Source organism: Rhipicephalus sanguineus, chromosome 1 (assembly GCF_013339695.2).
Source record: "Rhipicephalus sanguineus isolate Rsan-2018 chromosome 1, BIME_Rsan_1.4, whole genome shotgun sequence".
Classification (NCBI taxonomy): Eukaryota; Metazoa; Arthropoda; class Arachnida; order Ixodida; family Ixodidae; genus Rhipicephalus; species Rhipicephalus sanguineus.
In genome coordinates, this window is record NC_051176.1 from 279,270,965 (window position 1) to 279,342,505 (window position 71,541).

The 71,541-nt window shown below is 44.6% G+C and overlaps 3 protein-coding genes across 8 annotated transcripts in view; 2 read left to right on the top strand and 1 right to left on the bottom strand.

The window, feature by feature from the left end:
* Window positions 1–1,551: 1,551 nt before the first annotated feature.
* LOC119379082 (peroxisome proliferator-activated receptor gamma coactivator-related protein 1) lies at window positions 1,552–14,365 on the bottom strand. 2 transcript variants are annotated; one of them, XM_037648250.2, is made up of 7 exons: window positions 14,166–14,365; window positions 12,840–13,300; window positions 11,495–11,994; window positions 6,360–6,481; window positions 6,217–6,275; window positions 6,068–6,154; window positions 1,552–2,082 (listed from the first exon to the last, which is right to left on the bottom strand). In XM_037648250.2, the coding sequence occupies exons 2-7, from the start codon at window positions 13,285–13,287 to the stop codon at window positions 1,967–1,969; spliced, it is 1,332 nt and encodes a 443-aa protein (XP_037504178.1). In that variant the 5' UTR covers window positions 13,288–13,300; window positions 14,166–14,365; the 3' UTR covers window positions 1,552–1,966. The 2 variants fall into 2 exon arrangements, with proteins under 2 accessions (XP_037504178.1, XP_049267817.1); XM_049411860.1 differs by lacking the exons at window positions 6,068–6,154; window positions 6,217–6,275 and having other exon boundaries at window positions 1,870–2,082.
* Window positions 14,366–14,509: 144 nt separating this feature from the next.
* Window positions 14,510–39,993, top strand: LOC119379084 (nucleotide exchange factor SIL1). 4 transcript variants are annotated; one of them, XM_037648251.2, is made up of 8 exons: window positions 14,510–14,664; window positions 18,060–18,299; window positions 18,921–19,096; window positions 22,578–22,751; window positions 25,304–25,425; window positions 27,402–27,666; window positions 35,572–35,609; window positions 39,531–39,993. In XM_037648251.2, the coding sequence occupies exons 2-8, from the start codon at window positions 18,101–18,103 to the stop codon at window positions 39,832–39,834; spliced, it is 1,278 nt and encodes a 425-aa protein (XP_037504179.1). In that variant the 5' UTR covers window positions 14,510–14,664; window positions 18,060–18,100; the 3' UTR covers window positions 39,835–39,993. The 4 variants fall into 4 exon arrangements, with proteins under 4 accessions (XP_037504179.1, XP_037504181.1, XP_049267818.1 ...); XM_037648253.2 differs by having other exon boundaries at window positions 14,525–14,543; XM_049411861.1 differs by lacking the exon at window positions 14,510–14,664 and adding an exon at window positions 15,882–15,900.
* Window positions 39,994–51,625: 11,632 nt separating this feature from the next.
* The window catches only part of LOC119382959 (alpha-L-iduronidase), a 138,061-nt gene continuing 118,145 nt past the window's right edge, over window positions 51,626–71,541 (top strand). The window contains exons 1-6 of one of the 2 annotated variants that reach the window (XM_049411858.1): window positions 51,632–51,911; window positions 54,545–54,682; window positions 66,008–66,207; window positions 67,842–67,934; window positions 68,701–68,876; window positions 71,487–71,541. The exon at window positions 71,487–71,541 is cut by the window's right edge and continues 46 nt beyond it. In XM_049411858.1, coding sequence (XP_049267815.1) covers window positions 51,718–51,911; window positions 54,545–54,682; window positions 66,008–66,207; window positions 67,842–67,934; window positions 68,701–68,876; window positions 71,487–71,541 — 856 coding nt within the window. In that variant the 5' untranslated portion in view covers window positions 51,632–51,717. Of the gene's footprint in view, window positions 51,912–54,544; window positions 54,683–66,007; window positions 66,208–67,841; window positions 67,935–68,700; window positions 68,877–71,486 lie in introns of both variants that reach the window. The other variant, XM_049411859.1, reaches the window with a different exon arrangement.

Sequence of the window (71,541 nt, forward strand, 5' to 3'; positions counted from 1 at the left end):
GCTTTAATTCTGAAAAATCTATATGGATTTCCTTGTGGCTTTGCGCTACAAACAGGGTGTTGACTACTTTCTCGTAGAGACCCACTGTACTAAACACTAGCTCACAAATGTAGACTCCTCGATGCTGCCGGCTGCTATTCATTCCCAGCATGCTCAGTGTACGCACACATACACAGACTGCCTAGTCATAGAATCAAGAAAAATGGCCAGTCAAAAGAAGACTACAGCTAAAGGCGTTTGTGCTTGTATTTCCCTAAACAGGAAATTAAAAATCGGGAATGCTAAGCACCACTTTGTTTTTGTTACTGGGACAAGTTGCTTTTACTTGCTTTTTACTGGTGGTCTTTCTGGAGCAGACGTGATGCAATTAGTGGGGGGAAAAAAAAAAAGAATTTTGGAGCAACATGGAGCAGGCTCTCCCTCTTAGTGCAGAATGATTGAGATAGTGATTCAACTGAAGCCAGCGACAAAGGTAACAGCAGCTCTGGTGACATGTGAGGCAATAACACGCATCATAAGCTATTAACTGGAGAACCTACACATATGAATTCGCAAACTTTGCCTTTTCAGCTGTGGATGCAGCAGATGAGGCAGGGACAGAAAGAGCAGCAACACCTGCAGTACCATCGGAATCTGATCGAGCAGCTGGTAAGCAACATGAGGGCTTGCGCTAAGAAGCAGGGCCCACTTGCATGTTTGGACGGTGAAGAAACGCTGGATAAGAAGCCTCATTGTAGTGACAAGCTCCCCTGCCAAAGTAGCAAGGACAGCGCTGTTTGCAATGACCACAAAACAAAAAGGGGCAGGAAAGAAACTGTGTTCTTTTGCAAAACTTGCAGCAATAATCCAAAACTGCATCCAGCAGAGTGTTGTGTGCTTACACACGCTGCCCAAATATCAATGACAGACTCGGGCATAAAAAGCAAAAATAAATATCCTATGCGCTTACCTTGCACAGTTTTTTTTTTTCACAGCGCCCAATAATGGCGAGATAGTTTTGGATTGTAACGTCAGGAAAGAAGGTAACAGCTTCAGACCACAAAGATAATAATAACATCGCGGCCGGGATTTCAGAGCACAAAGAGTTAACGCGGGTTTACTGTATGTCAAAGCACAGCCCGGCCATAACTACGGAGAAGTGGGTGGTAGAAGGCAATTAGTAGAAGTAATTTGTAAAAATCTGTGCAACTCTCATGCATGCTGTTTCAAAGAAAATGATGGAACTGTGCCGGAGAACATAGTGAACTTCACAGAGATCCACTGAACACGGAAAATCGCCAGAGTTTACCTGAGCCCATGTTGAATGGTTGGTTACTCAGTCCCATGAAAACAGCTCATGTTGAACGTGACGGGACACGCAGATGTCTAAATAAATGTTCAACAAAAACGAACATCTACTAGCTAAAACACATTGTCATGCTGTGTGCTAAAAGAAATTTCAACATAAAATCAGTCATTTGTGTTATAATACATGGATATGTACAAGAAGAAAAATTGCCCGCTTTTGCCTACCCCACATTGTAAAGGTAAAATGTTCAATGCTTTGCATGGCAAAACGATAAAACAAAAGTAAGCAACAACACTTCTCTTGACACAAGTTATAAAATATAACACTACAATCTCTTAACGATGGCCACAAAAATGTTGCAGCACTAAACAAGAAGGAAACATGTGTTGCATGAAATAATAAAGCGGAGAAATAGTAACAAGTTGCAAGGCCATGGAAGGACTTCCAAGTTTGACCCTCATGTTGGGCGCAATTCAACCCATGAAGGTCATAAAAGATTAAAATGGAACCCCGCGTGTATTTACACTTTCCTAGCCCACTTAGGATTCTGTACACATTAAATATGATTCCTATATAGCACCTCACATCAGAAGAATAAGTTAATAGCAGTCCAGGCACAAACCAAACCTCTAAGGGTGTGGCGCCATTAAAAGGAAAACACCATAAGGTCCACAGATGTCAGTAGCGTTGGGATCCTTGAACTTTGGACTTCGCTGCTTGCAGCAAGCTGTCGAAGTCAAGGTTGTTAACATGTGGCTCTCGCTGGATGTAGTAATACCTCTCGTACTGCGAGTCTGCACAGAAAGTTCAGGCTATTAATGAGTGAAACAACATTTTTTTTCTGGTTTGTTTAGGTAAGATTAGACATTCATCGAATTAGGATTCCATATGCCGGCAAGCTTAATTTGATAACCCCACCTAACTCTCTGCCACCCTCAGCAGCACTTCCCATCCCTTAGTATCCATTCTGTAACCTGGACAAGTCCACTTTTTTGTCTCTTGAAGAGACACTAAAGGCAAATAGTAAGTCAACATGGACTGATGAAACAGATTTCCAGAAACCTCATATTGCTAGTTTTCTGCCAAGGAAGGGCTTAGTTTGAAGGAAAATCATGTTTTAGTGGTCGGCATACTGTCAGCGCAACTCAATCCAGCCACCTCCGAGAACAGCCTTCTGACGTAGCCATGCCCGCCTTTTACTCTCTTTACCTCCCGACAGCCAGTGTTGCGGTGTAACAGAGTAAGGGGCTTTAGCGGAGCACAGCTTGGCGAAAACAGAACCAGGCTGAATCGGGCCAAATGCACTCTAGTCGGATACAACTTTAGAAGTCCGCAGCATTTCCTCTTCAAAGGCGGATGCACGCAAGCCTGCACCAATGGGTGTGCACTCTGTATTGACGTCATGAGCCGGGCTGCTGGTGACCCGGCCTTCGGCGAACATTGCTGAGTGCGTGAACGGGACTATTTCGTTGGTGGCAGAGGCGATCGGCTGCCGCGCTTCGGCCGTATGGGCGGGGCCTCTCTGGACTTCTTGAGTTGTATCAGACTATTCGCCGCGAGATCGGGCTATAGGTGGCAGCACCGTCGCCGCGTTTGTGTGGATATGCGGCCAACGGCGCGTATACAAATGTACGCAGTGACGCTTCGCCGTATGCGGTTTGAGTCGATTGTTGGCAAGTAAAGTGCGTTGACTGCAGCCTAATGGTGATGTATGTGCCCTCCATTGCCACATCAATGCACGCAACCGTCCTAACGTACCTATTAATTGTGAGAGAACTGCAATCTGCCAATCAATGGGGTACTGGCCTTCAGTCACATTCATGTTTTGCCCCGTGCTCGATGTTGTTTCTTGCTTTATTTGCACGTGTTTAAATTGCGTTTTGCCTACACCACAATATAAACTGTTGCGCGACTGAGCCATTGAAGTATTTACTTCTTGATCTAGTGGCTACAAAGAAAGAGAACCTGTATTTCTGCGTAATTAGATGAAGTAGAACTTTGTGCACTATGCTTTTCTGTTTGCATGAATACACGTATTGCTGTAGAAATGCGTGGCTTCAGGTTTTTTTACTGCTTACCATCCTCTGCAGACCATAGTTCATGCTTTGTGGTATCACTAGGATTTCCAAATCGCCAACACATCACGAGATATTGCCACTAAAATTCTGCATTCACACCAAGACATTTAGTACTTTTTTTCGATTAGGACGCCGCCGAATGAACTATGTGATGTGCTTGAACGAGAAAGCGGTACCCACATTGAAATGATTTTGGCGAATGGATGGTACGATGGTTAGACCTAGCGCCATACCGACACGGGCATGTACTCACTTATTAGAGTGCATACAAGTCTCGTAAGGCGAAATGCTTATGTATATCGTGTAGGCATACGTACAAGCATTTGATACTGTACTAGTATAGTTATGATCATGTTTCTCTATCTACGCATGTAACCTGTATTTTTGTATTATGTACTTTATGTATCCCCCTTCCCCCCCCCCCCCCCACTGTAATGCCTATGAAGGCGCTGTGGGTATTTGATAAATAAATAAATAAATAATACTAGCACAATGGAATAAGCTGTAATCTGAGGACACGCATGACGTACGCACACATGCGAATACGGTGTGGCCAGCAGACGACGCAGGGAGCCATCTACACCGCGAGGTTTCGTCCACTCGCCGCTAGGTGCCGACTCTGCTCGATCTCCCCACCAATAGTTGCATTTTATTTCGCCTCGTAATGCACTGAAATGTTCTTTCCTATTTCCTATCATGGGTAGTTTAGTACTTGTGACTAATTGTACAAAGGCTCTACTAGGTCATCGGTATTGTGTTCCAGAATGCCCGACTGGTGGCCCAAATCGTGTCCTACATTTTCCTCCATTCCTCGATTGCTAATGCACTGCTGCATGTAATATTGTCATATTAGACGTCCTCAAGCATTAACCTTTCCCTCTGACAAATTGTTATTTGCCTTTAGTGTCCCTTTAATGGCAACAAAAACATCAACTACCCCTGTATCTCTAATCCAGTCAACACTGTCTTACATGTTGACAAGCATTATGACCATCTGTGGAAGTCGCTCATCTTCAGGCAAATGTGATATCTTGGGCTCAATTTTAATTGCACTTTCAGGACGTTGCTGTCCCGTCTAAATCACTGGGTCGCAGCTGCATTAAAATTGGAGGCCATTTTCGTTTTTCAAAGAAAGAAAAAGTTACTGTGGACACCACTTAGGCAGGGTTACCTGAGAACATGTGAGACTATATTGATTTTGAAGGAAAGAAGATGACTTTTAAGGGCTCATTTTTCATTTGTTAGACACAATATTAATGAACTAACAGACAATAATGCCAAGGAAAGTAGAGGGGATATTATTTGTAGTAATTATGATATAAATGTGAAGAAAGTAAAGTGTACGAAAAGATAACTTGCTGCCGGCAGGGACCTTATTGCTTTCAAAACTATTTGTTCAAGCATGAATCCTGCCAACATTACTGATACGTGAATGAAGATATGCAGATATATTCCACTTTTACTTAATCCATCCATGCATTCATCAAATTCAAACACTTTGTTTCAATTCATCCTATTCCCTACCACAATGTCACCCCTCTGTTGTGTGCAACACATTTGAATGTTGTAGGTTTGGTCCTCACCAGAGGCAAGTTGTTTATTCACCCACTTTAATTCATTTCTATTCATGTCATAATCATTACACTACAGTTAAAAACTACAAATACTAATGTCCCCCATGCTTTCCTTGGCTTCACTGTCTGTTGGCTACATTAGGTTGTGTATAACAAAGAAAGAAGCCCTTCGATCCGTTCCCCTTCTTTCATTCTTACAACGTTGAGAGGGCATTAACATACGCCCCTAACTGGAAATAAGAAAGAAATTACCCTTCGAGTAAACAAACAAAAAGTTGGCAGAAGTGTACAAAATGCAACTGTGAGATATGTGTCAATGTACCTAAGCAAAATAACTCTCCCTGCGCCGGTTTTGGGTCATGCAACAAGAAAACACCATTTCACCATGAAGTGATGGCCCATGTCATTTCGCTCTACTTTAAGAGCCAAATTAAAAATAAGATCCCTAGTTTATGAAACAAAACCATGTGCATTCTGTCACTATGACACACCATCTGCCCTATCCCACCAGTAAACCGTACAGTCTCTTTTATCAAGGGAGAAATGCACAAGGGCACTGGGAATTAGCATTTACAAGATTTAAAAACTTCCGAAAAAATGTAAAGAATATTTTTCTGCAAGCTCAAGGAATGTAAACAGAAGAATCAATGCAAGTAATGTGCCCAGGTCAGCAAGGCATTAATATTATACAGTCTCTCTCAACATTCTTTTGTTTTCTCGGTTATTCTCGGCAAACTGCAACATCCTGAACCACGAAGTTTCATCTTTTGGTAAGGATGGGCTTACATGGTGCCTACAAGATTGCAAAACTTGATTTCGCAACACATCCACGTGTGGAACATGAGTAGAGAAAGGTCTCATGCATAAAAATAAGACCCAAGCTCATCAAACATTCTGACAGTCTTTTTTTTTCTAAATAAATGGGGCACACAGTTGCTTCACTGCCTACCTCATAAGCGGAAATTTTTTTCAGCCAGCATTTTAAACTTTAATCAGTCACAATAATGCACAACTGCCAAAGGCTAAACATTTGTCCAACTTTTCTACAAGATATATCAACTAGACAGTTCCAACAGGAACATCATGCCAGACAAGCATGCATGGCAAAAAGAATGGCTGTAACTGACCTAGGTCAGCCCAGTTGGTTCGACAGAACTGTCGGCGCCCACCAAAGCAGAGGTCAAAGCGAGGAAGCTTGGGATCATCGTTGCCATCTGCAGTGGTGACATGTGCATTCAGTCAACCATACAAGATACCCGCTCAAAAGAAAACTTACGTTCAACAGCCTCATAGGCATCAGAGCCCCGCCGAAATGTAACAAACCCATAGTTATCCCTGCATTCAAAAGAAACAACATTTGTGCTCGGAAGCAGCCTAACACAACAGAAGGCAGCAAGCAATTAAGGAGCCAAAACTAACCCGTGGTCCCGGAAGTGCACACTGACTTCCTCTATGTGACCAAATCGAGCAAATCTTTCCCGCAGAGCAAGTCGAGTAGTCCCTTCCGGGATGTTTCCAACATATATCACACGTCTCTCTTCCTGCAAGAGAAGGACAGATGGTAAACAACATCAGTTTTTTTGCTAGAGCAGTTGCATACCAAAACTGTCACGGCTTCTACAATACCTATTTTCCGTATAGGTATTGTCGCAATTTTGTGCATATCACTAAGGGCGAGTTGAAGGATGACATGCATTCGTAATAAGCACACAGCCTCCACCGTCCCCATTTATGCTGCCTTGAAAGAGAGCAACATCACTGTGTGTCAAAGGATCCTGTACTAGACTATGCACCAGCACATGCAGGTGTGTAATTTGCCAAACAAGCATACTTGAAAATTCAAGATAAAGCTGCTAGAATGTGCACTTGTTGCTTGTGTTATCTTCAGCATGGATCATGGAAGAATAGGTGTGCTGTTCCCCCACAATCATGACTCATTTAGCATACAAGATGGCAGAGCTCCACGCAACTCTTCTCTTGTAAGGAAAATATATTCACTCTAACTGGCACTGCAGCAAGCTACAACAAAAAAGTTTATCAAATGTTACAAATGTTGTGCCCACTTGCAGTCTCTCAACAAGCCTCTTGCCAATGAAATATGCTCTCACACTGTGGCCAACATGATGGCAAATCTTTCTGCATCATAGATACTGCAACCATACCCTGAACAATAATAATTACTACATATTAGCCAGGTTCCATGAAGTTCCTCATAACAATGACCATCTGCCTCCACATCCAATGCTGACGCACCTTTGCGAGAGGCCACGGATAGTGGCTAAAGCCAACTAAAGCAGTGGAAAACAAAATGTGAGGTTTTTTACAAGTTTGCTACAATATACTGTGGTGTTTTGAACAGGTGGCAAGTGTTACCGACATGACCTCTGCAATAACTTCATAATTCGATTATGCTCACTACTTTTGGATATGGCATGTGCACAATAATACACACCTCCATGCCACTTTGTTCTGCTGACATTTCACACTGCTCCAATTCAATGAGTCCATATAGACTTTCTGGTTGCACGCACATGTAGTAACTAAACCACCTCACAGGTTTAGCCTGTCTTGACAAAGCTATGTGCTACTATTTTATGTGCCATGTTGCACATCAAAACCTCTTTTAGTTGCATGAGTAAAGCTTTGGATGCAATGGCAGAGAAGTTGCTAATTGTGATTTGCAGCAGTAAAAAAAGGAACACAACATATGAAGCTTTAGCTTATAACTGCCATTACAGAGGCCACTTATAAATTGCTCAATGGCTGTACTGACACAAACTTTTCTGCATACACACACACACACACACACACACACACACACACACACACACACACACATATATATATATATATATATATATATATATATATATATATTTGCTTGCTACACTCCTCAAAACGACCCAAGTCACCCATGCAATAGCATGAGTAACAAACAGAAAAAGGGTGCTTGAAGGAGGGAGACATACTCCGCCCAGTGAGGAGCATAGTAGTCTGCAGTGTAACACACAGCTTGCCCTACTACGAGCTAAATAAAGTAAAGAAGGAAAAGCAGATGCAATAAATAAAACTGCACAAAGCTGCGCTACGGCTCCCAAAGAACACCTCGAATGACAAGCTTCTGGCCCAACGAATTCATAACACCTTTGAAGAATTAGAAAAAGCTCAACTTGTATCGCAGAAAAACCGGCTCCTATAGACACCCACAGAAAGGAACATAGCGAGACCCCGAATGTCCAACTCCAAGCCCACAAACAAGAGAGTTACCTTGCGACATCAGAAGCTGATAATAAGGAACCCCGACTGCAAAAACATTGACCCAACTTGCACTCTGGTGGGAGACGTCGAAAAGAAATTAAATCTATGAATGCACACTAATTCACCAACGCTGCACTCTGCACAGGCAACGCTAAGAGGGCAGTAATCGTGGTGACAGACTGCAGAGGAACAATAACCTCCAGAGTGTTGATATCCCCTGAATCCAACACGAAAGCGGAGAAAGTCATCGCACTCGCTATCCAAGAGGGAAGAAGACAAAGGGTACCACTGGTAGTTTTAAGCAATTCCCGAACAGCATGCAGGAATTTCCAAAGAGGAAGGATTGGTACGAACGCATACTAAATCCTGAAACAAACTCAAAGAAAAAGACCAAGAAGAATTTACCCAAACGATAACGAGTGTATTGGGACACAAAGAGAGTACGAGAATCTACATGCGACTAGAGCGGCCCGAGGATACGCAAACTATCTGGCCCTCAGAACATCCACACAACCTAATGACCATCGATTACAACTACTCTATACTACTACAGAGGGAGACGTATGAACTACCCACCACCCCACAGGCAACTAGACTGAAGAGGCCAGTGATCTGTTCAGTGTAAGGCTACAGACAGGCACCTTGGTCAGCTTACATACAGGGTTTCTTTTAGAAAATACGAAATTTTTATTCAAAAGAGAAACCCTATGACAGTCAGGCTTGTGCCATTTTCGCACGTAGAGGCAGAAATACTTCGCCGTAGCTAATATGGCATTGCGGTGACTAATTAACATAAACTAATTAACATTTGAATTTTTAGTATTAGGGCAGTTATTTATATATGGAAGTTGTAGACTGTGACAACTTATGGCATGCCCTTTTTTCAGAAATCACAAAAGTTGGACGTAATATGAGACAGTCATAGTTGAATATTAAAGGGACACTAAAGAGCAAAATGATTTTTTTCTCATACTAGCAAAGTACTCTTTTACGATACCAAAAACACCCCACTTGCTGCGAGAAGACTCTTAGTAAGCGAGAAAACACGCAAAGACAAAATGTGGGTGGCGACGCCACCTTGAAGTTTCCGCACCATTCGCCGTGACGTCACGTTTTGACGGCGCCTACTAGGGATTACATAGTTCCTAATCTGTAAAAATGAAGTACATTGTCCTCTGAAGGGGACAAAACGGCGCGCCGGCTATCGCTTGCCCATCCGAGCGCGTTTGCGGTGCAGCTGGTTAAAGTGCGCGCCTTTTTCGATCATTTCTCTTGCTTTGCATGTGCTGCCACGCTTCGGGTATACGTGGAATTTTTTTCATGCGCCGATGTCTCTCAGTTGTTGCTTTTTTTATGCTTCGCAAAACGGCGCGCCGGCTATCGCCTGCGCAACCGAGCACGCCCACGGAGTGGTTGGTTTCAAACGCGCGCCTCCTTCGATCATTTCTCTTGCTTGGAATGTGCTGCCACGTTTCGGGAATACGTGGAATTTTTTTTAATGCGCCAATGTCTCTCCGTCTTTCTTTTTTTGCTTTCCAAAGCAGCGCAGCAGCGTTCAGTTGCGCATCGGAACACGCGCACGCAGTGCGGCTGGTTTCTATTTCGTCCTTCGGGTGGTTTTCGCTTCTTGCGGCCGCAAAGCTGATGGCTGTTTGGTTTCTAATCTCTCAAAGGGTGACCGCTTGTTACTCTCTCGTTTATTGCACCCCGGGGCGCGATTACATCTGTTTCCGTACGGTGCTAAATTACACAAACGACACCGCCGTCATTGCGTTTCCTGTTTTGGGGTCTCGGAAAAACTAACTACGTCTTGTTGGCGATAAGGTGAAGGATTACTGAAGATTTTTCACTCGTTTTGCTTTCCAGACGGCCGCACAACCATAAGAGTTTTCTTCGGTGCGCTCACTGACACAGTTCGCTTACGCTATGGAAGCGCGCCGGTTGCTCTGCTGATTCTGATTCTTCCGGTGCGGACTATTCCCCAAGTGCCGAATCAGAATCTGATTAATTGGGTTTCAGTTTGTCAGACGAGGATTTTTTGACGAGTTCAGACTCCGATGACGAGCAAGGAGCGACATCTGAAAAACGTGTGCGGCGAGCCATGCTTCAATGACTACCACACGCTGAAAAGTTTTTAGTGTTAGAGCACGAACATTTTTAACCGGAAAAGTACTCTGGTGCGCTTATTTTTGTATGTCTGTGAGCTATGTTTAATACAATGCATAATTTTTATTTATAAAAAACTGTTAAGCTTTCTTTTTCAGGATTTTGCTTGATTTTACTGCGAATAAACCATGTGTATGTAACAACAAAAATGACTTTTTTGTCACTTTACAGTCACGAAAAAAAAATTTTAGACTATTTTTTTCTGAAATAGAATCGTCTGAAGAATTTATTTCAGCAATAAAAAAATTACACATTTTTGGACTGGATTTCGCGAAAAAATTCGACCCTCAAAAGGGTTAATGGTGATATTGAACTGACCGAACTTGGCATGCAGGAAAAGTGGCAACTCTATTAGGTCCCACAAGAACTTCCCATGAAGTGACGAAATTTGAATCGAGGCGCGTCAAAGTAGAATCTGGTTAGTAAAAATGGCAAGTAGCCTAAATACACAAGCAGACCGCTCATTCTTTGCGCGCAACAAGGTGCTTATCTGTGCTATCAAAAACCACCTACATCAGGAGCCTCTAGACTCATGACGCAGTATTAGTCTCTCTGGACAACGATATCGAGGACAGTGAAGAGCATGGGCAAGCGCAGTAGACAGATGACCAAAGCGTCTTCTCCATACCTCATCCACATATCTCTTTCTCAATGCGACGGCCACATGGATTCGTTGCCACACGCAGCAAGCACATCAATTTTGTGTGGTCACATGGCCAGCTCTTTCTCACTGCTCCGTGAAACAAACTTCCACTGGGAGCTATAAAAACGGCTCCAAATAATTATGTGTTAGCAGTGGAGCAAACAATGTTTCCGGCCCTAAGTGTGCCGGTATTCCTTTAACTTTTCTGCAATACTTTTTGAATACTGTATTATTTCAGTGTTTCACCGCTAACATATTTTTTTTTTCATTGCTTTAACTGCTGTTTCAATGTTGCTGTTCATTTTATCATCTTGTTCACTTCTGCACTAACTCACTCACTCATGCAATAGCTCTTGTACGGGGCTGAAGTATGTTTAGATAAATTAAGATGCAATTGCACAGATCCAGAATGCTAGAAGAAATGTATCAGGTAACGAAACTCGATTACTTTGAAAAGGTGATACGTTTTGTGGATAAGCAAGTGCACCTTTTGATCTGGAATTCGTCGACGCGGTGGGGAAGGCATAAACCTCCGTGGCTCCTTCTGGCGCTGCTGTGATGGCCATGAAGTACGGCAGTCACGAGAACGGCGAGATGGCTTAGAGCGTCGCCGCACTGAGTCATCGGAGGATTCACATGAACTTCCAGAAGATGGAGAGCTGGAGCGAGAACGCCGCCGCCGCCTAGGTGATCGTGAAGGCCGCCTCGACACTCTGGATTTTTGCAGGCGGTAGCTCCTGGTTACAGAAGGCGATCTGGACACAGGTTGCACCACAGCACGATTGTGTTTCCCTGAGTTGTTTTCGGCACTGGAGCCACCCTTGGCCGCTGTGCAATAATCGTGGTCAGGAGTGGCAGCAGGACATGGTGCGGTGTTGGTAGCTGCATCATTCTTTGATGGACGGCCTCGTTCAGGAGGCTGAATCAAGATGGGGCTCCGCTTTTTCGCAGTGGCTGCTTTCATACGGTCCAGCAGAGAACTGGAAACTGAGAAAAAGAGGAATGTATAACTGTCACTTCAAACCAAGGTGCTTACTGCACCATCAGCACTTCACAATACCAGGCATGCACTCACACAGTGATCAATAAAATGTATTGCTTATGACAAGTTGGTTTTAAGGCCAAACCGATTACTATCTTGCTTAGTAAAGCACACATGCTCCAGTCAGGATGGCCATACTGAACTGCAGAACTGTGTTCCAAAACGAAGAACTTTTGACAACACAACGGCTGCTGAAAATAATTGCAATGGAGATGCAACTAAAAAATTCTACCTCAATGAATTGCACATACAAGGCCAGGACAAGCTTAACCAGGATTCTAGTTTGAAGGGAAAGTGTTTAACAAATAGTCGGGGTGAGGTGCCGCGCGCGCGCGCACACACACACACACACACACACACACAACATATATATATATAAGAAATGCAGGCGCCCGTACAAAAACAAAAAAATAATTTATTCAATGCTTTGACTGGTTCCCTATCGAAATGTCAAATAAATTATTTTTTTTTAGTTTTTGCACGTGCACCAACACTTCATATTACTTATTAATCTTTCGATCCATGAGAATTCAACTTATGCATATATATAAAATGTTATTTTGGAAACAATTGGGGGTGGGGTGTTGTATAAACCAGCGATAGCTAATACATAATACAGTATCAATGTTAAAATTACAATACAAGTCCGTCGCATTCTGTCAAGTGCCTTCTGGGCAGTCAATGCAGATTAGCTCGAACTCACTGAGGTGATACTGCATCTGGTAAATAGGAATGACATTCAGGCACACAGCATAGAATAGGAACATGAACCATTTTGTAATACACCTACCAACAGGTGCTCCTTCAGTTGCATTCTTTGGGCTTTTGTCTGGCGATGGTTGAGTGCTCGGCTTGGTAGGTGTGCTGGGCTCTGTGTTTTGAAAAGACTTGGTGTCGTCGTCAACAGACACAACATCTACCTCATCTTCCTCTGAAGACTCTATCTTTGGCACTTCTTTGATCCAACCAGGCACGTCGCTTACCCAGTTTATGTCCCCTTCAACCTCCTCCCCTACTGAATTTATATCGGGCACATTTTTGCCCCAAATGGTACTCTGCTGCATCCAGCACGAAACTTCAGATCCAAAATCATCAGATAGGTCTGGGAGTTCAAATGGCAAGTCTGCCTCAATCATATCCTTATCATCATCTTCTAGAAGGGGTCCTGATAGGAGGTCGAAATAAACTTGCTCCATATTCCTACAATCGATAAAGTTGTTCATCTCCACTGAATACATTTGTCGCCGGCTTCTGGAAAAAAAAGAAAAAAAAAAAGGCGCGGTCAGCTGTATCAATGAGGTGAAAAGTACTAAGCAGCACAAAAATTATGCAAGTTATCCAAAGATTAAAGCGCCAACCGACTTTCTCCGCCTGCGATAACGAACATGTCGACTTGCACGCGGTTGTCAGCTCCACCGCCTGATGCTGCGGCAACGCCACTAAAGAGTGGAGGGGGGACGATAACGAACGAACGCGTAGATCGAACTACACGCAAAGTACTTTTACAAGACTTTCGTTACAACGTTCGCAAACAGCCGGCACACTTGAGACAACTGACAGTGGCCACCGGTTCTTGTAATTGAGGACATCCACGTGGATCCTGGTATGCCGGCATGACTGCTGCGCACGCGGCATTTCCCGAGAGCGCCATGCGTAGTTAGCGCACCCAGTGCGCGGCGATGACACGCGCACATAATGCGTTAACAGCACCATCAACTACTCGCGAACAATCAAATGATCGCCCCGAACCACCAAGCTACCTAATGCTGGGCTGCCTATCAATTCCACAGCTTCTGGGGCTGTTACAACTCGGCTTCCGAATCAACAATATGGCATCAGGCAGACCGGCTCCACGTGTGAACACGAAGCGATTCGCACACTCCTTTCAGAGATACACATACCTGTCTTTACCACTGATTCTGGGTATCGTTGCTACATTCGACAACGGAGTAAAGTTAAATGACTCATTCGTATTTCAAGAGATTGAAAGCGCCGAATAAGCCTAAAGCGTTACACGTGTTCCGGCAGTAGTAAAACGGAACGCAGGACCACAGCAAAGTAGTTCAAAAAAATGAGATCGGCCAGTAGGAAAAACGCGCGGTAGTGCGGCACTCACATTTCGGCAAAGTCGGTGTCAGCTATGGGATTTTGGCATTAGGAAATTTGGGGAGGTAGAAGCACGTGCTTTCGCCTTTGACGGGAAGACAGAACTCGACACCCCATGCTACTCGTGCACTGCGCTTCTGACGCACTCCAAGAGGTGGCGGGGTGGCGGCGCAGTGCGACTGGTGCGACGACTCCAACGATAGCCAACGCGGCCGGCCCCAGCACAGCTCCCTCGCCACCGTGTCTCTCGTTCGCGTCACGCGCCTGCCTTTATTTTGTTTTTAAAATTTTGCGCTCACTCAGCCACTGACTCGCCCTCTCTGTGCTCTGCGTTTTGTCCTCTGCTTCTGCTTCTGCCACATCCGCCTCTCCCGTTGGCGCTGCTGTTGTGTGTTCGTTGTGTTCGTCACGTCGGTGACGTCGTTTCTGTGTTTTGATAGTTTCTCCGGTTTCTCCGCTTGTCTAAAATCAAGAAGACAGTTTGATATAGCTGTGACCGTGCCCGCCGTGTGAGTTTTGCAGTAAAGTATTGACATATTTGGGACTCGTAGGACAAATGTTTGCAAAGCCAGTAGTTCAGCCCCCTAGACATCACATGGCGCACACGTGTAGCTACCGAGTTGTTTCGCCGGCTTCGCGTCAGTGCGAAACTTGTGTGTAGTGCATTATTTTGTGGGAGTTCACGAGACGCCATAAAGCAGATGTTAAAAAAATAATTCAGTTTTGTGCCATCGTTACTAATGTTCACGGGAATGGAACTTCAAAAAATGTTGGCGTCGTTCAACATAGGGGTGTCCTGTTGCTGCATCTTATGACTACGGTATTTGTTAGACCGCGGGATCCGAAATGTGTTCTTGTTAGGTTAAATAGTGAGACCATTGTTACTGTCCAACTCAAGATTTCAAAAAAAAAAAATATGCGTTATATGTATGAGCCTAATGACTTAATAGGGAAGGGGGGTCGCCGCGGTGAACCTCGCCCCACCCTGAAGGGGAACCCTGCGCACGCCTTTGTGTGGAAGGCCTCTAAGATTTCCCTCGATATGTCGTTCTAATTTCTTCCTGTGATTTCTATATCTGAGAAGTATGGGTCACACCTGCTGCAATTGTAATGCGCTGGCAAAGGTGCACCTTCTTTGTGCATGGAACATGTGCACAAGCTGACACATGTTCCATGCTCAGTCGTTAATGCAAGGGCCGGTTTGTCCTATGTTAGGGCTTGCCAGAAGACAAAGGTATGCCGTATAGATAGCTTGTACTGACATCATTTTGGAGGACCAGCAATGTCGTAAATTTGCATCTGTTGTGAGGCTTGTGGCCAGGCCTGGTGGTTTTGCTGTAAGTTCTCTTACACACACCAGCAGCGTTCGGTGGCATTGAATGTGATACTCCAACATCATCCTTTAGCCACCATGCCGGAGCACCAGTACAATAGAACGCTACGTGTCTGACATCATGTGCAAGGCATCTATAGCATACCAACGGCGCATTCAACAAATCAAGAGCTGTGATTCTTGCCACAACCATCTTTTCATTTTCTTGTACAGCAGATGTGTGGCCAAAGGCGAGCAAGCTTATTCGGTGCCAAAAATACGACGGGCACCTTATACTTGCCAGCATCCTTCTAGCACAGCTAGTCTTCCATTTGCTCAAGCACAATCATTTTTTTTCAGGTGCCTTTTACTTTCTCTTTTAAGACCACGACCACTGACGACACAACCTATCTTTAGCAGAGTGTAACGTTGGGTGAGTTTGTGCATAGCTTAACGAAATATTTGTGGTGCAACTAAGAATAAGGAAGGACACAACATTTTCAGCACAGATTAGTGATAGCACGTTTCAGTGTTTCTGACCAAGCGGAGTAGTACAACATCAACCCTTTCTGTGCCCTATGACAAAAGATCCAACAGACATGGTTAGTACAAAATGAAGCGTTAATGTTTAAAAACTGCAAATGGCTGTGTTAAGGTAATTCACGAGTTAAAACAGCCAAAACATCTAAATTCTCTATGACCCCTGGAAATTTGCTTTCGTTAGCATCTCCCTTTTTTCAGATAATAATTGTTTACATGCCTAAAATTGCATATCGCCCTTCAACTGTTTGAGGCAGAGGCCAGGGCACAGTCAACACTTGCTAAAAATATATTGCATATGATGGAAGCCACACATAAGTTGATGCATATACCCTTCACTGCAGATCAACTGTGTTTTCATAGGAGATGTAGGAAGATTTCAAATAAAAAGCTAAAAGTGAAAAAAAAAAAATCAACAGAAAAACCAGACCCACTCTGAAAGAAAACTGCCCCATTTTCCTTAATGCATTCTCTAACAACCGCAAACAGTTTATCATGAGGGATAAAATAAAATGGGTCCTCCACACAAACAGAAAGCATCATGCCTACATGCTGGCTGCTTTATAGAAAGCTAACTACCTCAGCTGAGGGATTAATCGCAAAAAGATCTCGGAACAGTGAGGTGTTTCAAATGTTTCTGAAGAAACATGATAACCTGGTACCGCCAGGACCCCTCTTTGCTGACAAAAGTTCTGAATGGAACATTATCATTGTAAGTTTTGGTCGTAAGAAACACGTCCAACAAACCACGCTTGTTCTTTGCTAAAGTGTGGAATTCGAACCTTTCCCATAAGTCTGTTGCCTTTGTCTCGACTTTTGTACCCTGGTTCTTGACTGGTATGAAATTCTTGAACAAAGCTTGTGCCACCTTGTCATAAGTGTCAGCAAGAATAACCACAAAGCCTCCATCTTTATCGGCCTTAGGAAGCCACAAACTACTCTACTTGAAGAAGGAGACCACCCCAGCTATGTTTGCAGTCAAGGAATGAACAACCGAAGTTTTTGCAAGATACTAATATATTAGAAGACACTCGCTATTCAAGGTGCAGCTGTGCAGAACCAGCTGGACCTGGGGTCATCATAAATGCTTTATGTAGTGTGCAGACGAAGAAGCAAAGTGTAAAATGGAGGTTTTGTCTGCACGGGGCTTTTGTAAGGACTGTAAAAGTTTATTTTATGCAGAGTTTTATCAAGTGCAAGTTTTTCTCCAAAAGAAAAAGATAGGGGTGGGGGGATGTTTCATATTTATTTAGCCACATGATGCCTGATGAACTGAATGAGGTTACTGCAGCTGCTACGTTATCCACACACGTCTTCATTTGCTTAGTTGCTTGCATCAGTAGCGCAACGCCCATTTATTATCTGTGAATTTGTCTCCAACCAAAGAGAGCCGAGACGCTTGACGAAATTAGGAAGCGAGGAGTTCTAGCAGGGCCAACTTTGAGCCCTGCTTGAACTTAAGCCCAACTTCTGTGTTGAGTTCAAATGATTTTAACTGTTATTTAGTATGCTTAAATCACAAGACATTAAAGTCTTTATCTAAAGTGTATGAGCTCTGGTTCACTGATAAAATTAAGTATGAAACAAATCTTATGGCTTCACATGATTCACTGTGCACCTTATGTTGTGTTTCTTCACATTATTCTGGGTGTGGGGCTTTTGCAGGAAAATCTGCTCCGATTTAAATTAATTCACATGCAATGTTGATCATTTTCCTTGAGCCTTAATGCTAATACTAAACTCTATAGCACATAATCATAGTACTTAGTGGCATAGCCGAGGTAAGGCATACTGGGCACATGCCCCTCCCTAAATTTCTGTCTAAATTTGTATCCCTAGCATAAAGCAACAGTCAGAAACACTTGTCTCCTCAGCCCGCTCTTCACGGTCAAGGGTGTGCCCCTTTGAAAAAAATTACTGGCTATGCCGCTCATGGTACATGCTACTGTTTTATGTGACAAGTCATTATACCCGACCAACTTTTATCTTTAAGATATGCCAGCTGAGAGGAACGCTATGCTCATGGCCTCATTTACGCAAATTTTTCTTCAGGGACAGCGCTACTACAAAGGAGGCACCAAGAGAGAACCAGCATGCTCCAAGGAAGACCACTGTGTTTTGCTGCAGCTATGGTTGTCTTGGCAGTGAGTGCATATTGCCAGCAACAGGCTGTCACTGTAGTTGTTGAACAGAAAGCATCTCAAAAGAAGAATGAGGAAGAAAATAGCGAACCTGGAGAGAACCCAACAAAGCAGTTTCAAGCCGGAAAGGAATGGAAAGAAGTTAAGCCAGGTGAATGTATGCAACAGCTGAGACCACCTGTTTCGTGTTAATTGGACTTGTGCTGTAGCATCACTCTTTTCTTTGTTCTTTTGCCTCTATAATGGGCATCTTGAAACTTAAGTTGTGACAGTACAGCAGCTATGTGCCATGGTTGCTCAGCGTGGTCGTTCACTGCTGAGCACGAGGTGACCGGTTTTTTTCCTGGCCATTGTTGGTCACATACTGATGGTGACGATATACAAAACACTTAAGTGCTCATTAGATAGTCCAAGGTTGTCAGATCTAATATGCAGCTCCCCATTATGATGTCTCTCAGGCTGCATGTTGCTTTGAAACATTTAGTGATATCAATTAACAACATACTAACTGTTTCCATCAAAATGCCTTGCTTGATTTATATGCCCATTACTATTACAAGGTTAGGATGTCAGACATCACAGCCCTCAACCTTTAATATTTGTTGATAACACCTCATCCTTTAAATATTTTAGAGAAAAATGCAGAGATGGGTATGCCACTGTCCTAGCTGCTTGTTTTTTTGTCTGTACTGCAGAACAGGCAAATGTGGCGCAACATGTTTATGTGCATCTTGTTCCCTCTGAGCGAACAGCTGTCTCTCTGTCTTTTCAGGGGAAGCCATACCGGCTGGTCTGCATGTGCGAATGAATTTAGCGACAGGCCACACTGAAGCAAAATTGATGGATGAAGATGACCCAAGGGATGCCGAACAATCCGGGAGGCCTGGCAGCCAGGATAGCCGTTTACTGCTGGAGCAAGCTACAGACGGGCCTTCCATAACACTTTCTGTAGGTATTATTGTCATCTGTACAATGCTCTACTGCAAGGACAGGTGTTGCCTTCAAATTGCCCTGTCAGAATAGCATTGTGGAAAGCTGCAAGGCGAAAAAGATTTTATGACAGTAAAAGTTCACATCCGCCATACTGTGGCATGAAGCTATAAAGTGAATTGTCGGGTTTACTTGCTGAACTTTACTCCCACTACTCTTTATCATCATTGAAGTTCTGCCCAGTCAGCCTCTCTCAGAGGTCGCATGTTGTTCATAACAGCCAGGGGCGGTGCCAGCAGTGGGTGCAGAGGGGCATCTGCCCCCTCGCCCCGAAATTTCTGCCTGCCCCCCATTTGCCCCACAAAAGCAAACAACAACGCACAACAACAAAATACAATGCACAAGTTCTCAGTCTCCCTGCCCCCCTGAAGGAATTCACTTGTTGCGGGTGCCCCCCACAAGTCCTGGCACTGCCCCCGATGACAGCCCAGTGAGACCTCCAACAGTTATGAATGTTGTCCTGTGATGCTTTGTGTGTGTGTGTGTGTATGAAGGTGAGTGAGCTTGGCTGAAATTTTACTCCAGAGAACCTTCAGTTTTCTGTGCCGCACCCGCGAGTCAATAAGCCCAGCTGTGCTCTGCTATGTGCTCTGAGGAAAGTTGATAGCTGTTGTGTCTGCCGACCATAGGTTGGCAAACTCACTCATGAGTCGACTCACTCAGACTCAGATCGAGCCATGAGTCTGAGTGAGTCCGGGTGGGTAATATTTCGATGAGTTTGAGTCCGAGTAAGTCCGGTTGAGAAAAAATTTAGTGAGTCTGAGTTCGAGTGAGTCCGGTTGAGAAAAAATTTGATGAGTCTGAGTCCGAGTGAGTCCGGTTCAGAAGAAGATTGGTGAGTCTGAGTCCGAGTGAGCCCTGAATACAAAATATATTTTTTGAGTGAGTCTGAGCGAGCTCCACATTTTTTTGCCGACCTATATGGTTCTATCTACACAACTTCAGCATTGCTATCAGCCTTATGTCGCCTCACGTTTATACTCCCATCGACTCACACATACTTCAAAGCACTAGCATTCATACGCCAGCTCAATATTTAGTGATCAGTTATGGAGGGGGGATGCTGTGACCCCCCCGCAAACTCTTTCATAGGATGTTCTTGATAGAAATATCTCATGTGAGTCATCTCTTTCAATAAAAATGTCCTACCGGGTTGCAACCACTGATAACTCATAATTCAAGTTACGAGATCAAGTCACTAGTTAGAGCACCGATTATGCAAGATATCGGAGTTAAAGAGCATTGACACCATGGTCTAAAAAGCCAATTATACGCTGCAGGACTCATGAGTCAACTCACTCAGACTCACTCAGGCTCAAATAGGGCCGTGAGTCTTAGTCTGAGTGAGTCCGAGTTTTTTGGTCCTTTCTGAACTGGCACATTTAACGCAAGAATACCGTTGGACGGTATGCTTGCGATAACCGAATTGTTGTACACAGATTTGATAACTGAAACAATTTAATTGCCCTACACAGCTTTACGCTGTGCAAAGTTACCAGACTGAGTGGTTCGTCCCTTTATTTTAATTTTTTTTTTTCTGGGGTTTCTGCTGCGAATCCAAGAGCAAATTGTGCTTCTCTTCGATGTTCACCCACTGGTGGAGCTTGTCACGTCACTTGGCATGGCTAGTTTGGGCCACACAAGTGAAACAGATGCCCAGTGTTCATTTTCCTGCGCTCACACAAACCTGGGCTATGTAAATTATGCTCAGCTGGGTATTGAGCCTCTAGTTGGTTTGTTTTATTTTAAATGTGAACCGAATTTCATATTGAACATATAAGCTTCAGTTACAGAAAATTTGCACTTGGCATATTGTCACGTTCTGTTTCCATTTTGTATGTTTGCACACCACACTTTTGGAAAAATATAGAGAGAGAGAACAAAGACACCTTTGTTATCTTAACCCTTTTAGACGCCTCCTATGAAGAACTGTCTGTAAATGCATCAAATTTACACAACATTGTGTCAAGGTACTCGGTATTTTCTTGCAACAGAAATAATTTCATAGTATGTTGATTTATGTGTTTTATTGTGGTTAATCCTACTTAAATTGTACTTGAATATCTATTCATCCTGTAGATATTCCTGTGCTGCTTTTGTGTAAATAGAATCAAATCTCATGCTAGAGATGCAGTTCAAGTTCGTTTTGGCTATGTTAATTTTGAGCAAAAAAAATTATACTTTTTGCATGGCTCACGGGAAGCGGCACGTCGAACGACTCTTCGAGCATGGTAGTGCCTTCAGGAAAGTGATCATATGGAACAGTACACTGCAAAATGGGGTTAAATGAAGACACATTTATTACCCAGGACATTCAATTCATCCAGACCTCAATGTATCTTGCTCTTCCTTAGCCACTAGCTCACACAACTAGCAAAAACAAGTGGTGTACGCAGTTGTGTACAAAGCGTCTCAAAGGGTTCATTTACTGCCTGCCAGTTTTTCTTCTCAGCCAAGGTAAAATCCTTATCTGTAGCAGTTTGTCATCACCATAGCTTTGCTTTCTGTCTTGCGTGTGTGTATGCTTTGACAACTTTTGTTCCTAACGCTGCAACAGCACCATGGCACCACATAGGTTGGGCTAAAGTGTTTTACCCACTCGTTACTTAAAATGTGCTTTGCTGTATTTTTGTTTGAGACTGAAGGAAACAAGGTGCATAATTAGGTATATGCTTCTAAAAAAATTTAGCAACAGTAGTCGTGCACCTGATTCACAGTCATCTGAGACACATCGCCAGCCGAAGCGATGCTATTAGAATACAAAGCAGAAATTTTTTCATGTCTGGCTGCGCCGCCTGTTTCTGTTGATGAGGTACTGCGACTGTGCAGATACCAAGTCTAGACATGGTGACATATGTTGTGAGTGTTGCTCTACACTATCATGACTTCTAGTGCAGTGAGGATGACAAGGTTGGGGGGAAATGCCACAAAGTCGTACAGCGAAACAGCTGGTTCTCAATACCATGGCTTTCAGCAAGTAATGCAATGTTGTGCGCTATCTGCAAAATATAATGCATTCAGGTTTCGAGAGTTTGGTGAATGGACAACTTGTTGCGGCTTGAAATCTGCTGACAAGCGCATCTACAAACAGATGCTAGATAGTGCGCCGTTAAATGAAAGAAATCGATTTGTTTTTTCATATGTGTGCTGAAAATTGAGATGCAAATGGCCTCCCCATCATGTGTTAACTGCACCCTGCCAAAATGACGTGAAAAAAGTGCACTGCTTACATTGGTACATGCGATATTTTAACAATAGTATGACCTGTTTGACTTGTTCCTTGAGGGAAAGCTTGTAATTCTCTGCATTCTTTTTAGAAAAAAATTTCAACTGATTCACAGATATAAAGCTTCGCTGGCTTTATGTTACCTTTTCTACAGGAATAAGGCAACATAAGCATAGTATAGAAAAAGAAATGCAACATGTTATCTTTCTGCAGGAAAAGAAGGACTTGCCATGGAATATGGATGAGCTTAAAAAAAAGATATCAAGTTTAAAGATGGAGGCTAAATCAGAGTCAGAAATTCTTTATCACCTTCTGGAGAACTACCGCAATGCCACTGAAGCAGGGAAGGAAGCTCTGCTGAGAGATATGGAGTTTCTTGTTCACCAGGTTGGTCAAGTTCTTTGTTCTAAACAGGACTTGTGCATGCGGTGGCGTGCAAGCATGGCATTATATGTATCTTACAGTATGACTGTGGACACACTTTGATCCCTATCATGTGTCTGATTAATATGCTTGCCTGTGAGTAATTGTTCATTTGATCATTTCTTTGCAAATCTGGGTCAACTTACAAAGATTAGGTCTTCATGAAAGTTAAGTTTGTTTACAATCTACGGGTGCTCGCAAATTTGTGGAGGCCATACTAGTGTGTCACAAAGAGGAGAGAGGATAGTGTTGTCTAGACCAGTTATAAAGGGGGATTAGGTGAAACCTTGATTTTTGAAGAATACTGCCTCAAAATTGTCCTTTCTTTGCTTGTTTGCTTTTTCGGATTGCTTCTGACTCCGTAATCATGGTATGAGGCCTGAATTCTTCAAATGTGTTACAAGTCGTGAATTATACATGTGACCAATGCAAAACATGTACCAAATAGATATAGATTAGAAAGAAAAATGGAAGGAAAGAGAGGAGGGTCTACAGATGCATGTCTGGTTTGCTATCCTATGATGTGGAACGGGGGTTAGGGAACGAAAAAAAAGAGCCAGAGAGAACACTGAGGGTGTTGCTTCGTCCAGAAATCACTCACGGAGCTCTGTTAATTTCTGTGGCTACAATAATGCATACACTCCAAGTACTTTTGTTACCGTGAATGATCTTGAATACAGTTGACCTAATGCAGTATGAAGCGCTTGATGTCGTAGCGGGCACAGCTGCAGAGGAGAGTTTCATTAGACTTCTCACACCCATGAATGTGGCAAGAAGGTGTGTCACTCACCCCAGTGAGAAACGAATAGCTCTTTGTAGATGCCACACCCAGCCACTAGAGATACATTAATGTTGCACTGCAGCCTTCTGGCAGCTGGGGCTTCGTGAAGAGGCCAAGAAATCGTGGAAGGTAGTTTAAACAAGCAGAAAGTTTCAATCAGATGTGGTGACACTCTGAGACAGTGATTCAAATTTTATTGCAGTGTCTGTTCAAGACTGCCTTGCCTGTCATGCTCAGAGACGTGAAAAATTTATTTGCTGTAAAGGACAACGAAAAACAGTATAAACTGCTGATATTGCAATAACAGAAGCTGTTCACATTGATGCGGTAAAAAAAATTGAGAAAATTATGCTGGTAAAAATAAAAAGTTTCTATTAAAAGGATGAATTCAAATGTCCCGTAATCACCAATTTCTGGCCAACATGGGCAGTTTGCTGTAATATATTAATAATAATAATAATAATAATTAGGGGTGTGCGAATATTCGAAATTTCGAATATTTTTCGAATAGTGTTTGCTATTCGATTCGATTTGCACTGAAATTTTACTGTTCGAACTTCCCAAAGACAAATGCAGTCAACGTCCGGTTGAAAGTGACCCCTTCAATTTTTTTATATGCTTCACCTCATTACACTCTCGTACTGCGGCAAAGCTGCCTTTCAAGCTCCGTTGCGGTAGAACTTAGCCAAGAGACAAAATCCGGTTGGAAGTGGTCCCTAGATTTTCAATATGCTTCACCTCATCACACCCCCGTATTGCGACAAAGCTGCCTTTCAAGCTCCGTTACGGTCGAACACAGGCAAGAGACAGTCAACGTCTGATTGGAAGTGGTCCCTAGATTTTCAATATGCTTCACCTCCTCACACCCCCGTACTGCGGCAAAGCTGCCTTTCAAGGTCCGTTACGATCGAACTTAGCCAAGAGACAGTCAACGTCCGTTTGGAAGTGGTCCCTAGATTTTCAATATGCTTCACCTCATTACACCCCCGTATTGCGGCAAAGCTGCCTTTCAAGCTCCGCTACGGTCGCAAATGTATTAACTCAAGAAAACGCTGGTTCCAATATGGAGATGAAAGATGTGGCAGAGTTGGGGGCTCAATTAATGCTGTTTTGGACCTGAAATTTGGGCAGGAAGTCCGAAAAATCGGACGCCGAAGCTTTTTAGCATCCAAAATTTCAGATGTTCTAATATATCGACGTCTACGAGGCAGATTTGGAACTCTGGACTTGAAGGGAGCACACCCTTGTCCGCCACATCAGTTGGCCTTCCACAGCAGTTGAAAGAGGAGGAGAGGCTGAGGAAATGGCATCTCTGCCTATCACGTGTAAAGTGTTGTCGGCAACACTTTGGTTGCACCAAATCATGTACATAAATACAATTCGGCCTCTACATTGCCTCACTCTTGATAAGAAAGACAACTGTGAAATATGACCCCACCGGCGCTTCATCAACCTAGCGAAAAGAAACACTTTCATGTTGCTATCTCACAAGAACATACTTAGGGATTCTCTGCAACTTTTTCTGTAATTTCACTTCGAATTATTCGAAAAATGTTTGAGAAATATTCGAATTCGCTTCGCACCCAAAATTTTGCTATTCGCACAGCTCTAATAATAATAATAATAATAATAATAATAATAATAATAATAATAATAATAATAATAATAATAAACACCATGAAATTGGAACCTTGTACTTCTAATTATATGACATAGCATTTTCCCCCCTATTTAGTATGACAGAGCTGTGGACTTTGTGATAATGGGTGGCCTGCTTGCCATTGCACCTGATTTGAACTCCACATCTGACGCTGTCCGTGAACTGGTCGCACACACCCTTGGCTCAGCATTACAGGGGTAAGTTTTTTTTTCTTCTTGGTAGTCAGATGTATCATCACACCAAGTCAGAAGTTCTCACCTATAATCTGAGAAAACAAGGTAATATAAGGTGCAGTTTTCCTTTTACATTCATTCGTTGTGTCTGTCACTAGCATGATTAATCCAAAATATAGTTTCAGGACTCGGGGACCTTTAGCGCTATTGTTTTTCATCGTGATCACGGCATTGCAGTTTTTAATGAAAAAGGAGACTTTACTCGTGCCACACAGGCACATAAAATGGCATTAACTTCCTAATGCCTCTTCTTAACTTCCTAATGCCACTTCTTAATGCAATTTGTTTGGTGCCACACAGGAAAATCAAATGGCATTCACCCTAATGCCATTTGTCGCCTAATACCTTCACCTCAATTTATTTGATTGAGAAATGCACACTCTCAACGCCTAAGCTTGCTCAATGCAGTATACATGAAACATTTGAAATAACATTCATTTGAAATAACATCCATCTCACAAAAATATTTTATACATAACTTTTAACAAATCTGGTCTTATTCCCTAGTTTCACTATAGCGACATTTGAGAATTGGAGTGGCTTCAACCTGACAGGTGCCACGTTTGTTCTGGGCTTCGGATTCCACATGCAATGGCCGAAGTTGCTACTGTCTGTTGAAGCGTTATAAGAGACAGCAACAAACTCAAGCTAATGGCTCCATATTATGCTTATTTCTACATTTCGCTAGCCTTGAACACAGATTAGACTCACGTCAGAAGTCGCTGTTATTGACATCATCAGATCAAATGCCATTCAGGAACTTAAGGCCTTAAATACTGCATGTCATTTCTTGTGCCCATGTGGCACGGGTATGAGAGGTCAGATTTTTGTCAGTTACAATCATTTAGAGCCAGCAGACGATAAATAAAGTCATGTGGAAAGGAACTGCCCTTTTAACTGAAGTGTAGAAGTAATGAAGGAAAGGGAAATGGAAGTGGACTAAAAGGCTATTTGCTGTAGATGGGAGCTGAGCCTCATCTTCTGCACTGAATATGCAAAGCTCTATCATTTAAGCTACTAAAGCAGCCATTTTCCAATGCACTGTCTTTGTTTACTTGTGCATGTGTACTCGAAATGGCTCCAGGAGTGTTAGCCAGCACCATTGACAGCCATAGTGGTCTATGCGAAACATCCATTTCATCTGAAAGCGTCACACACTATCTTTAGTTGAAAAGGATGAAAAAAACCAAGTACTAGAGCCTGGCACTGCAAGTATTGGGATGCTATCCAGGATAGTTAAAAGGTACGATATTTCTTTGTGTGTGCAGCCACGTTCCTTGTATGATGAATAACAAACCTGAAACGCTTGTGAGATGAACAGTCTTTAAATATGATAATGTAGAGTCAATGCATCATAATGAACAAAATTGCATAGTGAAGTGCTTGTGCAAATGCATTTATCAGCGGTTGCTCTTGGCCAAATCTTGATAGCAATGCAATAGACAAGGATGAGAGCGACAAGAGAAATGACAGGTGTAGAGCTTTATCTGTTTTCTTTTTGTCTCTTGTTTTCATCGTCTTTTCTTATCCTTGTCTTTCGTGCTGTTGCCAAGATTTAGCACGTGTCACCAACTCACCCAATCTCAGTTACCCTTGGCTGATGCGATTACATCTCACTTGCTGTCATTCCCATAGTACTTAAAATGAGTTCTTAACATTCTCTGCTTTTTCTACCCATGTACATTAGCGAAGCTTCTTGTACACATCTCAGTTTCTGTGTAGGCTGGCGTTTATTTGTGCTACTATGCTGCAGTTACTCTTTTTCTTCATGCTTGGTATTATAAGTAGAATGCTCTCGATAGAATTCTTGCAAGTGTTGTTTTTTTGATGAGACAGTGTTCATGCTAGGCATCTCTATAACTGTGAGTGTAACTGTGGTTCCCTAGTGTTTTCCCCTAGTTTTTGACATCTTCCTGATCCTGAATTTTCGCGTCATGCAGGAACCCGAAAGTGCAAAGGACTGTGCTGGGCCAAGGGCTTTTGCCACAGCTACTGCGCCTCATTGTGCTAGACTCATCAGCACGAGTGAGGCTGCGTTGCCTTTTTGCACTGTCATGCCTGGTGCGCCAACTCCCAGAGGCTCAAGAAGCCCTGCTCCACCATGGTGGGCTGACTGTGCTTGCAGGCCTCTTCACTGCACCGGACAGTTCGACCAAGTTGCAGCTGAAGGCAGTTACACTCTTGCATGATCTGGTTGTTGAGCAGGTGGGAGCATTGTAATAGCCTTTTTGTTGCAGCCACTGTGTTGTATGCACTGCTTCACGCTAGTTCATATGAGTGGATAGACTCTTTGGTGTGTGTGTGTGTTAGCGTCTGAGTACTCAATTTTCTGATCAGTGACCAAGGCTGTGATACAGACTAGTTGGTATGTGGTCCCAAAAGCATTTAGTGTACTGTGTTTTGCACGTGTACCGAGATGAACAGTCCTGTTCCTTCATGCCCATTTCCTGGTTGCGCTACATTGCCTGCTTTTGTTTAGATGAATGTACAGCTGAGCCCCGCGATAGCAAAACTGGGGGGTGGGGGGTGACCTCCATCATCCAAGCTGCGAATGCCATGTTCGCTTGTGGCAGCTGCGCCGGAGCACTCCTTGCCCATGTCCCAGCCATAGGGGAGTGTGCCATGGTGAAAGGGGCAAAGAAAATGGGGGAGGGCATGGACTTGCAGGAGAGGGAGGAATGTGCGGTGGGTAAAAAGCCAAGCTAGACGAGATGGCTGGTAGCTATGTGTGCACTGTCTTCCCATATGCCTAGCGTAGGAAGTCGCATTATCTGAAAATTTCAGAGATACATGAGGTGTGAAAGGCAATGTGATGCGTGTTTTTTTTTTTTTTCAAAATGGTGACAAAATTTTTTTTCGAAGTAATTGTTTTTCTTTTTATAACTCATGGGAGTTTCTTCCTGTGCAAATACATACAGGGTTTTTTTTTTTAGACAGTGCAGACTTTTTATAAAAATCCTATGACAGTAAAGGGGTATTCACATGAGGGAGAAATTGGCGGGGGACACAGGGGGATTGTCAATCACGTGACCACGTCGTCACAGATTAGTGAGTAGGCACGACCCCCCCCCCCCGACTCCTCGGAGGAGACGGGGGACCATTTCCTTGACAGGACAAACGATCCCCCGGCGGTGGGGGATATGGCGGAATTTCGGGCTCTTGTTTGGCCACGTTGTTGCACTTGCTCCTGCAGAGAGCGGCAGTGGGTGTCCAGTCTGCAGTTGCATGGTCATCTGCAACTCATCAAGCGGGTGGTACAAGCCACCAGAGTAGTCTAGTAACACTGGTCTCCCCCTCCGTTCGCCTCGTCCGTGTGAGTGGGGGACATTTTTGGAGACTTCTCCTCGCAAGCTGACGTCACTAGGCTCCGCCTTTATCCCCCGAGGATTTGTCCCCTGTCCGAATACCCCTTGAGGCTCCTGTCGTTTTCGCACACGAACTCCACGTTGAGGCGGAAATACTTTGCCGCAGTTAAAATGGCACTGTTGCGGCTGATTAACAAGAACTCATTAGTTAACTTTTTAATTATTGACTTGAGGGCAGGTGTTTATATTACAAAGTTGTAGTGCGTGCCATTTCATGTCACACCCCTTTTTTAGAAATCTCGAAAGTTGCACTTAGTTCAAGATATTTATTTGTCATCGAATTTCAAGGGTGAAATCGAAATTGATTGCGCCCGGCACACATGACGCACGCCCATTCTGCTACGTCAGACCGGAACTGCCTGTAACAAGGGAGTGACGAAATTTGAATGAAGGCGCGCTGCGGCCGCATGTTTTCGTGAAAAGCTGCAGGTAATCTCACTTGTGCCGGCGCATTGCCTTACTTTTGCGTGTAGTGTTTGGTGCTTATCCGTTTCTTTCTGACTGTGCACAAGAAAACCGGAATATCAGCCTTTTCTTTGTCTGGGAAGCACAAAACTCGGGGGCAGCCACTGCGGTGCTTCTTCTTGCAGACAGGTGAAATACTTTTTTGTCCCTCTTTGTAGTTTAAGAAAGGAACAGATAAGCACCACCCATCGCACGCAAACATTAAGCTGTCTACTTGTGTATTTCAGAATGCTTGCTGAGTTTTCTGACCAGATTCTACTTCGACGTGTCTTTATTCAAAATTCGTCACTTCTCTGTCATGAGTCGTTCCACTGTTCCGCCATGCTTTGTGCGTGCCTGGCACAATCAGTTTCAATTTTGCCCTTGAAATACGACAATGAATATCTCGAACTACGTGCAACTTCTGTGATTTCTAAAAAATGGGCATGCCATAAATGATCATGCACTACAACTTTCTAATAGTATAAACAACTGCACTCAGGTCAATAATTAAAAAAGTTAATTAACTAGTTTTTATTAATTAGTCTCGTCAACATCATTTTAGCTGCGGGAAAGTATTTCCGCCTTGACATAGAGTTCATGTGCGAAAACAACAGGAGCCTGACTGTCATAGAATTTTTATAAAAAATCCGTATTGTCTAAAAAATCCGGCAGATCCCACGCACTGTGGGAAACGATGTAATGCGAAGCAGCCAGCAAAGAGCTCCATACATCGCCTTGTTTCTCTTTGAGGAAAATGAAATCATTCATGTCATGACATCACTATATATCACATGTTTGTCATGCATGCACGCATGTACAATCTTTTATATAATGAAATGTATATTCTGGTATATACAATGCATGACCTATCATTTATGTATATTCGTCATGCACTCATGTCATGACAAAGCAGTTTTGGGGTATATCCAGTTAGCAAAACATCCGGAAGTGCACCAGGACAGTGTCGTGTAAATCATGCCATACATCACACACGTGTTATGATTTGTGTGTTAGGACCTGTCATTTATGTTCGCCGTACAGCTACGTCACGCAGTACCAGTTTTGGTGTATATCAAGCTAGGGAAACGGCCGCGAGCGCATGAGCGTGGCATGTAAATCATGCTGTATGTGAAATTCATGTCATGATTGTCATGTCACCACCTGCCGTTAGTGTTCATCACACAGGCGCAACACGCGACACCAATGTTGGTGTATGTCAATATAGCGAAACGGCTGCGAGCAGACCATGAGCGTAGCATGTAAATCGAGCCCTACACGACATGCATGTCATGATTTTCATGTTACCACCTGTCATTTATGTTCCTCATACAGTCACGTCACGTAATACCAGTTTTGGTGTATATCATAGGCTTGTGCGAATAGTAAATTTTAGGTTCGAAGCGAATTCGAAGCGAATCGTGATTTTGGTCGAATAATTTTGAATCGAATTTGAATAGTACATATCACATATTATTTTTAAAAAACGAGCATATTTGTCATCACCCAACCAACCTGCATGTTTGTTTTTTTTTTTCATTGTAACAAGGCATGCGCAAATGTCATTCTTTTTGGCTCAAAGGAAGTGGAAGTAAGGTAGATTTACCAGCGCAGTAAGACGAAACACTTAAGAAGGAACACGCACACACAGCGCTGTGTGTGTGTGTTCCTTCCTAAGTGTTTCGTCTTTCTGCGCTGGTGAATCTATCTTAATCATGAACCAACTCGCCCAAGCAGCAGTTTTAGCAAAGTGGAAGTAACTTTGAATGGTAGCAGGATTTGGCTTTCGGTAGAATGCAATTGATAACCTGTAAAATATGTTACGTTTTAAAATTTACTATACTTGGAGCATATAAGCCGGTATAACACGTTTTTAAACTAAAAAACAAAATGATGAATCGATGTCAGGGTAATATGTTCATTTAACCTTGAAGTGGGGCTTCGCGGCAGTGCGGATTTTCTCGGGAAAGGTGTATTCACGGTATAGCACTCCTCCACTGCAGTGAAACCACCTTTACAGGAGGTTACAAGGGGACAGTGCGGATTTTTTTGGAAAGGTGTGTTCACGGTATAGCACCTCTCCACTGCAGTGAACTCACCTTTACAGGGGGGTTACAAGCGGATTAATATGTATCTATTCGTTCATTTCGAATACAGTGAAACCTCGGTGATACGAATCTGACAGGACCACCAAAAATATTCGTATCATCCGAAATTCGTATCACCAGAAAGCATGGAAAATTAGCATGCGGCAAAAGAAACCTGACGTACATTTTCATTTATTGCTTTTTAGCGCCGCAGCAACGTCAGGAAGAACCCGGAATGATTGTCAGTTAAGTTTTTAGAGGTCGGCAATCATACCAGCACTCGTAAATATACGGCCTGTACGCGCGTATTTAATTAATGAACCAGGCGCGTAATTGTGACCCGCGACAGCAGTAGCCCCTTCCAAATTTAGCATGCTTTTTTGCATGACAGCTGAGTACTGCAGCGAACGTAACGAAAGAAGCGCTTTGACGCGATGGGTCAAGGCCACAAAATTACAGAACCATGGTCCTATGTTATGATTTCTTATCGCGGAGGTGTTGGGGATGTTTTTTGGGAGATTTACGGCTGTGCCCGCACAAGTGCGACCTCAACGGTCGCGCATGTTGACGTTCATGTTGACTTTCATGGGATGTCTGATGCACGAGGAAGGCGCGAGGCAGGCACGAGTAAACACAGTACAACGAGAGCAGCCCGCATCGATGCTTAAAAAAAAAGCATGGTGCTAATGTCCTCTGTAATCTAAACGCGAAGGCACACGGAGGCACATAAGAGCCTCAAAGATTCGCGCACACAATATCGGAGGATGTGACGCGTCTCTGAAGGTTTGTTCTGACCGTAAGAAAAGCGTTTTTCTTACACCGTGATTCTGACGATTTGGCGGTGCGGCGTGCATACCCATGCTTGCGTTACCGCGCTCGCACGTGCTTGGCGCGTCCTCCGCGACAGCGCGGACAGCACCTCTTCGTACCGGGCGGTAGCGTACGTTCGTATCAAACGTTGCTGGGTGAAAATCGGTTCGCAGCAACCTTACTCCATTACATTGCAGGCCAATGGGCCTTGGCCGGGACCAACGAAAAATTCGTATCACCCCTAAATTCGTATGAGCTGTGATCATATCACCGAGGTTTCACTGTACTTCGAAATTTTCAATAATTTAAATTCGAATCGAAGCGAATTCGAATATACTGTATTATTCGTTCGAATATTCTAAGTGCTCGAATATTTGCACAAGCCTCGTATATCAAGCTAGGGAAACGGCCGCGAGGCCACCATGAGCGTGGCATGTAAATCATGCCCTACACGACATGCATGTCATGATTGTCATGTTACCACCTGTCATTAATGTTCGTTGTACAGTCACATCACTCAATACCAATTCTGGTGTAGATCAAGCTAGCGAACTGGCCGTGAGTGCACCATGAGTATGACATGTAAATCATGCTGTACATGAAATACATGTCATGATTGTCATGTTACCACCTGTCATTCATGTTCATCGTACAGTCACATCATGTAATACCAATTTTGGTGTAGGTCAAGCTAGCGAAATGGCCGCGAGCGCACCATGGGCATGGCATGTAAATCATGCTGTACATGACATGCATGTCATGATTTTCATGTTACCACATGTGATTTATGTTTTTCATACAGTCATGTCACGCAGTCCCAAATTTGGTACATGTCCTGATAGCGAAACAGCCGCAAACACACCATGAGCAGGGCATGTATGTCATGGCATGCATGTCATGATTTTCATGTTACCACCTGTCATTTATGTTTGCCACACAGAAATGTCTCATTGTACCAATATTGGTATATATACATCTAATTAAACAGGTGTGAGCGCCCCGAGACCAATATCATGTAAATCATGCTGTGCATGACATGCGTGTCATGATTTGCACGATAGGACCTGCCACTTATGTTTGTCATACACTCTTGTCACGCCATACTAATTTTGCTATATATTACGTTAACGAAATGGCTGCAAGAGCACCAAGACTGTGGCATGTAAATCATGCTGTTCATGACATGCATGTCATGATTTTCATGTTATGACCTGTCATTTATGTTCGTCATACAGTCATGTTATGCCATACCAATTTTGGTATACATCCCATTTGCGAAACGGCCAGGAGAGCACAAAGTCATAGGCGGCTAGATAGATACACTCAAAGTCGCAGAAGTTCGCTAAGAAATGCTTCGCATTTAAAAAAACACCCTGTATATAACATTGCAGGGCCTAGCCATGCAGTTTGAATTAGTATTCATCACTTTCAGTTAAGAGATTTCAAACTAGTACCGAGATTCTGCTGTACTTTCGTTTTTGAGTCCACAGCCGACAGCATTCCTTGAACTGTGCTGAAGTTGGCATTGTCCATGAATGTTGTCAGTTGTAGATTGTGATCCGTCCTCTGCTAGTACAGTGAAGTGTTGTGAAGGTTAATGCATCTTCACAGGTGATTGCCCATGGATACCACCCCATTTCTCAGTCACCATGGCAGCTCATGAAGTGGTCACCATCTCAAATGTTGTTGACAGCTCCATGTCTGTGGGACACATTCGACGGCAGTGTCCTTCTTTTTTTTTTCCTGCCTTTTTCAGCTTTGCCAATAATGGCTGCTTTAAAATATCTAAAACTTCTGCCACAAACTGTAAATACCAGGTTTTAGGCACGTATCGTGTCGAATTTTAAGGGGTACTCAGACGGGGGAGAAATGCTCGGGGGATAAAGGCGGAGCCTAGTGACGTCAGCTCGCGTGGAGAAGTCTCCACAAATGCCCCCCACTCACACGGACGAGGCGAACGGAGGGGGAGACCAGTGTTACTAGACTACTCTGGTGGCTTGCACCACCCGTTTGACGAGCTGCAGATGAACATGTAGCTGCAGACTGTACACCCGCTGCCGCTCTTTGCAGGAGCAAGTGCAACAATGTGGCCAAACAAGAGCCCGAAATTCCGCTATATCCCCCACCGCCGGGGGATTGTTTGTCCTTTCGGGGAAAAGGTCCCCGTCTCCCCCGAGGAGGCGCGGGGGGGTCACGCCCACTCACTAATCCGTGACGTCGCGATCATGTGATCCGCAATCCCCTCGTCTCCCCCGAGCATTTCTCCCCCGTCTGAATACCCCTTTAGAGTCTATATGAAGGCTCTTTGAAGAGTGAAACATGTTTTATACTCTTTTGGGGTGAGGAATTGGGAGGAGTATGAGAGTACAAATGAGTATTAAAAGCTCCATGCACCATGAGCTTCCCCATCACATTAATGTCATATATGTAGTTGACGCATGGCTTGCTCATTAGTCGTGGGTTTCATAAAACAGCTGTATGGAGAAAGCGTGTGGAAAAGAGCTGTTAAAGATGCAGTACATACTTTTCATGCTTGTAATATACAGAGCTGCTGTCATTGCAACACAAGCCTCATGCTTGACTGGTAAATGGTGGATGGCTGTAAAAGGACATTAGGGAAACAATATGCATTCAAGTTCAGCAGTCTTTTATAGACCCCTTCACCAGGCCATATGGCGAATTTTGGTTATATGCCAGAAGTTTTAAGGCACTGTCTAGGAAGCACTTTACATAAGAATTTTTCAAATCAGTTTATTTTTGAAGAAGTTAGAATAAATTGAACTGTCAATGTAACCAGGAGCTGAGTTTCACAGTGAACAGAGAATTTTTCCCCATTTACCTTGGCTAGTGTCTGCAAGTGGTGTTCTTTCCTTGCCTTCTCCCATGTACCGAAGCTGAGGATCTGCGTTATGTTCACATGATGAGCCCCACCTCCTCTTTTTTTTTTTTTTGTTCTCTTCCTGTTTCTCTCTGCAGCACAATTCCAGTGGAGGCGTTCATCATATTTTCCATATTATATGATTAGCTGAAGTTATGTGCTACAGTTGGTGGCATTGTGAGCTGTGCAGTTTTGCACGGAGGCATTTGTGTGTGTGAGCTTTGCTTGCTTGAATTACAGCTCCCTCAAGAGAAGGGGCGCATGGCCTTCTGTCTGAAATGTTTCAGTGCCATGCGGCCATTTCATACTTTGCACACATGACCGCCACCATGCGATCTATGTGCTATGCTTGTTCGTTTGCAATACCCAAACCTCTAGAGAAGCCAAAGTCTGTTCAAGACTCTGGTTTTGTTTATTTGGCAAAGAAAGGTCGGTTACTAGCAGGAAAAAATGGAAGGTAGATTTACTCCTTGTGATTTTAGCTGACATGCTTTGTTACTGTTTTTCTTTTTTAAATCTTTTTCAGCGCTTGAGGCATGAATCTGGCCAGCCAACTGACTCACAGTAAGTATTCCCACTGAGATACATAAGTTTCACAATAAAGTTCATGCACCAAGTGAAGTTCTTGCTTTGATAAGATTTGTTGCATACAGTATTATCAATCTAAGCCATAGGTAACAAGAAGTACGTTTGAGATTGGAAGAAAAATGATAAAAGATTAATATGCCTGCCACGTCAATGAATAAGCATGAGCTCTGTGGAGAAATTCAAACTTCTGGTTGTACTGTCTGGTGATTTCAGTGGCGAAATGATTGTCTGCAGTCTTGTAACACGTGCTTGTTTCTAGTGCTAAATTAAGGGAGTGAGATGAGGGGTGTTTCTGGTTATGATTGGTGCTCTCAGCTAAAAAAAATGAACAAAGAACTAAGTACTCTAAAGATTATAATGAATCATCATGCTATACTTATGCACTAATGTTACACTGGCACTTACTCTTTGCAATGTCTAGTACATACTTTGGCAAAATATTGCAGCTGTGCATATCATATTCACATAGCTTCTATTACATTCACTAAAGGTGCACTTTAATAAAATATATGTGCAAGTTAAGGCAAGATTGGTAAAAACGGGGTTTCTTATAAATGAAGCCCAGATTGTTAATTTTGAGGATGTTTCGAGTACTAATTGTTCCAGAGTGTAGTGTGCCTGTTTTTGAAAGAGCGTTTTTTTTTTTATGAAGCTTCTATGCATATTTATCTGGTGTACAGAGTCGTCCACATCTAAGCTGAACACCTCATTTGTATTCAATACCCCATAGAAACTGATGTTTAATACATAATTTTCGGAAAATTAGTATTGGTGTTTATCGACACCATGATTTGACATCATATAACGGACGTTTCCTTTGCGAAGTAGAATAAACGTTCTAGTTTTACCGGCTTGAACACAATGAGGTGTTCACCTTAGATGTAGTCAACCCTATACAATAGGAAAGCCTTTTTCTTCAGTGCACTTATTCGAGGCTGGTGCTTTGTAATTTTTGTGCAGTAGCCTATCTTGCTGCTTCCTATGCTACTGCTGAGTGCAGTCAAGCATGTTGATGAAGGTGGATCGAAACTTTTGTAATTATAAAACATGTTTCATAAGTCTAAATGAGTCGTAAGTTATATGAGATGCAGACTTCATAAGGAACTTTCATCTCATACTTTTTTTTCTTTAGTGGATATCATGAACGGTACAGCGCACATAGACAGGGACTAAGGAAGAACACACAAGACATAGCGCTGATGATATTCCTTCGCCACCGTCTATGTGTGCTGTAACCTTTCATGATGCAGTACCTACTAGCCCACCAAGCCATCATCGTGAATTTAGTGGATAGTTGTAAACATAGTCATGACAGTACAAACCCTTGAATTTCCCAAGAACAAAACAAATGGCTATATTATCATGATTAAATGCATTCGGTTCAAAATGTGAGCCAAGTGCAATGCAGCGTTGCACGTGGAGCGGGAGGTTGGTTAAATTGTAGAAACCAGTGGTGGTGGTGCTCACATATACCACACGCAACTGATGTATGCACCCATGTCAAAACTGTCCCCCCGAAAGTTGCATGGAACACAGATGTAAATGCAACACCTCCTGGTTGTTCCCTGTCTCAAAGGCAGTGCAATGCCTCATGGCATTTTACAGCATTAGCTGCCCTAAAAGGATGGAGAAAGCGAGTGCTCTCTCACTTGGAACATTGTACTATATGCAGCACAATGCATGTGCAAAGTGTGTCCAGCCACTAGGTTGCGTGAGGCAAGAACTGGTGAGGTTGTCAATGTGCAGGGCTGTGTATGCACTTGTGGTCTATTGCATAGAGCATAGAACTGCTACACTGGGGGACCCTAGTTCAACACCACTGTAATTCTTAAAAATTATTGTTATTGAGGTTGTGGTTGGCCATACCTTTGTGTCAATATACTAGTATGCTCATGCTTGTTTGTGTGCGTGTGTTGTGCAGTCATGCATACATGCTTGAACACGCATGCATATATAAATCAATCCTGGGGAAATCTGCAGTGTAGAGAGTTATATGAAAGGCAAAAGTCATCATTCACCTGAGAGTAAGCTTGAACCTACAAGCTTGCTTGTTGAGGAGCAGAAACCCATAGACTTTTCTCAGAAAGAAAGACTTGCAGCTAAAAAATTCATGCTGGTCCAGAGATCATAACATGGGCCTTTCCTGGGCAGTTGCTTTGCCATGTTAACTGCTAACAAATCCAGTAGGTGACAGTGTAAGTTTATAGTAGCCAACAACTGCAGGAACATAGAATAAGCTAATCAGTTCTGTAGAAATCCACACTAGTTTCACACTCAGGATGAATTTTTCTTTAACGTTTGGTGTGAGAAATCCACCTCGATTTCCTTTTGACATTGGTTGCAGGACAAACCGAAGTAATGGTACCACCATCATGGATAATTATTAATGCGCTTTACACATAATCGTTATCATCATGGCAAGCGTCTGTTTTTGGAACACCAGTGGGAAATGAATACCTGGACAAAATTTTTTTTAGAGCTGGGGAACATAGTCCAGAAGAGTAAAGGCATACTTTTGTGAAAGTTTCTTGATTAATAACTTTGTGCTTGCAGTTGCATAATTGTAGCCAGTCAATGGTTGAGGTGTGTTCATTTAGTAGGAATCCTGAGACTAACACCAGTTTTTAGGTACTATCTGTTGCCAGTACACCATTTGCTGTATTTGCTTTAGTGCAAAGAAGACTTTCCTTTTTTTTTTTCCAGACTTACTATGCTACACATCGCATTACGCTCAGAGCTATGCATCGAACTACATTGATACCAGTTTTTTTTAGATCGACTTATTTCTGCTCTGCTGATCACCTTTGTCACTGTTACCAGTGACGGCTGGAGTGAGAAGTTAATGGTACACTCCAGCCTGACTTTCTTTATATTTATTGTTAAGGGATTTCTATTTTTTTTAAAGGGCCCCTAAGCCACCCAGAGGTCGAAATTTAGTTGTGGTGTTGCAGTTGTGCACGAGTCTTCAACAACACGTTGCCGCGAGAATTTTTCGTAATGGTGCCATAATAGCGGAGTGACACACGTTTGACGATCCAAAAGCAGCCCTCGCTCACTTCGCTCTCTCCTTCTCTATGCTCCGTTCACTGGCTTGTCTCCCCTCCTGGCCAAGTTCTTCTCCTCGCGGTGCAAGTAGAAGGAGTGGCGAGCGCATGTACCTGCGAGCAGACAAACAGGTTCTTTTTGTGGATGACATAAGCAGATGCGAATGGTGACATCACGGCCAATGCTGGGGATTACCAAAAGGCCCGTAGAGGACAAGGGATTGTTTCGTGGAATTTGTGGCGCGCCCACGGCTCTTAGTGCTGCCGCATTTGGTATTGTTCATTGTGTAGGCATTCTGTACTTGATGCACACATTGACTGGAAATGTTAAAAAATTATCAGAGGTGGTGGAGGGGACCTCTAACACTTACTGTATGCTTTGTAAACAACAATCAATCTTCTCATGCATGTTGTTGCTGATAAGCTTGCAGCTTATTTGATAAAACATCCGATAATAATGAGATTGTTGGCCTGATTTTGGTCAGACCAGTGATGTTTTATTCTTTATTCTTTTCTTACTTACCTTTCTGTCTCCTCTTACCCTTCCTCAGTGCAGGGTAGAAAACAGAGCAGTTATCTTCCAATTAACCTAGCCTTCCAGTTAGCCTTCTGCATATAATCTCTGACAATCTTGCTCCAGATTTGTTCCCTTATGACGAATGACGTGACATATTTCGCAATACTCTATTGAAGTCAAAATTTAGATTCATAATTCTCGAGTTACAAAGCATATGATCTAACACTGCGTAGCTTTAAGGACACCTTGGAAGACACAGCATCCTGTGTGCTCGTGCAGTTGAGGAATCTGCCATAGTAATGTTCTCCTGCTGAGCCTTTCCACGTTTACTTGCAGGCTGACGCAGAGCATCCAGCTGCATGGGTTTTGCAGCTTGGTGCCGCGGCTTTTACAGAGCTCGGACATTGATGTCCAGGAGAAGGTGGTGCAGGCCATGGCAGCCCTTGCTGAGGTTTGTCTGGAAGAGTTCCAGAAGCATGTGCCGGCTCTGCAAACACTACTCGGTAACTATCAGAGGCAAGCGCATCGAGAACACTCATCAGAGGATGCAGACCAAGCAGCCGACTACTACGAGGGACTGCTTCACTCTGTGTCACAACTCCTGGATACTTTACAAAGGAAGCAGAAAGATGAATTGTGACGTGGTCTCTTGACAGTGAGATGGTGGTGGCAACTTTGACTGTGATAATGTCTACCTAGATCCAAAGTGTGGTTCTAAGTCAACTGAGGTGTCTATGCTAGGAAACTCTTTTTCGAATGTATCTTTGACGCCGTTGACTGTTGTCTCTGTTTTAGCATTCATAGGTGTTTCTTATTGCTATTCATGTTTTATAATGTGATTGAGTGCAAAAGAAAGTGCGGTCATGTCTCAACTTGTGCTTTCAAACACACCCTCCGGTTCTCTTTGCTTCTGATTCTCTTTGTATATTGAATTCAGGGAATAGAACAGTCAACTTTCATATATTTTTCTCACATGTGGGCCGTCTTGTCTGTGATGTCTCTTGCCATTAGCAGTATATCTACACAGCCGCTTATGTCTGGCCTTATAATCCTGTCTGTAAGTTGTTCACATCTGGATGTGTATCAGCATGGGAAGGACTCAACTGCACAGAGAGCGTTGCAGCTTTACATTGATTACGCCTCAATTCAGCAAACATTATTATTTTATATTTTGGTCGCATTTAAACAAACTTGCATCACATGGTGAATGTGCAATTGATTTTGCTGTTTTTTTTAAGAAGCATGTTCCTAGTAGTATTAAAGGTTATCTTTTTGTGTGGGTTAATCTGGAGGTGGACCTTCTGCAAAATGATCAGAGTTTGAAGTGCTACAACAATGGCTGTTAAGTAAAGTGCCAGCATGTCCAAATTTTTAAAGTAAAAGCCCATATTAACACTCAAGGCACACCCAAAGTGTGCTATCACTTTTAGAAAACTTTTGTCGATATTTTAAGCCTGGTTCAATATTTAACTGTTCACCTTTCCGACAACTAAAAAAATGATTGCGATGAGATAATTGGAACCAAAGATATTGTCACTTTAAAATGTCGGCACCATCGGAAATAGTTTTGAGAAAATAAAGAAAAACAGTAATTGCATGTTCTGGTAATTTTGGTAAATTGACCAAAGATGGCTGAGGGATATGCAATGAAGCAGGAATGAATACTCACCGCCAACTAGTAGCAAAGGAACACAAAAGGATTTTTGGCTCCAAGGACCAATGTTTCCTGCAATTTTGTCTTTGATGATAGCATTTGCTCTGCATTAAAAAAAAAAGTTATCGTGATAGGAAGCTTTAATTGCTGGGCCACTTATGAATTGACTTCTGCTTTTGAATGTATGGTTTAATGTTTCAATAAATAGGCATCAAAAGTGTGATAAATAAATTTTCATTTAAAAGAATCTGAGACACTTCTTGTTCCAGTCTTTTACCAACTGGCAATACACAATTGTCAGTGTTTCCTTCTACTTAATTTATAAATGCTGCTAAGGAGGGCAGTTGATGTCCTGATGAAGATAAGTCACCTATTGAAATGTTGGCTTCAGCCACATTCTTTGTTCAATGATTTCTCATCAGTGCACATTAGGAAGAATTTATGCTACAATTTAAGTCTCCAGGCACATGTGCACACAGTGCTACCTCTTTTTCACCATTTTGTATTTCTTAATAGAAGTGTGTGTGTGTGTGTGTGTGTGTGTGTGTGTGTGTGTGTGTGTGTGTGTGTGTGTGTGTGTGTGTGTGTGTGTGTGTGTGTGTGTGTGTGTGTGTGTGTGTGTGTGTGTGTGTGTGTGTGTGTGTGTGTGTGTGTGTGTGTGTGTGTGTGTGTGTGTGTGTGTGTGTGTGTGTGGCACTACATAGAAAGCTAGCACTTTGCTTGGCATTTGGAAGTAGTGTGGCTGCATCATGGTTATTTTTTGAAAACCAAACAAAACTTGCTAGTTTTTGTCTTGGTAACTGGCTTCTAAGATAGGCCATGCTACTATGGCTGTGAAAAAAATGGTTCATGAGAAACAGTGACCTTTACTAAAACCTCAGCAGGGCAAAAAAAATGTGGATTTCCTTATTTAAATCATTGAAGGAGAAGGGCTTTTTGACACACTGGCACTTCTGCCATAGAGCACCACATACATACCATCATCACGGAAGGAAAGGCAAGAGGTGCTCTACAGGAACCTCTTAGTTGTGAGAAATCAACCAGTGTAGTTTCCACTGTCCAGTGTACTTATGGGTCCTGTGCAATTTGGGAATATCGCAACTCCACTCACTCCAAATCGTGCTTTAAAGAATGGTGACAGGGAACTTTTGTCTTGTCGAAACCTGTTGTAGTGGTCTTGTGGTACCAGATATCATTGACGCATGGCCATACGCCAAAAGTTGAGTTCATTCAGCACCCTGTGAACAAGAGTCTGGAGTGTGTCTCCTCCTGTATTTGGCAGCTTTCAGTGACACAGTCATTGTGTGGCCTTGAATCACCTTAATGGGCTGAATGGCAAGCTCTTAAGTTGTTTATGACTGCACTTGACCACCACATCTGTTTTCAGTGACGTGATGAGTATCTTTTTTTTTCATGTCTGAAGCTGTACTGTGCTTAAAGGATGACAACTAGCTGGAATGTGTGTTATGTACTAGTGAAAATGGAAAGACTGTGATATATAGTCACACAGTTGAGCATTCTTTTGTAAACTTGAATAGGATTTGTATTATTAAATTGTGTTTGAAAGTCACAAAAACCAGTATGTCATGCTGCCTGGTGGTCAAACCTCGGAACCGTGTGAAGTAGTTCTTCAGATTGCTGTACATAGTCTGCTGCATAGGCGTGCGCAGGGGGTGGCCAAGGGGGCGAGAACGGGGGGCGCAAAGTCAGACCTATACATTGTAGGGGGGGGCGAGAAGAGGGGCGCAAAGGCAGCCGCATACATTGACATAATAGGGAGGGGGGCGCTGCGACGAACCTTCGTCCCCCCTGAAGGGGAACCCTGCGCACGCTTATGGTCTGCTGTTGTTTAGGTGCACAATAATTCGTGCTTAAAATTACAGTGTGTAAACGAGGAGGTATCCCACCTTTGTTTTGTGCTTATTACGAGATAAAAGGAGTCAATGTTGAGAAGCGGTGCTGCCTTCGTGGCAGCTAGTGGAGCCAAAAACTCATGTCGAGTTCTTGGTTTTGGTCACTGGCTTACAGAATTACGAGGAGAGATTCATGAGGCTTGACTTATCTGATAGCTGCCTGCAACACAGGTATGACTGTGGTTTGGAAGCTGCACAATGAACATTGCAGGTCCTGCAATCTCTGTGGGAATGTGATTTTTTAAATATTGGACCCAGGATACAAATACAAGTGTGTGGAAGTGTGACGAAGAATAATCTTTAGTTTGTCAAAGACTAAATGTAACTAGCGATAGTGATTAGTGAAGGGATTAACAATGCATGTTATAATATGAAAAAATCCTTGCACAGAAAGTGTCATGTGAGCCAACATTTTGACAAGTGAACCTGTCCAATGACATTCTTTGTTCAAGGATTTTTTAAATGCGTAGCAGCGTTTGCTCGGGGCTGTGTCCGGCGGTGGCGTCCGCGCTCCACTGCGCATGCTCATACTCTCCTCTACTCTCCTACGCTCCCCCCCTCTCGCGCGCCTCATTCTCTCCTGTGCAACGCCGCGATGAGCGCCAGCGCATGTGAGTCCCCCCTCCCTCTCTCTCCTCTCCTACGCTCGCCCCCCCCCCCCCCCCTCGCGCGCCTGTCGACCGCGTTCCCCGCTTGCCCTGTGAGAATTAACGGCCAGGCTAGAGGGAAGACACGACGCGCGTAGCGTTCCTCTTCGCGTTCCACGACGCTTTGAATGGATGGATGCAGCTTACGGCGCGGGACTTCGCCCCAGCTTAAGAACCTGGCGAGCCAGTCCCTAAAAAAATTACACCATCTCCCGCTCAAGCGAACCACCTCCCCGCTGCTTCGCATCCACACATGGTTCCCTTTAGCGGGAGATGGTGTAATTTTTTTAACTCTTCAAGCCTCCATCTTCCCTTGAACTTGTCTTACATGGCAGTTACTGAGAGAAGCACGGCTGAAGTAAATGAAAAATGAGAAAAATGGCGCAATTGAAAAGTGAGGTCCATGTAAAAGAAATCAGGAGCCATTCCCCTCTCAGGAAAATGGGGTCAAGCGAAGCTTGGTGTGTGCGTGCCTGACGCACTGCTTTTCTTTCTATCACATTGTGAAATGCTCCATCCTAACTTTTTCCTTCCTCCATGCCGGGAATTTGGACCTTCACCCACGTGCTTAGCAGTGCAACACTCCTGTTGCTTCGGGCAACAATGACAGTCGCGTGTGAAACAATGAAATGCAACAATGATGAAAGGCAACAATAAAATGTGGCAACGTGAAATTACAAGTGACCTCAATAAAAGATCAGCTTGCTGCATCAGAAACGGCTGATCACCGACAAGCCTGTGATTGAAAGAGCATCAATCAAATAGGAAAACGGCGCATACAGATGTGCACGTGACCGGCGCATCTTCGAGGGCCGCACTTCTGGTCACTCGCCGGCGCCTGGTTTTTCGTGTACGATGCCGTTTCCACCTAAATATGTCACTCATAGTGGCTTCGATTCGCGTGGCAATAAATTCCAGTGTGAAAATTGCATGCATATCTTGTTACACATAATTTTTAACATGTCACGTAAACGCATCGAGTTCAGAATGCCGTCACGCTGAACAATGGCAAACGCGGTAGCGCTAGGAGCCGCGGGCGTGCCACAAATTCCAAGAAGCAATCCCTTGTCCTGTCTGGGACTTTCGGTAATCCCTAGCGTTGACGTCCCCATTGGCGTCTGGTCATGCCATCTACAAAAAGAAACTGTTTGCCTGCTGGCAGGTACGCGCGCTCACTCTGCCAGGAGGAGAGACAAGCCGATGAAGGGAACATAGCGAAGGAAAGAGCGAAGCGAGCGGGGCTTTAGTTCCGCTATTACGGCACCGTTTCGAAAAATTCTCGCGGCTGCGTGTTTATTGAAGACTTGTGCACAACTGCAACGCCACAACTAAATTTCGACCTTTGGGTGGTTTAGGGGCCGTTTAAAGGGACATTGGCAAGTAGTATTTTTCTCGTAATAATAAATTACAATTTTACAATACCGAAAGCTACACTCTTACGGCGGGAAGATACGTGACAGGGGAGAAAACGCACAAAAAGAAAATACTGGTGATGACGCTGTCTTGAAGTTCCCGCACCAGCTCGCCGTGACGTCACATATTTTGAGGGCGCCTGCTAGAGCCTACGTAAACCATAACTCTATGACGTAAACGGTTGTCGCTAAAGATTTACAATGTGTTCTAAGGGACAAAGTCTTAACATATTAAAAAAAAATTAATTGAAGCAATGTGGCCAAAATACGCAAATCAAATTCCTGACGTCACACCGATGTCAACGTGCTGACATTCCGGCGCGAAATTCAAACATAAAACTTTGACCCTCATTTCTTCTAATATTACCCCATGATGGCGAAATTAATGACAATAACCTGCGGAAAGAATAATTTATCTAACTAAGTGAGTGTTTCACTTTAGTGTCCCTTTAACACGTAGATGTATGTATGTATTACCATGAGCAATATGAGTGGAAACGCGAGAACGCGTGGCAAATAGCTTCAAACCCGAACTCGACCCATACTCGGATGGCGCTGTCAAAAATAAAGCGGAAAGGGTGAAGCTTTTCCGCGAAAATTGGCCACGCGTCTGTTTTGACAACACGCTCACGTACGACACAGTGTTTACGTGCAGCAGAAATCCGCACTGTTTCATTTTTATTCTGTTCTGCTGCACCTTGATTTCGCGCGTGACGCACAGGTGCAAAAGCGGTAATTTGCGAGTAGCTACAGACAATGCGCTGTCGCGCTCTGCGTGGCCTACCCGCCTTATCGTCGCGAGCGGTCGGTGACGGTCGCGTGTTCCCGCTCACAATAGTACCTACGTACAAACGCGAATATTTTAGGTTCGGTTTCAGTCAGCGGCAAGTTATTTTTTCGCCCCTATTCATTTCCACCTATTTTTAACCCACTTCAAAAAAACCAGCGGCGGCGGACAACTACGGCGTCAAAAACGGCCGTTGTTGTGATCTCATAACAGCTCGCGCTGTAAAATTGCAAATGACGCCCGCGATGTTTTTCTTACCTTCGGTATGTGCTGGCTTCATATGGTTGTCTAAGGGAAAAGAGAGAGAGAGACGTTTGTAGACGGCCCTGTAGCAGACATTGTGTAACGATGTTTACAATGGAAACAAATAAAGAAAGAAAGAAAGAAAGAAAGAAAGAAAGAAAGAAAGAAAGACAGAGGCGTAGCCACGGGGGGGGGGGGGGGGTTGGAGGGTGCAACCCCCCCCCCCCCACCGAAAATTTTCGGTTTGCTTGCGTATATATATACACGTACACATACAAACGCACGCACGAACATACATAAAGTATGGTTGAACCCCTCCCCCCCTGAAAAAATTTCTGGCTACGCCCCTGGTAGCAGAATGTGCCAACGATACCATAAGCCGCTCTCGGGCGCCCATACTTCCCATTGGGCCCGCCAAGCAAGCTCACATTGTAACGCGAATTCATTACTCGTCGCCCTGACATCAACGCGACAAGACTTTGGAGCACTCTCGAGCCACTGAAATACATCTCACATCTTGCCGCCGCCTGTGACGAGTGTCAGCTGCAAGGGCGACCAGGTGTTTTGCGGCGAAGTGGCAACAAAAAGAAATGCAGGGCGCGTTCGGAGGGCCGAATTCAAAAATTATTTTCTTTCTTAAAACAAAAAATGATTTAATTAGACTTTCTTCATTACTTAATGACGAAGTCTTCTATCAAACGCCTTATGACGAGGATTTTTACTTGGACCACATCAGTATGAAAAATACGATCAAACATGCGACAAATCGCATATTTTCTCTAATTTCACCTTTTTTTTCGGGAACATTTGGAGTCTAATTTACCCCTAAACATTTTTGTACTGAAATAAATTCCTGAAAATCATACTATTATTAAGGTTGGTTAGGGAGAGTTCGATATAGCTCAAGAAAAAATCACGAACTTTGAAAATTTTTGTAGTTTTTGAAAATACGTAGCTAGTAGTGAAACACAAATTTCGGAATTAATAAATAGTACAACTAAACAGAACCTCTGTAATAGCGCAAGTGCGGTTTCAAAGCACAACACAAAAAATAGATTTTATACACATTTTTCTATTAGGCACAGTTTGACAAATACAGGCGAACTTCGAGGGGGCGCCACGATCGTCAAAATCTTTTTCGAGCAAAAACGTTTTGCCACAATTCTCCATGTGGCACAGGAAAAAGGCACAAATTTTATCAGCAAGATCTGCTATGTGCGAGGGCCACCTCTGGGACACTTGGCATGGAATGACCCATACATATATGGTTTTTTTTTTTGAGGGTGTGAGGGAGGGGTCCGCCACTCTCCCACCCCCCGGAATTTCTTACATTTTGTATGTGTATATATACGCGCATACATACATACACACGCACGAGCATACATAAAAGGGGGTCGGACCCCGCTCTCCAACATCCCCCCCCCACCCCCCAAAACACACACACAAGAAAAAAATTCTGCTACGTTCCTGCCGTTTATATGTGTATAATAACATGGGCATGGAACAAAGAAAGCTAGCTGCCCCGTTGAAAAACCTCTGCAGGTCGCAAACATATCCTAAATGAAATGGAACCGGGTAAAGGTTACGGCGTTTATGGACCTTCAAATATGATAAGGGACACCATATAAAAAGCAACAATTATAGTATTTGTCGCCACAGTCTAGGCGTTGAGGGACGTGCGAAGAACGCCACGCACAGGCCTCTAGCGAGCCGTAAACAGATCGAGTGTACAGAGGAAGCTGAGGAAGGAGCGTGTAGGTATGACTGAGCTATTTTAGACCCGTCAGCTACAGGAAAATGAGCACGGGCCCAATAGCGTAGCGAGAAAATTTTGTCGGAGGGAGGGGGGGTTCAACCATACTTTATGTATGTTCGTGCGTGCGTTCGTATGCGTGCGTGTATATATACACATGCAAAATTGAAAAAAAAAATTCGGGGGGGGGGGGGGGGGAGTGAACCTCCCTCTGGCTACGCCAGTGCACGGGACAAACGCTATATAGATACGCAAAGCGGATTTCATTTTACTCTCACGTGTTCCGTTAAATGGTCTCCTTGTAAGCGTTGTGGGCATTGCATGGTGTGCCCCTTACGTATCGTGGCACTCAGCTTACTGCAAAATTGCAGTGGCATTATGTTTAATCGAATAAGAAAATGCTACTTTCATTCTTTTTCCGTCTATCTCGTAATTTATTTGGGATTTTACGTGCCAAAACTACGATATGATTATGAGGCGCACCGCAGTGAACGGCTCCGGAAATTTCGACCACCTGGGGTTCATTAACGTGCACCTAAATCTAAGCACTCGGGCCTGTATCTCATATTTGCTGCACTTCAATTGAAAACTACAAACAACACCCCGTATGCTTTTCTTGGCGTTTAATATCTGTTGGCTTCATATGGTTCTGTCTAAAAACAATTACCCTCCTCCCAGGGGCGTCGCCAGGGGGGTTCAACAAACAGCCAGGGGGGTTGGGGGGGTTCCACCCCCCCCCCCCCCGAAAATTTTCAGTTTTGCTTGCCTATATATACACGCGCACATTTATAAAGTATGGTTGAACCCTGGCTACGTCCCTGCCCCCTCTCTCCCCGATTCAATCCTTTCCTTTCCTTCACGTATACATTTGTGGTAGAGACGGCAAAATTACTTCTAAAAGTGATTAAATTGCATTGCTATTTACTGCTCTAGACTTCTTTCAAATGCAATCAAACAACATTACAATTAAGTTACAGCTGGCCGAAAGTAATGACATTACATTACTATTACCTTTTAAAAGTACCTTTTGAAAGCTTGAATGATGCTTGCTTGACCTTGGTTGACTGAAATATAGTTAGGCGGCGGGGGGACCTGGGACAACAGGCAGGCCTGCATCGTGAAAGCCCTCTCTCTCGGGGGGGGACACAGCTATGCGTTTGAATCCTCGGCATCCTGTTGCCGAGCTGTCCGGCGGTCAGCAAAGCGTGGAGCCGTCGTCGACCCCTCTTGCCTGGAGTTTCGAGAGTCGTGGCCTTCCAGCAACGTTATTCAAAGCTTGGAGTTCAGATGCTACGCGGCTTTCTGTGGGCCTGCCTCGTTCCCACGCTTGAGGTGTGGCACTCAGATTAACTTGCCCTTGTTATTTTTCTTTCCTTTCTTGGTCGATTTTTTATGCCATAAAATGACCACGCTACATTTTAGCCAAAGGAAATTGGGAAAGCAATGAGTAATTTTCTTGAAATTACTCCCTTGAAGTAACTTATTACCTTACTAAATGACGCCCACAAAAGTAATTCATTACATTGCTCAATACATTAAAAAGTAATTTAATCACTCTATTTCCATTATTGCCAATCTGATTAGCGGTGGCGTAATAAGTGACCGTGACCAGGAGCATATATTGTGGCAGTGCGACCGTCTTCGTACTAGTGAAATGCGGGACACGCTGACCGGGAGGGGAGATGGGGGCGATTTGACACAGCGCGATGAGAAAGTCACTACAACAAATTATTTTTTAACTTTTGGCGAGAAATTTTCTCCTGCAATATTTTGTCATCTCTGAAACACAGAAGTAGAGTAACTGATACAAGTTGAAGTACAAGTTTATTTTCAATACGTGATGTAATGTGCTCGTGCAAGAAACAAGAAACTTAAAAAATTCTCCAACACCAGAAATGGTCGCTCACAAAACAGCTGCGGCTTACTTTCCACGCGTTGCTTACTAAGAACCTGGGAAGTGCTCGACGATTGTTTCATCTTCTCGAATTCATATTTCTTGTCTTACTTTTTTGAGGCCACATCTCTCGAGCCGGCACCACTGGTCACCGCTGTGAACCGCGCGGCTAGCTGACTCTTTTGGAAGCATGGAGTGCTTGCAGCTAACACATCCTCAGACAGGGCTTAAAGTCTCCCTTCATCGGAGGGGGGACCCTCTTAGAGCGGCGACTTGTCATATATATATGAAGTGTTATTCTGGGTGGAAGTCAGTTTCGTCACAAATCTCGCAGGCCACAGAATTAGGCTGTGTTTGGTACAATCACAATGTAGTGAAGCCAACGGTCTAAAATTGAACGAATCCTTATGAATGTTACACAAGCAAATATATCATTCAGAGTCTATTTCACGTGTTTGCTCAATGTGTCGATCCAATCAACCACTAAAAAGAGGGAATTTTAGAAATAATTTTTCAGAAATAATTTGGGGTGTCAAAGGATAACGATATGCGAACTCAAACCAAATAAGTCTATCTGCAAAGCAGAACATTAGTTCGTTCACTGCGCTGAGAACCTCAGGCACGACAATGGAATATTTTATTTTTACCCGTACTTGCCTAAAAAAGTAGGCAAAATACATGCGTCTTTCGCACTGCAACAGACTCGTAATACACAACTTAACGAATGGAGATTGACTGTTGACCTAAAGAAACGAAGGTGAACCTTCACTGATTGACGAACAGGTAGCCTCGTGCACAGGTGCCTCGTTGAAAAGTGTGTGGTGCCAAGAAGCTCAGTCGAACATGGTGGTGACGCTTGGTGTGCAGCGTCTCGGGCAATTGCATCCAGCAGTACGATGAAACCTCTTTCTTTCTTTTTTTTATGATGCCCCATCAACTGAATAGTTGCGATTAAATCATTATTTAAAAGATTGGAGTGCTATAATTCACCACCACAAAGCACTACTGCGGAAAAAATAATCAGCTCCAGTGCTTGTCAAATGGGTGCCGCAGTGCCACAGTTGACCTGCCGAGGGGGGACCGAGCCCCTCCTAAGAATTTGGAGGGGGGGGCGCCCCCCCCCCCGTCCCCCTGACTTTGAACCTTGTCCTCAGACATGGGTGACCAGATGCAGCTGAACTCAAAGTGTGAAATGCGGAACATTTTTGAAGACATTCGTATCTCTTGCAGGACAATAACCCCCAATGCGGGACAGTCCCACGAGTTGCGGGACGGGTGGTTCTTGAACTGCCAGCGCTATAGAATGGTGTCTATTGCACCCGAAATATGGGTGTGAGCTTGCGGATAACCGCGGCTATATCAGCCGTGTACTTCTGCAAAGGTCGCGGCAGATTACGGCCGAAGCAGAAGTGCGTCCTGGATGACGTTTACATCCGACGGATCGAGAAACCAAGATATGACATTGAGTGTAGCTGCTTGTGGCGCCGAGTGACGTATTTCCTTCACTTGTCACGGGCGCCCTTATCGTGGCTGATGGTGCGTTTTCTTTTTGTTATCGGCATGTGTAGTGCTTGGTGTAGGGGTGTAGTGGGGCCATTTCCACGGAGTACCCAGAAGGCGTGTGTTTTTTAGCCCGGTCTGATTCTTACTGTATTTGCGATAACGACCTTACACTGAGAACGCCAGAATGCACCAAATGCCTCAAGGTCGGAAAATAATTAATTCTTCCGGGTGTGGATTTCAAGCTTGAGTTGATACATAAAAGCCATGTAACAATCGGTAGTCGTCCCATGGCGTCTAAATATTACATGAAAGGTCACATCGATGTTACGCTGATGGAATGGAATACCGCGGTTGTAGAAACGTTTACGCGTTTATATCTTATGTGCGCGTGCATGGATCGTCAGAACACGCGGCAATGTTTACAACCGAGCAGCGCTCGCTTCGAAAAAGAGCACACCTTTACAAAAAGTAGGTTCCCTGATATCCCTTGTGGAAATGCTCAGGTACTCGAGTAATAAGAGCTGCTCCATGATATTGACGGTTCTGTACTCACTCCTAGATAGAGCGGCACGCAATATAATGGGAGTTGCCACTTTTCCTGTCGACTGCGATAGAGTGCATTGGATCTGTTTGTCTGCCCTGATAACCGACCGCGTGTGTTGTGGGTCTGGTGTTTCCGGCCCAGCGTGCGTACTCGTATGCACAGAGGGTGCCGAGATGCTCGCGGTGGTGGTTGTGTTGCTATTCTGCCAAGCTGTCGAAGCCGAGTCGACCTGCTTGGACTCCGACGTATTGTACGTGAGAAGGCTAGACGCGCCGAAACAGACAACTTCGAAAAGCTTCCAAGTTTTCGTGAACGCTTCTGACGTTGTTGGTGTACTGAAACCTTTCTGGAAGAGCACCGGCTTCTGGTATGTATATGCATAACAATAATAATTGTTGGGGTTTCACGTCCCAAAACCACGATATGATTACGAGGGGCGCCGTAGTGGAGGGCTTCGGAAATTTCGACCACCTGGGGTTCCTTGACGTGCACCTAATCTAAGCACATGGGCCTTCAGCATTTCGCCTCCATTGAAATGCGGCCGCCGCTGCCGGGATTCGACCACGCGTATGTGTATCCCTCACAAAAATGTATGTAGGCGTTCTATAGGCAGTCTAAAACTGGGTTTAGATAGTCTATAGACTGTCTAAACTCATTTTTGTAAGGGATGCACGGGGGCAAATTGTTTCCATCTGAGTTGTTTAGCGCAACATGGTTTACCGTCGTGCGGCTTTAGCAGTCACCGCGAGGCGCTCTCAATCGTAATGCAATCTAAAAATTAATAATGAACTTGCGGAGTTTTACGTGCCAAAACTACGGTATCATTACGAAGCAAACTGTAGTGGGAAGCTCCGAAATAATTTTGACCACCTAGGACTCTCTAACGCGCACGTTAATCTAAGTGCACGGGTGTTCTTGCATTTCGTCGCCATCGAAATGCGGCCGCCGGGACCGGGAATCGAAACTGCGACACGCAATGCAATCTCGATTCAGTGCTTTGTTCTATGCGAATGAGTTCTATCTGATGTCTCCCTGGCCGTATTCCGATAAGCGCAAAATGAAAGATTATCTAGGCTTCGAGGCAGAGAAAAAAAGAATGAAGCTGAGCGAAAAGCTCTGATGTTTTTGATACGCAATAACTAAGTAATATGCTTTCGTGACGTGAGTTGCAGGGGTTATTAAACTGAACACTTAGCCGCAGCAGCCGCTTTCCAATGGGTGTAACAAAGCTCGTGTGCTTAGATTTATGCAAGTGAAAGGGCTCCAGGCAGTCGTAATTAATCCGGAGCCCCCAACTATGGCGTTTCAATGGCTGATTGATTATCTAAAAATTAATAATGAAATTGTGGAGCTCTACGTGTCAAAACTACGGTATCATTACGAAGCACGCTGTAGTGGGGAGCTCCGAAATAATTTTGACCACCTAGGACTCTCTAACGCGCACGTTTTCTTTTGCGCTGAACCCAAGAAAACCGCAATTTCTTTCCTTTTTTTTTTTACTGTACAGCGTAAAACTAGCGGACAGCCATTGCGGCGCTTATTCTTGCAGACAAACTAAATGGTTCTTTTCGCTTATTTAGAATTTAAGCAAAAAATTAACAGATAAGCGCTACACACCAAACTCAAAGAATAAACGGTCAACTTGTGTATTTGAGACAACTGGCCGTTTTTCCTGACCAGATTCTGCTGCTAAGCGCGCCTCCTTTCAAAGTTCGTCACGTGAAGTTCCTGTCTGACGTAACACGGCGACGGCATTTCTTGCGCGCCCGGCGCGCTCAGTTTCGATATTGCCTGGATACCGGGTGCCTTGAATTTTGGTTATTAATATCTCGAATTGCGTGTTTTTTTTTTGGATTTCTAAAAATTGGGCATGCCATGAATTGTCATGCCCCACAACTTTTCCGCATGAACTGCCCTCAAGTTGACAATTAAGAAGATAATTAACAAACATTTGTTAATTAATTACTTCAATACAACTTTAGGCCAGCAAAGTATTTCCCTCTCGACGTAGAGATTGTGTGCGAAGACGGTAGGTGCCTGACTGTCGTAGCATTTTAATAAAAAATCTGTATGTCTAAAAAAGAAAACTGGGGCAGCTACGCACTAGCGGTGCGAAGACTGAGGAAACAGCGTGGCTGGGGGCGTTCCCCTTCCTTCTTTTCTCTCTCTCCTCCTCACCCTCATATATTCCCTTTCCCATCCCCCTTGCTATACCATACTATACATGGCTATTCAATGCTTCACTCTCTCCCCTCATCCTTTCATCTCCTCACCCTCACATCACTCATCCTCGCCGTCACTTCCCTCTCCCACCCCTCGCTGTACTATACTGCACAAATATATGCTATGCTTTGCCCTCTCCTCTCCTTCTTTCCCGCCTCCTCACTCCAACTTTCCCACCAGCAACGCATTCATATGGTTCCCATAAATGCTTGTACTCTGTAGTGGACCTTGCCCAATTCCTGTGGCGCACACCCGCCAACTGGTTTTTCCAGTCCACTGATTACACCTTACGCCCGGCATTAACAGCTACGCTGTTAAAAAACACCCACCCTATACAAAACGGGGGAATTTGAGAAAAAGAGATTCTGATTTGGATTCACAGTGGTGGCGGACGCCAAGAATTTGTGCGATAATCGCAGATATGTTTAAAATAAATATAATTTCGCAAATTGACACCTCGTTAGCAAGGTAAACGAACATACGTATTTCGGGGAATCGCCGTTGACCAGCGCTGACGGAAATCATCACGTCACCAGTTTCAAGATTGTTCGACCCCATAAAAAGCGACACAATATCACGTAGTTTTGTGCCGCATTATACCAGAGATGCCTTTGTGGGTGATGTATAAGATTAACGAAATAATTAGCGGTACTCTTTGTGGACTTCTGTTCGTCTTATGATTGACGTGCATCGGAAAGAAGAAAGAACTGTTCGAATTGTCCTCATGGACGCCTAATAAATGTGACGCAAGCTCCTCGCATTGCACGCTTACTGCAGCCCGCCTGAGCCGCACAATGATCCGGAATTCTTCTTGGGAGATGACATGCAACAGAACCTCATATACATCGCTTCCGTGCCTGGGTACGGAGCAACCCAGGTTAGGATGCACTGGCTGCTTGACCTCGTGAACGCCAGGTAAGTGTCATTTGTCCGGAATGGCGATAAATTCCACAAAAAATGTCATGGTGTCAAATCCCAGGTCAAATGTCTGATCAAAATATTCATGCTTTTGCGAGTTTAAGGGAAAAATTTGCTCACATTTGAAGTGTCCAGTGCCGGAATTACCACCTCCGCCTGGCTTTTTGTAGACCTATGAACACAAATCAATCAATCAATCAATCAATCAATCAATCAATCAATCAATCAATCAATCAATCAATCAATCAATCAATCAATCAATCAATCAATCAATCAATCAATCGTTTATTTTACGTGTCTAGACACAACGATAAGGTCTTATTGCTGGCGTTAATAACAACAACAACAATAATAATAATAATAATAATAATAATAATAATAATAATAATAATAATAATAATAATAATAATAATAATAATAATAATAATAATAATAATAATAATAATGTATGACTGAGTTCCCGATGTAAAGTTCGCTACTCTGGCTGGAAGAGCATAATGCCTTTATTGGATTTCATGATAACTTGCACACGTTGGGACGAATAAATATTTCGTTTAATGGCGATCGACCGCGGTAGCGTAGACGGTATATATATGCAGAAAACTCTGCGTATATCTTCACTATAGAGGCGTCTCTCGCGTTCGTATTTTATTGCCTCTGAACATCATTATGCGAAGGACATGACTCAAGTGTCCAATGACTTGTCACAAGCACGAGGCGCAACAAGACACGTCCAAAACTTGAAAATTTTCGACACCGCCGGATGACCTGTGATTACGGTGAAACGGAAACCGTTTTTCTCGCCAAGCTGTCGCCTGTTCAATAGCTTGGTTAAAGAAATGAAAAAGCAGAAAGAAAAAATTGGGGGACGCTTAAGCTTCGCCTTTAAGAGCTGAACGCGATAGCAATATCCTGCCCCTAGTGCGCACTTCGAACACTACGAGTGTTGAACAGAATGCGCGCAATAAGGTGTGTGCCTTATGTAATGGGTAGCATGCTTTAAACCAGGAGGAATTATGCGCGAGAACCTTTTTCGAAGCTGCGATGCACCCACTACGTGGTCTTAAGGGAATACGCGCAGTAATGTGTGTGCCTTTTGTAATGGGTGGCTGTCTTTAAACTACCAAGTCGTTATGATGTTGATGACGACCGATGGCAATGTACGCTTGTACCACGCACTATTACTGCCATATTACATCTCGTAATGTGACACCTGTATACAGGACGCGTGTTTTTGGGAAGCATCAAAGTTACTTTCAGTTTAGCCCCAAGCAGAGGCGTGGCTGTGTGCTAGAACACCTGCTTGCCACGCAGACGACCTGGGTTCGATTCTCACTCGGACCCAACATTTTTATTATTTATTTTATTTGCAGCTTTTTCGATTTTTCGGTCACGGACAAGATGATGATTTTTCGCTCACAACCAACGGTGCCGACGCCGACGGCGCAATTTCTGCGATACGAGCTCTTTAACGCTATCGCGTTAAAACAGACGTTGTTGAAGTTTGCAGACATAGAAATGGCAATCGTTCATTCGCAACCATTGCCGCTACCACAGGTTTGTGACCTGCATGGCAGCTGGCTTATTGCGTCCCTACCCTATATATACTCGATTTCATTCCGCAACACCTTCGTGTAGCTGTTTATAACTTTATTATAGTTGGAGTAATTTAATTTCAGTGGAAACCAACTCCATCTTCTCGTTGACAAGCCTACTAATACGGTCACATCTGCCTCCAAAATGTGCGCACGCAAGCACACGCTCACTATTGGCGTAATCATAAAGTTCCAGGTACAGACGTCATTTCCGGGCAGATCTCTGCGCCACCGCAGACATCTGATTGTTCGGTTAACCAACCTAGAGCTTAACGCGACATTAAGAATGCATGTAAATGTTTAAATCTGTGATCAGTGAAACGGATCCATATGGCTGCCTGCACATTTAATCTCGTGTTCCCCGCCCGCGATTCCCGTTACAGCTAAACTCTGTCGCATGCCCAAGGGAAAGCGCTTTGAGGGCCGCTTAAGCCCTTGGCCAAACAGTGAGACAAGCGCCTGGGCAAAGTTCAAAGGAGCACCGTGACTGAGGGAACCGGCAGATGAGGACTGGGGCGACGGGCAGAGGGGTGCCTATACGATTCGCGTTTCGCTTGGGGGCACGGCGCGTCAAATGGGAATTGGCGTACCGCCCGCGCGACGAGCGCAGTGATCGTCTAAATTCTAAAACCACTGCCTGCAAGCGCAGTGTACTGCGAAAACATTGGAACCCTCCCTTTCCTTATTTGCCCCCTACGAAATTGCGTGATCGCTACATGCGGTTGGGCAAGCGACGAAAGGTTGTGGTGGCTCGGGTGATCACCGCACGGTGGCGCCTCTCTTTCAGGGACGTGGCCATAACCACCGCAAATACATCGACCAAGAATGATGTGCTCGGCAAGCGATTACAGGCTGCTAGTTTGCGGGTCGTGTAGCAATTTGGGCCCGAAATGAGTGCTTCGCTACTTAAGTAAGGAATGTGCAAGGATATAGATTCGACTTGCGAGCAGCATGTGATATGAAGTTCGACCGAACCGCCAGCGTACACCCGCCAGGCCCGTAGCCAGGCAAGCCAGGCTGGGGGGGGGAGGGGGGAGGCTAGAGCCCCCCCCCCCCCGCAGAAATTTTGTTAAAGTAGGTGTTTTTACCAAAAATAAATAATAAAAATAGGTGTTTTTCTCAAAAAGTCAAGCTTTTCAGCAAGTGCTCCCCCCCCCCCCCCCCCGAAAAAAATTCCTGGCTACGGGCCTGACACCCGCTATGGGGAAGTGTTCAGGGAACAGCACCAAGTCCAAAGACTGCTGTAGACCGAGCCAAAGGCTTTATGTTGTTTTGCTCTAAAGCAAGAACTGTCGCGCCAATTTAGGTGCGGTGATCTGATAATAGCGATTCTTGTGGGTCGCGGCTCAAGTAACTGATAAAGCTACAGCAATTTCTTTCGTACGTTTACTCAGCAGGCGCCCCAGTACCGCATACGCCATACTCATCCTGAAAGAGGAGCGATGCCCCTGCTTGCATCGATGATACGGAGCAGCAGCAGAAGGCAGTGCATGACTAACGCTTATGAAGTGCGCTGCAGCCCATATGCCTTGAAACTATACTATACTTCACGGTAACCTGACATTAAAGCAGAAGCAACAAGCCGCGCTCCGGTGCTTAGTATTGCGCTCCAGACAGCAGACGACGACGCATTGCTCTTACTCGGACGGACATACGGAGCTGGCATACCTGCTTTCGCGTGTTTGCGCTCTTGACTCTCAGAAACAAGGTGCGCGGCTTCCACTTCAGAGCCACGTTACCATGCAACAATGCACCAGACCGTCTATCAATGCTAGACAAACATCACAAACAGCACCAGAGGCAGCATTGCCAAACAATCACTTTGGAAGGTGTAGCCACTTCCGAGAGATGTAGGACGAATCGAAGTATATGGCCGATAGCCTTCCTGACACTCTGAAGATAGTGAGCCTGGCAAAGTGCCAGGAACGCTGGGAGCGATATACGCCAACACGTCCGTGCCGAGTCACGTGAGATTTTAAAGGTCATTCGAGAACACTACTTCAAGTTAGAAAACATGCGTGCTGGAACATGCGGCCGCAGGGAGGCGCTTGTCGACGCTTCTTAGCAGCTGGAGATTGCGTGCGTCGCGTGTGCGCGACTAGTGATGCTAGTGGTAATTAATGCACGCAGCTGAAGAGAGATGGTGAGATTACAGCATCTCGGAGCAGTAGCGCACCCACTATTTCTGGGTTGAAATTTTGACAATATCACTGGACTGAGGGGGAACGGGGTGGAAGCAGGCACCTTGCATAATATGCCTTTTCCTTTATTCAGCCGGAGGAATCCAACAGCAAATAAAATGCGAAATAATAATAACATGCAGTTTGCGTTCCTTCAGTTTAGGAGTGAATGAACGAACAGAACGTTACATTTATAGAGTCAATCAGCAAAAGTGGACCTCAAGCCACTTCCTGGATTGTAATGACAACGTCAACAGAACCCTTGAAGGTATACGTTTACACTTTCGGTGAAAAAAACAGTGGGGTAGCAGTAGGGGGGGGGGGGGGGGGGCTGGATTAAGTCGGACTCATGTTGAGGTTGTAACCCCCTCCCCATCTCGTCCGTTCGCCTCTGTCTTGGAGGGCCTGACATAATCTGTCAAAAGGGGCGACCACGGTAAGGGGTTGGTCTTCACCGCATGCAAGCAAAATTTAGGTGAAGCACGCTTCCGGGTAGTGGCGAAATTAAGTTTTCGTTGATTTTCATCGATTCCCTAAGCATTCCATTAACGCGAAGCGTTATTTCGGTACATTCGAGAGATCGAACCGGTCCTCTGAGTGTCAGTGAGTGAAGCTGCAGATCCGTTCCAGAGAACGCATGCGTGGCTCGAACGCTGGGTCACTTTTCTAAGCAGCGAGATGAAAAAGAAAAAAGAAAAAAAAGAAGGCAGGGGGGAATTTCCTGTGATGCCTAAGTGAGTGCTGCCGCATCACATTGCATCCCAGCAAACCAGCCAAACAAAGAAATGCTGGCTAACAAAAACAACGCAACACATGCCGTCTCTTCCAGTGCAATCGTATGTCAGCGCAGCAAGTTTTTAGCACCACGATGCAGTTGCTGTCACAGCTCGCCTCTCGGCTTGAAAGAACTGAAGGTGCCACTAACAAATTCAAACGTTGCTTGCTACGCTATTAGAGATTTTTAGTATTGGGGGCCCAGAACAATGGGTCCCCAAGTTGTGTTGGGTAAGTTTCTCTTGGGTTCGGAGGACCAGCAGAGTTTGAGAGTTGGGCCAAAGGCAGGCGGCGTTGGATGGAACGCACGACACGCCACAAGAGTTGCTTGGGTTCTGCGCACGCGCACTTGCGGCTCGCAAATGTCTTGGGTCCCCAATTCTGAAACTTTCTATTGTCTAATGAAAATGGTAGTTAGTAGACGCCATGGATCGCGGCTTCATGCACGAAGAGACGATCATTTAATGCGTTGAATGAGCCAACGCAATCTGCAGTCGAAATGAGAAGAAGGGCACCGGCCGCGCTGCCATTATCGTAACCGCAGCTGTCATGAATTCAAATCGTGACTGCGCGGGAAACAGTAACAATTCTATCTGAAGCTGCGGGATGTTCACGAGTGTGAAACGACGCACACAATGCTAGGCAGGCAAAAAAGGAATGGCTAAGTCACGAGCGAGTACACATCGAAAGTAAAAGGGCGATAGCAAGCAAAGACACTGCTAAGCTCTTGGAGGACCATCACAGACCGCTGCTATTGACAATGTATGAATCCAGCAGCTAATAGAGCTGAGGGACGTGACTAACAAAATGTGTTGCATCAAAATGTACAACTAATTTTAATGAGATATAAATCTGTGATAAACTTAAAATTGTTCGTAACTGAAAAGAGAAATGAAAGCGAAAGAAAAGTCAACATTGTCCCCGGTGGGAGTCGAACTCACAACTTCCTGACGCGCGCGGTGCTCCATTCTTATTATTTTTTTTATTAAGACTATCATTAGGAAGCATTTTGGGTTCAATACAATCACGCTCAATAGTACATAGCCTGGAGGAATCAAAAACTGTCACAGGGATATTAAACCAGATAAAAATTCTTGATCGCGTTGTTGTTATTCTTTTGATTTAGCAGGTACTCTTGGTTTCGTGGTGCTTGTATTTTCGTGTTAATGTGGCACTTATGTCTGAGCTATCGTGAAAGGAGCCGCTACCACACATGCAGTCAACCTGTTCTCGAATACATTTACTTAAAAAAGAATAGGAAGCTGATTACTCCTCATTTGTAAGGTGCAATATAGTTAACTGTAAACCAACTGATTGGTGATGCACTTTTCCTGTACATTCATTGCCAGTTGGCTTCATGTGATTCTTAAAAAATAGAGCACCTCCGGTGCCTTTATACATCCGAGATTGATACAATGTCAGAAGAACCTTCAACGTATGAAGCGGATACTCGCAAGTCGTCTAAATATATATTGTTTTCTTAACTAAAGCATGACGTCCGATGGCCTGTTCAACTAACAATCAAATGCAGAAGCTTTCATTAAGCCTTCGTTCGTTTGCACTTTAAAGCGACTACGAGATGAAAAGTTTGAGTGGAATCTGAGGTATCTGGCCTTCCGCATTCCTCCAGAACCAACTCAAGTGCGCAGTCATCTATGCGGCCATTCCTAAAGAATGTTGTTGCGCGCTGAGTTGTTCGTTATCGTTTTCTAGCTGCCTTCACTATTTCTATGAGCCAATTGTTTGACTTCCTTGAGGATGGCAGCGCCTTCGCCGCTGGCTGCTGCGCTAATTGGTAAAGTTCTGCAGCGACCCGCAGGTAGCTCCCATGTTTGGTTTACTCGGACCAGAACAAACACGGTCGTCAAACTAAAAGTTACACGAGTCCCTTTCGCGGAGCACAACCGTGCGTAAAATTTGAACGAGAACAATCGATTGGGGTAAGAATTTACGCTTGCCCGCATTAGTGGTTCCGGATCAGAGAAGATTTATTGGGCACTTCTTTTCTAAACCCTAGGCTTACCGGGAACTAAGTTGATACAGATATGCTGGTAAATACGTCACCGATTAACAATTAAATACGCTCACGCGCGAGACCAGCCCGCAGAAACGGGCACTTCCTAACAGTGAAAGTTAACAAGATACTATACCAAAATTCAAGTCTACGAGGAAATAAAAGCAATAGCCTACATCGCGAGCTTTACGAACATTAGAGCTTGAATATTAAAATACAATAGTGTCGCCACAGGACACGCTGACCTTAGATGTAATAGTGATCGTGGCGACCAGCAGACGTGATTTGAACGTGAGACGTGACCAGCTTATCTGATATGATAGACAGTGACGCTACTTGAGCGATAGTTCCAGATGTCAATAATTTCGGTACCATTGAACCAGTTCGTTTGCATAGCAATTGCTTTGTTGACACTTGATGATCTTCGGGGCCACCTTATTGCTCCTGAAGGAACTGCCCTGCACTTAAGGGATAGCCGAAAACAACACACGCAATAAGAAAGCTGCAGCTAGCGCACATTACCTGCCTGTGCTGTATCATTACTGTTGAAAGGGCAATTTGGTGTAGTGTATAGCGTTTAGCGTCAAAATGTTCAGGGTTGGGTGGGACGCTGGATTAAAAGCGACAGTGCTCTTGTAGTTTTCTTCTCTTTCATTTCCGGCTGTCCATGGTGCACTTTTGACGCGCACAGCGACGAGAGCGACGAGAAATCGCGCTGAAAATCGGGGTTCCCGATTGCAGAACCTGGGTGTAATAAGAGGGAGGACGCAGGCCTTGTGAGATGAGGAGAAGGGGGGGAACCGGAAGCAGCGGCGCGATGTATACGGTCGTGCTCACCGAGGAGAGAGAGCCGGGCTCTTGACACCCGCATTTGGCGCAACGTCGAAGGAAAACGGGGCCATTCCAGACACAAGTGGCTGTCGCCCATCAGGTCCAGAGAGAGAGGGCGCCCCCTTTATGCCGGGGCGTGCACAGCAGAGTACTCGTATACACACGGAGCAGCACGCATCCGGTGTCGCAGCCGTCAAGCGCCCGTTTTCGCGTCTCCTTTTTCGCTTTCAGAGGTCCCTTTGGATGCCGTACAAGAGTGGCATACCGTCCTGCCCTAATTGGCCTGGCCCCCGCGAAGGCGGCATACTACGTTCGTCTCCCGCGACAACCGCTTTCGCTCGGCAAACTGAGCGACTTCCCCCCTCAATTCTCGATAGCGCGCCCCCGCCACCGCGAGCAGCTCTGAATCAGCAGATGACGTTTCAATTTCACGAGCGACAGGCTGCAGCATGGCGGTGTGCGTCGGGGGGCCAGCCACACTGGGGTCGGGAGTCGCTTCATCGATCCGCGCGGAGGGTAGGAAGGCCCGCGTCGCGCGCCTCGACTGTGTAAACAGCGTAATATGCTCTCCCCAGTTTCAAAGAAATAATATTGACATTTAATTTCGTTATTTGTTTGGAACGCGCTCTGGCGGAATAAACAATATCGGTAATGGCCGATCGCGAAACCGTCACTGGCGGCGGCGCTCTTTACTACCCGCCCGACGCCCGCATCCCGGCTGCTGGCGCAGCGGCGTTCGGGCGCGCGCTGCAGGCTTCCGCTTGCGCTTCGCGCGGACGCCCGGCGGGCGCGGAGAGCGAACGTCGCGCCGAAACGTCGCGCGGGGCAGGGAGGGGGAAGCCATATGCCGATCCCTTTCCTTCGGGCGCATCCAAGGCGGCGGTCCTCGCACGGGAGCGTATACGGAACCAGTGAACGCACCGAAACCGGTAATTTACATGGCGGGCGCCCGTTCTCTTCGATAGCCCTGAGCGGGAGTTTATCCCCGCGAGCAGGGATACCACGTCGGCTGTCGTCGCGCGAACGCCCAGTTCTCCGTTTTTAATCCATCCTTTGAATGAAAGATTATACGGTCCGGTTTACTAATCCCCGTGCCCGTAATTGACGACTCTCTGGTTCAGCCTTCCGGGAGATATCTTTCAACGAGCCGAAAATGACAGGTTCGCGAACCTCTCCCTCTAAAAGGATAATGGTGTGAAGCGTCGCAATTTTCAGAATTAGAGGATCGCTTTGCCACCGCGCAACGAGAGTGCGTCGTTTTGGGCCTCGGGACAGAGAGTAATAAATCAGCGAGAAAAGAGGCGGGTTTCTGAAAACTTTAAACGCACTTTTGAAACTTGAAAGGACAGCAATCTTTGCGGATTACGTAATACCCAAAGCGGTCGTTTCGTGTCCTGTCGGGAATTCGACACGCCACGATAACAGATCGATGCCAACGCATACCACCGCGTCCTCCTTTCGTCTGAATTTTATCGAAGAGTTTAGGTTTCCGAGAACAGTAAACGTTGTTTTGGCTATTCTCTCACTCGACTTTTTTTCCCGACACTACGTGCACGGCGTTCTGACGTGGCCACTCGGCACATGAACGGTTTCTGGCTCGCCTATTCAGAATAAGCGTTGCATGAAAACAATTTTTCATGCTAGAACTATATATGATACAAATTTATATATCTCATAACCTCTCGTGCTCTATACGCTGAATGCGTTTAATCGTTCCTTCAGGCCACGAGTACCATAACAACTTTTCAGCTCTTATGCGACATTGCTGGTTGTGACACTTCTATGTGTGTGACTTATGGAAGCAATGAGCGCATTTTGTACATTTTTGCCCGGTACGACGTCGAGTGTGAACCTCTCAACTGCATTAAAGCCACTAAAGCGGCTGACCGTTTTCGGAAATTATTTCCACAGTGCTGTTCGCGACGCAGGCGCAGAAAGCAACGAGAGCATTACTTGCAATATCCCAAATCGACCAGTCTCCGCGATCATTTACAATCTTTCTGAGAATATTCAGGTGCACGAAACGTTTTTTCAGCAAAGCTGCATACGGCTACGATATTAAAAAATGCGGCGGTCCGTGAGTCCGTGAGTGCGCAGAAACTATAATGAAGAAGCAATGCTAGCATGCGATACCTCCTAAATGGTCTCCGCGCTTGCTTGCACTTGTTTCTCTTCAGGTTTTGTCACCATTCGCTAGGGATGATACCCACCTCAGCATAAATCGACGGTTTTCTTAATAGAGAGTTTGAGACTTGGGGACCCAAGACGCTGGGCAGCCTGCTGTTGCGTTCGGATGATCAGCAGAGTTTGAGAATTGGGCCAACGCAGGCCGCGTTGGATGGATGGATGGATGGATGCTATGAGCGTCAAAAAAAGAAAAAACCTTCCTTGTTTTACGTTGGCCTAATACCTTATCCACATTGATTAAATTCACGGTCCATCTCTCTGCCTCTTAAGGCAGAATGACCTTATTTTTCCCCATTATTTATTTTTGTACTTTATCTCTACCTTTCTGCCACCAATACTCTAACCGTCTCTTACTTATTTCTATCGCGGACGTGTTCAGCTTTCCATTGTTGTCCCTAAAACCCAAGGCTTCCTGTAGACTCGTGCCCACACGTATAGGGGTCAAGCGCACGGAGCGCCACGCGCGACGAAATTTAAAATCATGCGAGACGCGGGCCATACTGCGCCGTGGCCCGCGCTGCGTCTGTGTCTTCTCGCTGGTGACCCAAGACGCCTTGGGGCCCCACGCTAGTTTTCAATTTTTGCGTCTCGGCTCAACACGAGCGCAAGAGCCCAAGAGTGGCTTGGGTTCTGCGCATGCGCCCTGGCGGCTCGCAAGCTTCTTGGGTCCCCAAGCTCCTTGGGGCCTCAATTCCCAAGCTCTCTATTATCCCTTTAAGCTAACGTCCACATACGCAAAGTTCGAAGCACACGTCTTTAAAAAAGCTATAATAATAGACACTTCGATAGAGCCCAGCTCATGATAAACACCGGGGCCGCATGTTTCCGTCTATGTGGAATGCTTGGGCGGTGAGATTTTTTTTTCTCTTTCCTGCCCTTTATCCCATATCTCCCTACTATAGTGTAGGGTAGTAAACAGAGCGCGTGTCTATTTGATCTGCCCGCCTTTCCTGCCTTCTCTCGATCTCTGTCACGAACTTATAACAGAGCTGGTCGAGAAAAAGCCTACTGAGCGTACATTTTTTATAAGGCAGTTTGAATCGCGTCGATGATGCGGCTTTCCGCGGTTCTTCACTGCAGCGTTAATGATGACTGCGTAACGTGCTTGATATGACCACCATGAAATGCACCCGACGACGATGTGTTCAGCAAGAATGTGCCCACTACATATCGCACGTTTTTGTATACTTATTTTTGAATATATTATTAAAAAGTCTCATTTTACATGCACTCCGCGCTATTACACTGCTACTACGGTGGAGCACCACACGAGGCGGGCATTACAGTGACTTTTTTAAGGGATTTTTTTTTTACTTCGCATGTGTCTATCCGTACCTCACAAGAAATTTGGTCCGCCGCAGTGACCGGTCCACCGGCCCGCCGACCGCAACATTAGTAAATGGATATCACGGAAACCGATTTACCGACGAAACGACACCTGACCTGAAAGTGCAAGCACACCGTCTTTTTTCGTCACCTAGTGATTGATGAACTGGAAATTAAGTTATGACGTTTAACTGCCTTTACCTTTGGTTCGCTAGACGTAGGTATTTTACATAAAGTGGCTGAGTGTATGCCAGGGGCGCAGGGAGTAATTTTTATCGGGTGGAGGGGTTCGATCGTGTATGTTCGTGCGTGTATGTATACACATACAGAATGTAAAAATACCAGGGAGAAAGGTTGAACCTGCCCCTTCTACGCCACTGGTGCATGCATACAATCACCTCTCTCCCAATTACAGCGCCTCGTCGGAGATGGGCGGTAGTACAACGTTTGATTTCGGTTTACTGGACACTCTGCTCGACCGCCTGCGCGCACTAGGACTTAAACCTGGGCTGGAGCTCATGGGAAACCCTTTTCCGCGGCCGCTGGACTTCGAGAAGCGTGCTGACCTCGACCTATGGAAGGAGCTCGTGACTGCGCTGGCTCGCCACTACCTCGGTACGTACTCATGCGCCGTATGTTTGAGAAAAGAAACGACAACGAAAAAAAATAACATTGTAAAGGTCTGACCAGCTAGATTACCCTTGCACGAATTGATGAGGAGACCTAACTTAGGAAAAAGAAAATGCATTAGGAAGTCCGACCTGTACTGTTAAGTTCTGCTCGGCCACAAGCTCTGTGGTAAAATGTCATGCTCGCAAAGTGTTTGCGTAGAACACTTTCGGCGAATAAGTGGGCACCTCAGCAGGACAGATTAAATACGCATGCAAATATGGAGACGATATGGCGGTGACGGATTAATAAGAAGCCGACCTGTTTGCTCTTACCGCAGCGTAGGTTTAGACTCAACGCGGTGTACGATAAAGATTGTCGGTAGAGCATGATTTAAATTTCCATGCGGCTATTCGGTAGTAGCATGGGCAGGCGTCAAGTGACCTCTTCGCTGTGATGTTATTTTTATTAGCTTGCCCGAGGCACTCGTTGCCGCAGTCTCTCCAGACACTGAGTTAATGAGTAACAGAACAGAGGACAAGGCTTTGGCTCCCAGCAACGGTAGCCGCAATCTAACAGAGACGGAGTGTAAAGCCAGTCGTATACATACTAGATTAGACGCACCCTAAAGAAGCCTAGATGGTTAAAACTAATCGGCAGCCCTTCACTACGGTGTGTTGCATTGTTTTAGCAAAAATCCCCGCCACGGTGGTCTAGTGGTTATGGCACTCGGCTGCTGACCCGAAGGTCGCGGGATCGAATCCCGGCCGCGGCGGCTGCATTTTCGGTGGAGGCGAAAATGTTTGAGGCCCGTGTACTTAGATTTAGGTGCACGTTAAAGAACCCCAGGTGGTCGAAATTTCCGGAGCCCTCCACTACGGCGTCTCTCATAATCATATGGTGGTTTTGGGACGTTAAACCCCAGATATTATTATGTTTTAGCAAAAATGAAAAAGCACGATGACGAAGTGACAGAACGAGACATTGTCGTTTTGTATTCGTGGTTTCTTGTTTTAATGTACAGCCGATAAACCGAAACCTGCACCGTTGTGTCCCTCTAAGACAAACGCACGAATAACTGGGTACATAATAGCAAATATTAGAAAAATACAATGAACTCAGAGTTCGCAGATGCTATCGATATTGTGTGTAAAAGATTCCAAGCATATGCGCATGTGCAGGACCATGAAGGCCATTTTTAAGAACCATGTCGGAGAAAGAGAGAAGTCGGGACACAGTTTAATGTCGCACGACGTGTCATGCAAAGATAGAACACACAACACTGTGTCATGTGTTCCTAAGCTGCGTCCGGACATGAGTTGTTTCTTCGCCTTGGTAAAATACTAACCCACTCCCACCTACGCATTATGGGAGCTTGTTTTCGTAAAAGACTAACCAGCTTGCGTCTTGTTCTTTGAAGTCACTCGATCAGCCTATAATAACTACTGCTATTTACACCTTCGGAAAGAGGTCAGTTTATCTTGGCCAACATTTTATTTACGTTGAGTATCGAGTTTTCATGGCGTTAAAAAAAACGCTACTTCGATTTAACTTCGCTTGGATGCTCAGACAAATCACCAGAACGCCAATCGAGGATAATTACCCTGTATTTTTTTTCTTCATTATTTTGTCGACTGTAGAGAGATACGACGAGGATTACGTGACGCAGTGGAATTTCGAGTCATGGAACGAGCCGGATCACAAGAGCTACGGAAGCAATTTCACGGAACAAGGTAAATTTGTGACATTCGCTAAGAAGATCCCTTTTGATGTCCGAAACGCTCGAAGAGCTCGGCATTGCCTAACACGTGAACGTTACTCGGTGGAGTAGGATAGGCGTCATAACGCTCTTTTCAGACAGGCAGTTCAGTCAGAAGCGTAAGTCACCTTGCACCGAACACTACAAGCGCGATCGAAGAACAAGCTGCAATTGAAATATGAGAAATATGAGAAAAGCTGACTTGTGAGGCGCATTAACCCGGGGTCTGCCAAGAATTCGATGCGCCATTCGAACATCCCCATACTCCATCAGCGCTGCGACAGCCCGGAGCTCTCACTCAAAGAAAATGAATCAGACACATGGGGAAATGCGCGGTACTGGGTGATGAGCTAGCCCGTTGACGAAAGTTAGCACGTGAGGAAGAATATATGCCTTGTGCAGGACATTTGTGCATAGAATTCCCAGCAAAACAACCGGAAGACAAATAAGCCTTTGACCCAGGCAGCGCGCGCACTTTAGAACATGCGTAAATACTGGATGTCTTGCTTGACTCGCACCATCCGCCGGCGTGCGAAAGATCGCGGGAGTCACGCTCCGGTTGATGAACTGCAATCCGCATATATCGTGCTTAGAGGAGCTGCTCAGTATTGGAGAAACGTGCTTTAGCGCTTTAAACGTGCTTTAGCCCATTAAATACGGTGGGGGAGCGGTCTTGCACGCATTGCGATGCTAGGTGTATCCTGCATACACAGCAGACTACGCTTGTATGCGCCTTTCAGGACTGTGCAACTACTACGACGCCTGCTCAGAAGGGTTGAGTGACGCGAGTCCTCTGCTGAGGCTGGGCGGTCCGGCTGAGAACCTCGCCCCGAGTCATCGCTCGCCCCTGGCCTGGACACTTCTCGAACACTGCGAGAGCGGTGTTCGGCTGGACTTCATCTCTTTGCACCAGAAGGTACAAGGAAGCGTGGTTTTTGCGATCGTGTGCCATCGCACAATTGCGGAGGTCACTGAGAAAACACCACTTTTGGGAGACGCGCCTGAAGAGCACTAGAGTTTAGCGAATAACAAGGGTGAAAAATAACAAAATCTCGTGGCTGAAGTGGCGTTACACTGTGCTTATGCATGCTGTACTTTATCAGTGTTAATGTGCCAGGCGTTGCTATGCATCTAGACGCGTGTTAAACTATTCTTACGAGACAAAGAGAGGCCACCAATGAAAGCGTCAACTTTTGCTAGAGCGTATTCACTAAAAAAAAGATAAAACTACAGGTTTTTCCGCTCAATTTAATCCAATCGCCATACAATTTGGCTGGCGCTTTGATTGAGTGGGAAAACCTGTAGTTTTGTAAATTAGGGCTTATTTGCTATATTTTTAATTTAAAAGGGAAGATTCATGGCTGAACAAAATATAAACTACTGCCCACGGAATTCGAGCCCCAGATATGGCCAAGGAAGTCGGCTAACTCGCTCGGTGGTGCGAAGGCAGACTAACGTTCAACTCAAAGCACACGATCAAGCAGGGACAACATTTAAAAGTGAAGTATGTGGCACGTATATCTGCGTGTTGCAGGAGTGAAAAAGGAATTTCAATATTGCCAACATTCCTGAAAGCTGCGCTTTGTTCTGGTTGAGCAATCGAACCCAGGACCATATTTAAGGCGGCAGTCTCGTGCTTGGTTTTTCCTCGTGGAACGAAGCTTTCTTCAGCTGAACAGTTCCTTTTCCAGGCGCGCATTCCAGAAGCTTGCACCGAAAAAAAAGAGAACTATTAGCCTTTGTTTTGTCAGAAGTATTTATTTATTTATTTATTTATTTGTTTATTTATTTATTTACTACAAAAATTACGGAACCTGCATGATATTAATGAGAACCAACAGACAATAATGCCAAAGAAAGTATAGGGGATGTTATTCGTTGTAATTAGGATAAAGTGTGAAGAAAGTAAAGTGGACGAAAAGATAACTTGCCGCCGGCAGGGACCGAACCTGCGACCTTCGAATAACGCGTCCGATGCTCTACCACTGAGCTACGGCGGCGGTCATCCTCCCGTCCACTTTATGGGGTGTATATGTGCATTCAAACCTGGGAGTGTTAGTCAGCGCCAGTCGCAGCCATGGCGGCGAGTGTGGAACACTCTTTTTTTGCCTGTTGGCGTCACGTAGCACGTGATCTTTTTACGAGCTGGCAGTTGACCAATAATCCCTCGTATACTACCTGAAGGCATCAAGTCTGCCAGAACGAGACCCTCGCTATGAATGAAGGAAAGACGATTGTTTTTCAAGGGCTCGCTTCTTAGTTAGACACAATATTAATGAGAACCAACAGACAATAATGCCAAAGAAAGTATAGGGGATGTTATTCGTTGTAATTAGGATAAAGTGTGAAGAAAGTAAAGTGGACGAAAAGATAACTTGCCGCCGGCAGGGACCGAACCTGCGACCTTCGAATAACGCGTCCGATGCTCTACCACTGAGCTACGGCGGCGGTCATCCTCCCGTCCACTTTATGGGGTGTATATGTGCATTCAAACCTGGGAGTGTTAGTCAGCGCCAGTCGCAGCCATGGCGGCGAGTGTGGAACACTCTTTTTTTGCCTGTTGGCGTCACGTAGCACGTGATCTTTTTACGAGCTGGCAGTTGACCAATAATCCCTCGTATACTACCTGAAGGCATCAAGTCTGCCAGAACGAGACCCTCGCTATGAATGAAGGAAAGACGATTGTTTTTCAAGGGCTCGCTTCTTAGTTAGACACAATATTAATGAGAACCAACAGACAATAATGCCAAAGAAAGTATAGGGGATGTTATTCGTTGTAATTAGGATAAAGTGTGAAGAAAGTAAAGTGGACGAAAAGATAACTTGCCGCCGGCAGGGACCGAATCTTTATCTTTTCAAGTTATCTTTTCGTCCACTTTACTTTCTTCACACTTTATCCTAATTACAACGAATAACATCCCCTATACTTTCTTTGGCATTATTGTCTGTTGGTTCTCATTAATATTGTGTCTAACTAAGAAGCGAGCCCTTGAAAAACAATCGGAACCTGCATGAGTTACATAAAAACGTAATGACGATCTTCCTTGGATAACGTCCTTCGTTTTTCTTTTCGCTGAACATCCCGCACCTGGCCGATTTCCGCAAAAGTAATTTCATCCTATTGACGAAGAAAACATGCTGAACAAAGCAAGGAGGATCTGTTTAACTTAAGCTTCTCTGTTGAGATCGTAAAAGAACTCCAAACTCTGTTATGTCTCTGACATCGCTGGCATGCTTTTCTGTGAAGAATGACTTATGGATAAAGTGAGCCCATTTTTAAAAACGGAATGGCGCGCTTCGATTTTCTGAATGAATGTCGAGACGTAAGTCAGTTTATTTGCCGGGGGTGAATTCATGAAGCTTTTCACCCGTAAGTTATTTTTGGCAAAGGTAAGGTGTATTATCTAATGGCACGTCTACATCGAAATTGGCCGGTGTTTTTCCTTAAGAAATATTCTTCCACAAGAGCTTCATTTGTGAATACGGGATCTCATTCGATGACGGGCCTTGGCGGGGACGATTACAGGGAAACGCATCCACAGCTGACATCGTGAATGCGGAGATGGCCGCCATGTCAAGCA

What these genes read in the sequence shown, in the direction of transcription:
- LOC119379084 (XM_037648251.2), top strand. Translation starts at nt 18,101, where the DNA reads ATGCTCCAAGGAAGACCACTGTGTTTTGCTGCAGCTATGGTTGTCTTG. An exon ending in CTTGGCTCAGCATTACAGGG is followed by an intron (nt 25,426 to 27,401) that starts GTAAGTTTTTTT and finishes CGCGTCATGCAG; the next exon opens with GAACCCGAAAGTGCAAAGGA. An exon ending in ATGATCTGGTTGTTGAGCAG is followed by an intron (nt 27,667 to 35,571) that starts GTGGGAGCATTG and finishes AATCTTTTTCAG; the next exon opens with CGCTTGAGGCATGAATCTGG.
- LOC119379082 (XM_037648250.2), bottom strand. Translation starts at nt 13,287, where the DNA reads ATGTATTCAGTGGAGATGAACAACTTTATCGATTGTAGGAATATGGAG. An exon ending in GTGCACTTCCGGGACCACGG is followed by an intron (nt 6,276 to 6,359) that starts GTTAGTTTTGGC and finishes TTTTGAATGCAG; the next exon opens with GGATAACTATGGGTTTGTTA. An exon ending in AACCAACTGGGCTGACCTAG is followed by an intron (nt 2,083 to 6,067) that starts GTCAGTTACAGC and finishes CTTTCTGTGCAG; the next exon opens with ACTCGCAGTACGAGAGGTAT.